Source organism: Schistosoma haematobium, chromosome 1 (genome assembly GCF_000699445.3).
Source record: "Schistosoma haematobium chromosome 1, whole genome shotgun sequence".
Taxonomy (NCBI): Eukaryota; Metazoa; Platyhelminthes; class Trematoda; order Strigeidida; family Schistosomatidae; genus Schistosoma; species Schistosoma haematobium.
Genome location: NC_067196.1, coordinates 6,067,576 through 6,139,664, shown reverse-complemented (window position 1 = coordinate 6,139,664; position 72,089 = coordinate 6,067,576). Strand labels below are relative to the sequence as shown.

Sequence of the window (72,089 nt, the reverse complement as noted above, 5' to 3'; positions counted from 1 at the left end):
CAAATTTTCATTTTTCTTGTAAGGAATAGTGTTATTCACTAGGTTTTTATAGTAATTAAACCCTTCAGTCGCTTTATACATTGTGTATGTTACAAATGGCCGAATAAACGGGAAACTTTGAAAACTGTTGTTCAGTGAATCGGTATATATATATATATATATATATATATATATATATATATATATATATATTAATGAAATCATTAATCTATTGTAATTCAATGCTAACCTAACTGCAAGTTTGGCTACCGCTCATAAATTACAATAACCTAACTGTTATCCTATAGTTCAGCTTCGTACCGTAATTGTCCTAGATTTTTACAGATTGAAACTTGTTATTTATGTTAGTCATGATCCCGTATCTTATGTATAGAATCACATAAGTTTTGAATTTTGAATAGTAAAAACTGGTGAGACAAACACATTGTTTTCCTGACGTTTTGATTAGGAGTTTGGGTAAAACCTTGGAATATCACGTGGACTGTAGTTTCTTTTAGCGTATATATTGAATAAGTTATCAGACTCATTATTACTCCGACATAATCAAAAGATAGTCGCAACCAAATGTTGACGATTTTAACACTTGAATAGTGTCAATAACACTGGATGGATCGAAATCACTTCTTTATTCCAGACAGAATCAATTTACTATAAATTTCTTAAAAAATCGTTGGGTAAATATGATTAAGGATTTAACCCTCAAGCAACTAATGCGAGTGACGATGCCACCGATTCATTTTGTTTAGAAATGAAGACTGAATAGACGGCGAAATAATATATTAGTCAACTTCCTAGCAGTACTGTATAAAGTAAGTTATAGAAACCTGACTTCTCAGCCGACTTAACAAAGGTATATTCGGAAGTAGTTCCTGCTGTAATGTCACACACAATCTTGGCATTGTAAAGAAGCTAAATTCAATAACCGACGACAACTTCAGAATTTCTGGACTGATGTAACTGGCTTACCAAATAGACAAATAACCAGACTTGGGGAACCCTTGAGCTGCTATTCGGTCTACTGTTCTATGTATAGCAATATGAAGCCTTTTGAACCTCGTCTGTCTTTTGTCCACTATCTGCTAAAGATATATAACCATTATGTTCTAAGACACAATACATATTAAATTATTCCATATGGTAGTCATTTGAAACATTTCCATCGGTGACTAAATAAAAACACTAAAAAATCTGTTTGCTCAAATTAGAGCAAATCAGGATGTTAAAAAATTTTCACAATGTCCTCTGTTTTTAATTGTTTTCTCGCAAAGATACCTGTTCATAAAATCGCAGACGTCTCTCACTGTCATTCTGATACCAGCTCTTGTTTGATGATTTCTAAGTTTAATGGCTAAACGCTATTGTTCCTTTAGAATAGAAACGCTCTATCTCACCAAATGATGGAACAGTAATCTAAAGTTCATTGATCTAAGTTTCTGCACATACATTCTTGGACAAACACAACGATAAACACCTAAGTATGCTGCTGGATAAAGTGTTTTCCAGGCGTGAGAATAATATATTCTTTTTGTGCATGCCCTGCAACCGACATATCATTTACTACGACTATATACTCTAAGAAAGTTATGGTAATATAAATTACTTGTTGATTGTTTGGCAAATATAAATTCCCATATAGTTACTGTTATTCACCTAGAATTAAAATGATTTAGAACTGGTCAAATCTCAACTTGGGTTGGTCACTCACAATGTGACAGAAGGCTAAGATATCTAAGTGCTGCCATGTAAATCAAATAAATTTCTGAAGTGTTTTTTTCAAATAGCCGTACGAAATACATTGTAAGTGGATTCCTGTTATTTTTGGCGGAATCCAGAAACATTTATGAAACTACTATACAATAGATAAAAAGTGAATATTCAGACTATAGCTTCAATGAAGATTTCCTCATTGTACAAAAGTGGTTAAAATACAATGGTCACTGGAAAATAGTGATGGACAGTTAACTATGAATCCAAAAATGCAGTTAGTAATCAATTGAGATCAACAAAAAGACGATTTATATTCATTTCAACTCAAAAGATAATTAAAAGAATGCTCTATATTATCACTCCCAAGGACTTATCTTGCTGCTTATTTGGCCTTCATTAGCCAAACAGCAACAACTGCACCACAAGCCGAAACTGAGCTAGCATTTTTCTGGCGTGATGTGGAACAAGTATGTTAGGAGAAAAATTGTATTTTGTATGGATTGGACTAGTCACCAGAGACAGTGGTCAAGTATATGACTATTTTTTGACCAAGGGAGTAAATATATATGCAAACACAATTGTGAAACAAGCTATATTCGCTAGATTACTTAATTGCAACTCAAGTCATGATGCTTTTATAATTTTTAGATTTATAAGTAATGTAATATGTATAATGAGGGAATTGAAACCTTAAGTATATCTGATCACCTTTTAGGAACAAATGCATCTCACTACTCAGGTTGACATAAAAGGAAATAACTTAACAAACAGGAAAACAACTGGGAAATTCTAATGCGACACAGAGCAACTACTCACCAACCAAATAGTGTTATGATTGCTGTCGACTTTATGTTTTTTTCACTGTTTTTATCATAATAAGCTCACTTTTTTCTATTTACCTTATTAACCTTTCATTACAGTTTTAATTTTCGTGAATCTATCTTCCTCTCCTGGAAATCTCATTTTAGCAAGCTTTCAATAAATGACATTGTTAAATGTTTTGTTAATACATTTAACATGAAATAATAACACTTTATCCTTAATATATTCTATTTATAGACACTGACTAATAACAAGAGTAATTCAAAACATTTAGAGTAGCTAAAGTAATTATATTTGAAGCTAAATATAATTCCGGCGTGAATATATATACTACGGGGAATTTTCAAGCTCTTATATATGACTTGTATCACTTGCTATATGAGGGTCTAGCTGGGTGAAATCCAAGACGAAAAATCATTTACATCACTTAACTGAATCAGTCTTCAGTAGTAGGGAACGAAGGTCAAGCAGATTATATTAATCCTTGCATTTTGTAGTAATGTCATTATTCAAACTCAGTTTGAATGTATCGATCGAAAATGCTGGTATTTTGCGTGTTGGCAGAAAAATCCAGTAATTCTCTTATCAGTGCAAGAAACAGAACTCCAAATATGAAAGATTCGATCTCGACTTTTGGACTTTCTTGAAGTCCTGTCTCAGATAACCAGTTCTAGATGAAAGAAAAGGCCAAGACATATTAACACTGCAATTGTCATTCAGAATGCAGCACTCGAGCGAGGTTATGGTTCAGATTCAGATTTGTGTAGTAAGGACAGAAGGTCTACGGCCTATGTTACTCCTTTTTCAGTGTGCTTCTGTGCGTGTCCAGTCTCTTCTTGAAAGAGTCAATCGAAAGTGCGGACACCACTGCTTCAGGCAGCAGGTTCCAAGTATTGATGACTCGGTGTAAAAACCTGTATGCCACGGGTATTTTGTTCGTTCTTGGCTTTTCTACTCGTCTGCTATGTCCTCTGATACTTCCCGATCTAATGGAAAGAAAAAGGGAGAATAAGTTGGGTCCAATATCATTTCTCCGTATTCTGTACATCAAAATTAGATCTCCCCTTAATCTGCGATAGGACAGAGTAAAGAGGTCCAGCTTTTCAAGCCGCTCTTTGTATGGTAGACCCCTGAGTTCTGGAATTGCACAGGTAGCTACCCTCTGTACTTTTCCCAGGATATCCAAGTCACCTTTTAGACAGGGGCTTGCAGCCTGAACGCAGTTCTCAAGCTTAATTCTCACTAAAGATATGTATACTGTGGTGAATATGGTAGTATCTAACTTAGTGAATGTCCTTTTTAAAGCCCAGAGGGTTCGAAACTTCTTATCCGTGACCTCTCGGCAACGGGCCGTCGTCTTAAGATCATGACTCACTGTCACCCTTAGATCCTTATGAGACCGGACCACGGATAATGGCACTTCCCCTATGTTGTACCTATTAACCTTTGAATCCCCAAAGCGCATGTAGACACGCTTTTCCGCGTTGATAGGCATCAGCCACTCATAAGACCAGTTAATTATACTATTATCTGAAGAGCACATGAGTCTGTGTCTCCAGTTATTACTCGCCAGATCTTTACATCGTCAGCGTATAATAACATTGGAGACTGTACTATACTTGGAAGATCATTACCATACGTTATAAAAAGTAAAGGACCTAGGACAGAACCTTGAGGTACCCCACTAAGTACTGGCCTCCAGATGGGGCACTTGAAATTTATTCTTACTTTCTGTCTACAACCTACTAGGAAATCCTCAATCCATTTTAAAAGAGTTCCGGCAATACCAAGGTTTTCCAACTTCAATAGTAGTCTATTAGTTGGCACCTTGTCAAAAGCCTTACTGAATTCTATGTAGACAACATTCACTGAGTTTCCGTTGTCCAGCACCTTCATCCAATACTCCTTTGCTATAAGGAAGTTCGTTGTACAAGATAGACTCTTTCTAAAACCATTTTATTCTATGTTTAGCAAGTTATTGGATTCCATAAATGCCATTATGGTCCGTTTAACTATTCTTTCCAATATTTTAACTACAACACTGGTGAGGCTTACAGGTCTGCAGTTCAATGGAACTTGTCTTGGTCCTGTTTTATGTATGAGAGTGACGATTGCGTCCTTCCAGTCCATAGGTAACACACCTTGGTCAAGTGACGTATTGAATATCACAGTCAGTGGGACTGCGATATATTGGGCAATATGTCTCAAGATTTTAGGGTGTAGTTCATCCGGTCCTGTTGACTTTTCCATGTTTAAGGTGCTGAGGGCCTTAAGCAAATCGTCTTAATCGAAGTCCACGGTGAGAAGGTGGTTTGTTGACTCCTTATTTTGGTCTGGTTCCTTGTCTAGAGGAGGTTACTAAGTGAAAACTGCCCCAAAATAGTCAGCCATAGCCTCTGCTTTTTCCCAATCTTCCTCTATCATTTCAGATCCACTCCCTTCTTTAATTAGTTTGGGAATCCAATGATGCATCCTTGTTCTGTAGTTTATGTACGAGGATATTCTCTTGAGCTGCTTGAGTGCAGATTGTGCCAACTGCATTTCATATTTTATTTGAACTTCCCGAATTTTTGTTATACACTTGTTTCTTACCGATCTGTAGCGTTCCATCGTACCTGCTGTGCTAAGGCGGATGGCGACATCCCAACATTTCTTCTTTTGTGCTAGTAAACGTCGAATATCCCAACCTATCCAGGGATGGCCGTGTTTCTTCTTCTTCTTCTTCTTTGGAACTGTCCAGGGTATGTATATTTGAGTTACCCGATTGTATAACTGCCTGAAAAGAGTCCGTGCCTCTTGTTCTGATGTCCTCGAGTCAATTTCCCAGTTTTCAGCCGATGCTGCGGAGTTAATTTCCGCCATATCTGTCTTCCATAGTTTAGGACGGGCCGGCACAACTGTTTGAAAGGCAACCTCAGCCATGAATTTGAATAAGATGACTGCACGGTCACTTCACCCTAGTGGTGGGAGGAAAGTTGGAGGTAGTCTACAGGAAACCTAGATTTTATGTTGTTCGAGTCTCGTCAGTAGGATTTACCTGTAATCTCTTGGAGTCTGGTGCCCCCTTATAGATGTGATCTCATCTCATCCAGCTTCACAGTCAGAGATGTCACCCCTGAAGTACTCGGGACATGACTGTCCTCCTACATTAAGAAGGATCTGACATATATGGCATTGGTCACTTCTCAGTAATAAATCAGTTATAAATACATCTCAGTTCTACAGGAGGTCCAATAAAGTTTAAACTTGTATTTTTTTGAGAGAATGATAAATTTTTGGTGAACCTTAAGAAGGTAATTGGAAAATTGTGAGAATTCTCAACATTCGTTTTCTTAAAAATACAACTGGAAATAAAGGATTTGGTCCGATCTGGATATTTTAGCGAATCTTTCCTACACTTAATTAACCACCATTGAAGAAACAATGGCAATCTTTTGAGAAACCTAGGTGATTTTTGGTGATAATTTTAATTATCACCCCAACCTTCCAGCTTTGGAGAAAATTTGACCAATTTTTGGGAAACGGCACAAAAACCCCAAAATTTCCCCACAATCTTATTACACTTTGGGAAAGTTGTCTTATATTCGTTATTACACCCCAAAAATCTTCACAATCTTGAGGCAAAACGAAAAATTTCCCCCGATTTTTGGGCTTTTGCCCAAAATTTCACCATAATCTTATTACAGTTTTTGCAAACTCGTTTTAACGCAATACATATCAACACATTTCTACAGACATCACGGAAAAACCAGGCAACAATGCATATGTACAGCGCTTACTGCAATGTCCCATTATTTTTATTCAATTATGCAGTACTAAATAAACCTAACATTAATTGATCTATTGCTGTAATTAAAGGACTAATTCGTGACACATAGAAATGTTTATCACGGTTATAACCGTAGTAATTAATAAAATTACGAATAATTGATTTATGCAAGGCTTTTTCATTGCTTTGTAACAGTAGCACGTTACGTAGACGTTGATCCATCATCCACAATTTTCTACATAAATAAAAAAATATTCTTTAGTTTACAAGCAAATTTCAAGATATGTAAAACATACATGACGTACCAACGGTATAACAATATTGTTAACAATGCGACCAAAAAACTTACAGTCACGTTTGTTAAAACTCGCGAAGCCAGCTGGAAGTAAGATGGAGAACGAATAATTTTTTTACCGCCAATAACGAAGTTGTTCCACTAGAAATATTGATCACAAAGTAATATTAAAACTGCACTATGTATTACATCAAACATCTAAAGTGCTTTTAGCTCACCCTTTCTTTGGGTCGCCATCCACGCTTATGTACTTTATCTCTTGCGTCATTCAAGAAAGCCTGGCTTGCAACAGACATGTACATGTACATTGTTTAAAAGCTTGGGGTTTCATTAATAAAAATAATCCCACTTCCCCAAAGTGTTATAAAATTTTAGGGAAATGACACAAAAATCCTAAAAATTTTCCCAAAGTTTACCATGGCGGCTTCCCCGAAGTTTCTTCACAATCGGTCAAATTTTTCCGAAAATTGGGAGATTGGGCAGGTCTGGGATTTTTCCCTACAACCTCCCAGATCTATCTTTTTCCTTGAATAAATAGTGGGCTGGAGCAAAATTTGCGCTGACTCCTGTGAAACTTGAATCTCAACCAAGATGGCTACCTACAAAATATAACTAAGAAAACCTTACTACCTCGATAGTTCAATGCCGGTTTCGTAACACCTCCCATTCTTCAAGGTCCTATATCCAATAACTTTATCACAAGTTAATTTGGGTGATTCTGATAATCATATACTATCCTTATTTACGACTTCAAGTAATTCACTTCATATTCAGAAACGACTATATTTGTGCAGTGATGCTTTTCACGATCATATTATTGACACGCGGTATCAAATCCATCCTTTCAGTTTGAAAGTTGAAGTCATTAAATCCCGATGCTGTAATTGAGCCTACTGAAGTTTCTATTTCAAGCACTACTGGTCGAAAACTCCATATTTTCGAGTGTTATTATTTGCTTATTAGAAACGATGAATCTTCAATTCCAAACCGTGAATTCTTCATCACTGATTGTAGGCCATCTATCATGGGTCTAGAAAAATTGAGGAATCTCCAGGAATATATTTTTTTATTAACCAATGAAGACGGTTCCAGTGAAATGCTTGATAACTTGTCGAATATGGAGTCGAAATGCGAAAATTACGTACTACTCCAAAGCCCTCTCATTCTCATATGTAAACATGAAATTTCAAGACCTTGAAAACAAACATCTATTCTATCACTGCGGGTGGTAGTGAGTGTCCCTTAGCGACCGAGTTTAGTTCAAATGGTTCAAATGGTTGTGGACGGAATAGAAGAAGCTTTCGCTCAACAGGCTTCCGTGTCTAGTAGCAGGGGATCACCATATCCTCCAGGCAGGAACCTAGGTATGTTAACAATAAAAAAGGAAAAGAAATTGGTAAATCATAGTGTGATGCTGTCCTTGGTCCTTAAGAATAGGTCAAGTTGCCTCTTGAAGGACTCCTGAGAAGTCGCTTGGACTAGCTCGGCCGGCAGCGAATTCCAGATTTTGACAACTCTTAAGGAGTAGAAATTGTGTCTACATTCCGTCTTGCTATGTTGTGTTCCCAGTTTCTGGGTGTTACCCCTTAGGTTGTTATTCGAACTAAGCTTAAGTAGGTGTTTAAGAGGATGTCCAGAAGTGTTAAGAATACTATAAGCCATTAATAAATCACCTCTAAGACGCCTATATTCTAATGGGTAAAGGTCTAGTGAACGGAGTCGTTCTTCGTAAGGCTTAGATTTGAGTCCTCGAACTGATTTCGTGGCTCGCCGTTGGATACGCTCCAAAGTGACCTTGTCCTTTTGGAGTGAGGGAGGGAGTACCATGTTTCCGTGCTCTAAATGACGACGGATGAAACTATTGAAGATTGTGTGGAAAGTTCTTCCGTCAAACTGGCCAAAAACGCGCCTTAACGTTACCAGTGCAAGGTTTGCTCGGAAGGAATTTTAGTCACAGTTAGCGTAAGACTTTAAATCATGGGGCACCAGGACTCCTAAATCTTTTTCGACTTGGGATACTACTAGAGAGGAGTTTCCTAAGTTGTAACTGTAGTTTGCAACATGTCGCAGATGGACTACTTTACACTTTGAAGTGTTAAAGGTAAGTCCGTTATCGTCTGCCCAACTTTGAAGTCGAGTCAGATCCTCCTGAAGTGCCTGTATATCCTCTTGGTTGCGTATCTCTCTCCAAAGTTTCACGTCGTCGGCAAAAAGTAATAAGTCTGACGTTACCTGTTGAGGAAGATCATTTATGTAGATCAAGAAGAGAAGAGGCCCTAGTACTGAGCCCTGGGGGACCCCATTAGGACATTCCTTAGCCTGAGATAAAGTGAAATTAACCCTAACCCTAAAGTGTCGATTTTTTAGGTATGAAGTAAGTCAATCGATTAGAGGTGGTTTGATACCTAGTCGTTTGAGCTTATTGGTAAGACACAAGTGGTTAGCCTTGTCAAAAGCTTTTGAGAACAGTATCGATAGGTTCAGTGAGTTACCTGTCTACTTCAAGTGAAAAATTAGTGTGGAAAAAGTAACTAGTACAACTGCAAAGTAGGAAGGTTGCGCACCAGATTTCAGAAGGCGATTGGAGGCTGTTGCAAGATACATTTGTTGGCGATCTCGTGATATCGAAAGAGTACCGAGATCGTGCCGAAGGAGTACAAGCGGAGTCACTGAGCAAACGTAAGTTCGTGCAAGGTCACAATCAGCGGAAGGAAGAATGTCTTTAGTACAGTTAAACAAAAAGGCACAGTGAAACAATCACTGATACAATTGGTTATAATAATAATTGTTTCCATTAAACCAACCGCGTTCTCTTGATAAAAGTAGGTCACTGCAGATTCATAATGATAAACTTCAATAATATCGAATCGGGATTATTATTAGACAGAAAATGCATCTTACACATTCTTGAATATGGTATTTTAGTTTACAGTAATTTCAGGTATAATGACCTGATTAAAATTGAAGGTGTTCAAAGAAGGTTCACCACGTCTGTTTTGGGGTATTCCGACAACAAGGATTATCGACGAAGATGTCACCAACTGAAATTAGAACATCTTGGATCGAGCGTATCAAATTAAACCTTGTCTTTATCCACCGGCTTATTAACAGTATTTGCTACTCTTCGATATCCAACCCTTCATACTCTATGATAGCATCCCACAATCTACGCAATAAGGAAAATATTCTAGCGATTCCAAGAACCCACACAAACTTACGCCATAATCGTTTCGTTATTCGCTACTCAACCATGTGGAAAAGACTTCCAGTGAACCTCCGTTGCAGTGAATCTACAGCCTAGTTCAGAAGTCTCCTCGATGATTTTCTTTCCGAAAGTGGATTGTGTCACCTACTGAATACCAATGTATTTAATAATGATTTATACAAACAAGGTCCGTCATCCATCTAATTGACTGAAAAGCAAAATATGACCTTTGAAACTTTTAACGTCTATTTTACTTTATCTTCTTTCTGTTCATCTTAATACATGAAGTCTGTTTATGTTCGTATTTATATTATTACTGTTATTAATATCATTATTGGTCCCTCGACACATAAGATATTCTTTTCATCTCTTCTTGTCCTTCTGAACATATTTTATTCCTAAACATCCAAAGTCTATAATAACGAATTATCTTATGTTACACTTGAATAAATTAACTTCTCAGATTCGTTTTATCATCACCACACGCACATATATATGTAACACATAGAAATTTATATTTGATTAATTGTGACATTTATAGCATCATTCTAAATTATTATTGCACGAAAGTTCGTATTGATATCAAGTTTTACTCTGTATACTGTTACATAAATCCAAATGTATTTATCTGAGTGCACTAAAGAAATTTATTTATCTATTATTCAAATTTTTGGTTTGCTTCAGAGGTCGATATTTATTACACGATTATTATTATCATGGTTGAACCCATTTACTAGATGTTTGTTTCTTTTCTCTCTTTTTTCCATCTAGATAAATATCATTCTTAAGTTTACGAAGTTTTTAATTAGGATAATAACTTGTGCTACACTTAAATTAACTTCTCAGACTCGTTTTATCTTCACTATGCATATATGACTCATACATATTGATATTTGGGTATCATTTTCACTTAATTGAGATTTTCATAGCATCACACCTATGTACCCGTAAGGTGTTTGTGAACAATAATAGTAATAATAAATATCTCTCAGTCCATCAGCTGGCACTACAGTTGAGAAGTCTTTCGCACTTTCAGGCTCCTAGTTTAAATGGTCAGCGAAGTTAGCATTGAAGATTTCTGTTATCTTTGACATTTGGCCCTTCAGGAATACGGATCCCCAGCTTCTCAGGGTTTCTCTTTGTCATAAGACTGTACAGATGTACAGGGTTAGCTTGCATTTTGTCTGATAGCTTGGCCCTAAAACATCTATTATTATTATTCACAAACATCTTATGGGTAAATAAGTGTTGTGAAGAAACCATTTCGGGTTTCTTCAAGAATACAAGAATGCACAAGTTTCAATAATGTTAGCATTATTCCACGATGATTAGCTGTTATGTGATGTTGAATCAAAGTAGATGCTGTGTTCAAACTTCGTCCGAGCAATAAATAGACAGGACGATGAGAATAGAGTGCTATGATCACTGGCACATTTGTTGTATAACGAGTCGGCGAAGACGCTAGCTGAATTGTTTTCGTACAGAATACTTTCCAGTGAGCTACCTCGAAAAATATATTGGGTTGGACTTATTGGCGAATCTGTTGCAAAAACTTAAAGGATTGTGTTTAGCCATTATATTTATGTGTAAACAATCCGTAAGATGACTAAACGCGCATGTGGTCAATACTAAACGCCGCCATCGTCAACTTGTGCGCATGACACATTGATTATATTTGCCATATTTTAAAAAAGAGTAATAATAATAGAATAATAAATCAGGTTCTGTATAATTGAGAAGAATATCGAATTGAGTTTAAAGAAGGAAAGGAAGAAAATAGGGGAACAGAAATAGAAGAGACGTGAGATAAAGGAATAGTTCAATAGGCATGTTTGTGAACACAGAACAAGAATAAACAACTATGTATGTATCGTCAAATTAGTAACAAAAATAAAATAGAAAATAATTCAGAAAAAATAGCTTATTATTGTAGTATGATATGACGCTAGAATAAAAGTTTGTGCAGTCATAGTTTGGAGTGATGCTATGAAAGTCTCAATTAAGTGAAAAGGATGACGAAATATCAATATTTATGAGTCATATATGTATAGTGAAAATAAAACGAGTCTACTAACTTGAACTCCGGTGTTGAATCGGTACTGAATGACTAGTAAAAGCAATCATCGGAATCACTAAGAGTGACTTTCCACTTGTGCCGGGCTCTCTGTTTGGACCGTTACGAGCGTTCTGTGCCTCAACTAACCCAGAATCTTCGCCCTCCAGTTTTGTGCTTACCCTGAGGTAAATTGTGTTGCATGGCATTCTGAATGACTTTCCACACACTCTGCCAGTGTTCATCCACTGTTCACCTCCAATACTCTCATAGCCATGCGGCGTATTAGAAATCCCCCATTATCATAATGTAGTCTGTCCTAGTGTAGATAAGGTAGCGGACATTCTTGCTCTCCAAGGCATCTCGCTTGTCGTCACGTTAAATATGACTTTACCACGGTCACCACTTCCTGTTGATTAGTAAACATGGACACCCTCAACCAGATGATCATTTGATGGCAAATAATCCTAGTCTGAGGGCTTCCTGTCTCCATTCCATTCTTATCTAGTGGCTCTACCGACATATTCAGTCAGTCCTGAATCTCCAATTCCCACTTGCTGAGATTTAGGGATGGAGTATTAGAACCTTCGTCCATTAGTATTTGTTAGAACCCCAGGTGTGGTAGCTTTGGCCTTTGTCATCACATCTTTCTAGAGGTCGGAACCCGTGGGAAGCTGATGTATTCCTCCAACCAAGTGCTTTTCCCCGTTCACATTGAAGCAACATCATCTCGATCCTGTCACCTCAGCGAAGTCGCTACTGTATGGCGTCACGGCTTAAAAATGATTGTTAATGTATATAGTCGTTCCACCTCCAGTTTTATGCACCCCATCTCAGCGGAAAAGTTTCTTACCTTTCACTCTCGCTTATTCTTTGGTGATGTTGAGAGGTAGGCAAAAGTCACTTGGAACTATAATTGTCATATCCGACTGTAGGCATATGTCTCTGATTTCTCCTAATTTATCATTTAGTCCTCATACATTTTTATAGAGGCATTTGTCCGTTTGTTCCCCCTCTACAGCAGAATCTGTCTTCCACGTTTCAGGCTTGTTGTTAAAGGTGGGTTAACCAGTTCCTTGTGAATTGTCTGCTGTACATCTTTTGCTTGTATAGTATTTTCATTTATCGGTATCGTGGTATTTGTGTTCTACACTGTGAGTTGTTGATCAAGATCAACTTAATTAATTATAACGTAAAATGGAAATCTACCACACTTGTAGTTTTTTTCTATAGCATTATTATTAATAAAAACAAAGAACTTGTACTATTCCAATATGGCACTTTGACATATCAATCCGTCCTCCTGTTATCTTTCTCTCATATCTGAGCAACATATGGCCAACAAACATCGTATTGAAGGGGGTTTTGGTAAACGAAAACACTAGCCCCACACGCACTCGAACCTCTGCCCTCCTGGATGCTAGACCGTGTGCCTAGCCATTAGACCACATCAAACCACGGGCGAATGACTGCAATCTTTCCTTTTACCGATTAATCATATATAATACTAACGAGTAATAGGACTTACACATTTCTAAGGTGCAGACAAATTCGTTACTTGGATGAATTGACGAAATATTGCTTCAATATATCATACATACTTAGATCAAACCAGAAAAGAGTATTTGACACAATTGTACTTAATCCTCATAATCTACACAATTTTTTCTCCTCCTTAACCGTATATTCTTTTCCGTTTTGTGGAGTACAACTATGCACCCTTGGTTACGTACCTGGTTATAAAAGGCGGTCGTCATAGGCCCAAGGTCATACATTTGATCGGGTTTGACAATGAGTCCAACTTCTAGCAAGTTTACACTTTTACATATATGCATTATAAAAAATTTTTTTTGTGTTCATACCTTTTCGTACATAAGATGGCTACACTATGTCTATTTTCTTCCAGAATACCAATCCTTTCTGGAGACCAATCACTTACGTGGAACCGAACAATTATAAATTATATTTTTGTATTTCCATTTTGTATCTTATTATTTTTATGCAGGCAGTGGAGCAGTTCTTCAGGTGTGATTGGTTTTCACCATTACCTTTGAAGTAGATTCTTCTTTACTTTTTACTTGAGGGCGACTAAAGAGGCAGGTGAGTAAACACCTGATAGCCGGTCTGAGCATGGAAAATCGTACCTCACCAACATGGTGTTGGGTAGCCCGCTCGCGGCACTTCCTCAGATATTCTTATTCCACATTCTCACACTCTTTCTCTTGAAAGCACGCAGTAAACCGTCAGCGATAGTTGTAGAATAGATCACATGCTACAAAATAAGATGACAAGCTAGTAAATGAGGAGACATCCATGGACTATCGTTGACAGCGTTAGTCGTCACTGATTGTAAGTCAAATAGTGAGCGAGTTGATAATTTTCCCTTGGGATGAGAAATAGAACTAAGGTGTTTTCGATAGATAGGTTAATCGAACCGACGTTCCTACGGAAGTCGATTCTAGGGGGAAGCTAATGTAACAGCTCAGGTTGGTTGGTTAAGAGTTGACCCCAAACAACCAAGCTTATGCCGAAACAGTATTGTTCAAGTATTCATTCACTTCCTTATTTTTTATAAGCGTTATATTCCCTATTATCTTGAATGTTGAGAGCCTTTGTTTGTCTGAACAGATAATCCCACGCTCCACTGTGACTGCGCGAAGATCGAAATAAAGACATATTCACTACTTCTCTGGTTTCTTCTATCAATAGCACGAGGGTTACCTTAAGGCACGAAAAACCAACATGTGTTTTACCGAACTTTTCTGCCGTTGCATTACCGATCTAGGCCAGATCTTACGTGTGGTGTGATTGGAGAAGGCATTGTTCGAGCTGTATCAGGCTTGAAGAGCCTCAGTCATGCCCTATCGATTTTTGAATGCCACAGCCATCAGACACGGAGACCTAATGACCGTGATGTGTTACGGACGCTATAGCCCGGAGACGTTAGTTATTGTGGTGATGCGAAGGCCTGTTGCACATGACAGGTAAAGTCAATATTACATATCATGTTCGTGAGCTTCATCCTCATCGACACCGGAACATAAAGCAAAATCAGAGAGTCTCGTTTAACATTTATGTTCTCCATATTTGGTGTCTTTGGAGCTGTGCTATTGCTATTTTCCTTCTCATTGCCCACCCAAAGCCTATTACTGTTAACAGAAACTGGGGTACTTAGAACAGCCAGTAATTTCGTCGGTATATTGGCTCAGGTTGTCTCCCACGGTCATGTGTTTACTTGAGCCCATGTTCAACCAGTATGATATACTGGTGAAGACTGGTTCGGTTACCTTCAATGGTATCATACGTATTCTTTTATCAGTTCACTTGGTTCATTTTTCTACGCTGTGGAAAAACGCACCACAACCACGAAAGTGGGTGACTAGACACTGGTATGAAACGGAGAACTCTGTATGCTGTCGCTTTTTATTCCCCTGTAGCCCACAAAGTACAATCACAGATGAATCCCGTCTTCGTGTGTTTTCCTCTCAATTTCGTAATTTACTTTTTTGCACACACCTAGAGATTTACATCCCTTTAGAGGAAAGAGGGTACAAGAATTTTGAGATCTGATTTGAACGAAGTAGAAATTGTGGTGGGTTGTTGCTGAACCTACCTGACACTTGATTTCAGTGCTCAAGATTTCTGCTAGCATCAAACCACGGCAGCACTTCACTGATATCCTTAAAAAGAGAGAACAACAGAAGGATTAGTCGGTTCGCTTTTCCTCTGGAATTCTAATCAACACCGTTCCACAAGTTGAGGGTTAAATATAGAACAGCAGTCTGATTTTTAGTCACACAATAGCAACAAGTCTTTTTGAAGCTCATGTAAATGACCCTAAAATCAGATCACTACTCATAATTTAGTGCCTACCAAATAAATATAAACTATTGAACTGAGGGTTTCGGAGGCTCTTAATAAAACGAGGATTAACAATCATCCGTAATATAACCTGTTTTCCCTGGAGGCACGTTGGACTTCGTAGAAGAGCTTGTTCCCAATGGTGAACTTCCTTATCTAGACATGCACCTGGTGTTTTGATACTCTTGACAGAATCAGCAGTTGTAAAAAGGTAGCTCCCTAAACTTTAAGGCATTCAGAAAGATTGCTTGGTAAATGATATGGGACATCTGCGTGTTCTCTCAGGTTTAGACGCTGTACATTGCAACCATAGGGTAACTCACTTTTCTCGATGTCAGAGACTTTCCTAAAATTTGCAAAGGAGTCACCTGGATGGAGCTACTCACAATTATTGATGCAGGAATATCGTTTTGAACAAATCAACCCAGTTCTTGATCTAACTGTGAATCGGGGTGCGCCTTGAAGACTTTAACCTCTGATCGGTTAGTGAGCCTCATCTTGGGGCGTAGTGATGACGAATAACGGATGAAGATGGCCAACCCTTTTAAGTGTTCCATTAAATCGTACTATCCATCATTTTCGAGTATCTTCCAGTTCTTTTGGTACGTCAGAGCTACATATAATAATGTAATTTCAATTGATGGCATGTAGAGCTATCTGCATGTCCCCTTGCGTAACTACGCTTCATTAGCGCGTCTAAAATGGTGGCTAGATCTTTTAGCTGACTATTACAGAGGAATGGATTGTTACACTTCTGCAAAAGGGTTTCACCGAGAGCAGTCTCAAACTTGGAGGCAGAGTGACCATTACCACCTAGTGGATATCATACGAGCATTTCAGCCTGAAGCTCAGTTGTTAGACAGCAGATACATAAACCTCAATGGTTTACAGTCTTTATCCCTTCCCAAGACGTCACTTATACATTCAATCATTTCAGTACTTCAGAAAAAAGTTCCAAGTTGCTCAACTAATCATCCCGTGAGTGTCGCATCATCCTCAACGAAGTTTATCGGAGTTTTGAGACCTCGCTCAAGAATATCTGACGAAATTACATGGATGACGACTCTTTGATTATCCGTTCCTTATGTTCGTCGTTGCAGGAGGGTGGACACAATGCCCTTCGCATTGAAGACACTCTTGCTGGACTCCTGTAGCTCGGTTAGGTTACATTCAGCCTGAACTGTGGCACTGTGAGTGCTTCAGACAACTAAACCGCGCATTCAGTATTGGTAGGCGATTGAGGAAACATATGTTGCAATCGCAACAACTCAAATACAAGAGTAGAGCGAGACACCTAAATGATTACCAACTTATCACCATGACTCACTGATAGACAGTCTTTCTAGCTTACTAGGTACTATGATTTTCCAAACGGCAAATTTGTGTTTTTAATAGCACTACAAATTAGTGACAGCCCAGCCAAACAGTAAACCTCCCAAAAGATATGAAAAGTGTCATTTCTAATGATATTAGCTATGATCAAAGCATCACATGAAATCCGTGGAAATGCACTAAGCCATCTAGCTTGGCTTTCCATTATGCGTAAGTTAGGACATCCAGCATTGATGTTGCGTGACCCCATGTATCACCTTCCTGTGTTGCGTTTGGTTTTCGACCCATTACTACCAGTGGATGGGCTTGCATCAACTGGCTAGCGAAATGTTTTGACCCTCATATCAATTGCATTTTAGGACAGAAAGCGTTCTATCGAAAGTTTTTTTATTTAAAATACTTTATATAAAATTTGAAACTGGGACTTTTACAGCCTTCAGAAGCGGAGGAGGCAGTTAGTTATGTGGGAGAATAATTCCGGAAAAAGGTATCCATTACTAGCGTTAAGCATATGAATTATGAATCCATCGAGTGCAAGTTGCTACGTCTTGTTATTCGGGTTAAGTACGACACACGATGTTGCGGATTTAGGAACGAAAACGATTGAGCTTCATAAATACGATCGATTCTCTTCGGAACTAACAGCAGTCAATTATGCTCAGCACATTAAACCTCGACGGCTAAGACAGGAAAATGACGGGATCACAGGTAACTTGACATTTGTAGAAGGACAAGTAATTTAAACGAAATTGGTTGAAAACTTTTTGCTGTGGTAGCAGAGTGTGACCTTATAATCATGTGGCAACTTAGTGAACTTAAAAAACGTGGCAACAAATTAGAGAAAAAAGGTTATGCAAAAAAATCAAATTGATAAAAAATATGAGTAAAATGTGATCGATAGACCAACCCACCAATAATAAGGGGAAACACCCACCACCACATTAACTACCTTTGACCTTGTGCGACTGTATCTCTTTATTAACCAATCACAGTTCGATGTTCATTGTAAGACAATATTTGCTTGTTGACTCATTTTTCCTATTCTCTGGCTACAGTTCGGTATGTTATTTGTCTCTGTTCTTGCCTGTATTAGTAGACCGTACTGTTTGTTTGTACACTAACGATGTTAATTTATGTTTTAGAACCACACAAAGTTTATCTAGCCAAAAAGCTTGCTTGTTCTGACTTTGGCTTAACCAAGACTGTATTCGACGGGTGGTTATAATTCCAGAAAAGATCCTAGCCTTTCTGATAAAATTTGACTCTTCTTGAGAGCGCCTGTTCAGATAAATAGCAAATTATTTCTGAGTTTGTTTGCTCGGTTTGATGCGCTTAAATACCAAAGTAACAGTGAGATAATGACTAACTCTATTAATACAGTCCTTCACGCTAACTGTCGCCTGCTTTAAAAGACTCACCACTGCATGTCGAATGTTTGACGCAAAACGAAGAAAATCAGCCGCGGTCTATGCGGGAAAATTATCGGGGCGGCATGACGTACATATTAGGCTTAATTTTCATATGTGCCACATCCTTTTCTATACTGTATATATTATTCTGTCAGCAAGATATAACTGCCCCTCAGTTGTCCTTAAGTGGAAGAAACTCCTAACATCCACATTCAGGGTGCTCGTTCATATGAGATCTATGTGTAATCTTATGGGTTAAACAATCACACGATGTTTAGTCAAATATAGTGTAGCGAGAATATTTGTCTGGTGACACATAAGTTCATTTTCAGATATTATAATCACTGTTACCGACAGGTTGATGACATTTTTATAGCTAAGAATACATCTGTAACAACTTAGGTAGGTTGGTTAACAGTTCACCTCAAACAACTTAGCATATGTCAAAACAGTATAGTCCAAGCATTCATTCACTTCCTTATTTTGTATAGGCATTATATTTCCTATTATCTTATATTGAATGTTGAGAGTCTCTGTTTGTCTGGACAAACAATCCCACACTCCACTGTGACTGCGCAAAGATCTAAATAAAGACCTGTTCGCCACTTGTCTGGTTTCTTCTATCAATAGCAAGAGGGTTACCTAGAGGCACGAAATATCTACCGAGTGTCAACTACAATCGTGTGCTTGTGTCCGAAGTCAAAACTTCCTGATTCTTAAGATGCCTTCGACATTGAAGTCGATTTCATCAGATTTACTGGCCACATTCTAGTTACAGGCGAGCATCCGTGCCAAGTTGCCATGGGTTATGCTGTCCCACAAATATCTCTCTACAACTAGCCAGATCAAATCATATCTTGACATGTCGACGACCTTCCAAATATATTTCCTAATTCCTTCGTTCCTGATTTCTGGCATGACCGGACATCGGATAATCGATTATAAAAGTGTTGCTAAGTCCTGAATAGCTGAAACACCTTTATGGTCATTGTGAAAATACTATATTTCTAACGTAGTAAAGCATCGATGATTAAAAAATAACGTTATTCATGTACATGAAAAAACGTGTTCATTATCCGGTCAGTTTTCGACAACCACACTACTCTGCTAAAAGCGCATCCACCCATACAGAATACATATCGATCTCAAGATAACTCGAACTCACTAGGACTGATGAATTTAAGTGGATGTATTACCCATATTAAATAATAATGAAAATGTGAAACCATACGAAAACATCCAAAAACAGGCTCAAAGAAACTGCCACGAGTGTTTCAAAAAAGGCAGTGATTAAGTACTTGTTGCGACTAACTTTGCTTCCGTATCCTTGATGTGTCAAAAACATTCTCGGTTCACTCGAAATTAAAGTATTTCGGTTAAGGTTTCAGATTTTGCTTAACTTGGTCTTGTGGAGCTTTATTGTTCGTTCTGACACTTCTGTTCATATAATGACCACATTGTGTTTTACGCTTTCCTTATCTGATTACAATGTTCGGCAGTATTTATAAGTGTGGACAGCCGAATGGTTTATTCCCCGTGGAGGAAGGAATGCAATGAGTGTGAAAAGTGGTTCCATAAAATGTGAAAAGAATAAAGTTATAAGCGGCACCCACATGGTTTACAAGTCATTGGTGAACTCCCGTTCTGAGTCACAAATTACAACGTGATCTTTTGTCAAGTAGCGATCATAGTCACGACAGTGCTGACATCCGAGTAAGACCTGATATATCCTTTGAAAGTAGAATAAAAAGGAAAACAGCTAGAAACCCGTTGACACAATCGTGAGGAAAATCCCCGCTTAGTTGTTATTCGAATAGTCAGGTCCTGGGAGTAAATGCCACCGATTTCTGTGTGTATAAGCTGTTCTCCCCGGGAGTTTTATATGCGAATGCTCGTAGTCTAAGAAATGAATTCTATGAACTAGGAGCGTTAGTGGACAAATTGAGGCCACTCATTGTAGCTGTGGCTGAAACTTGGTTGGTCCACGACTTCGACATTATTCCAGAATTATCCGAGTACCATTATCTAAGAATTGATAGACACAGATTTTGAACGGGAGGTGAGTTCTTCTATACAAAATCAATAATATAAACATCCGCTACCCTGTTTGTGTATCACGTGATAGCGGAACTTATGAAGTTATTAACTGTGAGCTTTTCGTGCCCGACTATCGGATGTTGTTCATTCATACTCGGGGTCATTTATCGTAGTCCAATCTACTTAGTTGATGACTATTATAGAACACATTCAGCTATGGAGTGAATATAACAGATGCTTGGTATAAAGAAACTTCAATGAACCCGCCATTAATGAATTGAAATGGCCTCGGTAGGATCTATAAACTTCTTTGATAGCGGGGTTCCTGATAACGGTAATGGAGCATGGATTAGTACAGCATGTATCGAAAACAACATCTTTGGTTCAAAGCAAGGTTCTTCTTCGTTAGGCTTGGTAATCACTCATGAGACTGACGATATTACCAACCTAAACATTATTCCACTATTAGCGAATAGCGATCACACTGTTTCGTCATCCATCTTTGGAGCCAGTGATGTGATATAGGGTCAGGTTAAGCCTCACTCAAATGTATGGACAGCTAACACATCAGCCATTTAGGAGTGCGCTGCAAAGACATATTGGTCGTTTCGTGACTTAGTGTAAGTCAAAAAACGCTGAAAAATCTAATTTTCCTACTCACTGGGATATTACAAACATAACACTTATTTATAACAATCTGCCCAATGCTCAATTTATTCGAAATTATCAGATCAAACCTTGGTAATGATACCCATCACATCACTACCCGATACGTGGAGTTGTGTTACTCCAAGTAATAGACTATAAGGACTTAGGAGTCCTAATAAACAGAGGCCTCAAAACTACGAGCAACTGTAAGGCTTCTGCCAAAAGCTTTAGAGTATTATGGGCTATTAGTAGGTCTTTTCTGTACTTGGACGAAAAAATATATAGAGTATTATAATCGACTTTTGAGAGACGGCAATCGAAATATAGGATTCAAGAAGCGAGTCCTTATCTCAAGTATGGAACGGATGTTCTGGGACTAGTCCAATGACGAGCTTAAAGGTCTCTCTGGCAGACAGGCTGAGAAATCTCAACTTATCTTACCGTAGATTAGGGAGTGTTTCAATATTTGTTGATCGCATACTGAGCGATGGCCTTGGAATCAATATAATCCATCTTTTCCTTCTGTCTAGGACTGATAATTTGAAAATACGTTACAAAGAAGTTCAAAAACCGATATCAAATAATCAGCATCTAAAGTTCCGCTTCTCTCATCGAGTAGTGAATTGAAGGAATTTTATACCAAAACACGTAACATCAGCACCATCGGTTGATATTTTCAAGACGAGATTGTACTCCTAGTGTTAAAAACTGTGAGGATTAATACAGGTTGATAGACTTCATATATATAACATATAGGTTAACACTAGCTCATCACAAATATATTGAATTTTAGATAGAGCAGACGTTCGAAACGTACGTTACTAATGAGTGTAGTTTCTGTTGTCTCCACAATCCATTAACTGTACCTATAAGAAAAGTCAATAAAAGCATAATATAAGAAGCGCTCATTTAAAACTATAATTTCAATAGTAAAAGTAATGCGGGCAAAATCAACTCTGCAAATACAATGCATAAATATATTTTTATTTTGGGGAAATATTAGGGAATTTCCCCAGGTCTGAGGGAATTTTGGGGTTTTCGTGCCATTTCCCCAAAGTTTACTATAGTAGCTTCCCCCAAATTGGGAGCTCGGGATGGTATCATACTATATATATATAGGTGTTTTTTTTTAATCTGACTAAAACCTCCTACTCGTTTGTAATAATTATCTCACGAACGGACAATATTTACATCCAGTACGTAGTCAGACACTTGAACTTGGTGTTCTTAAAATTATATTGTAAGTAAAGTTTTTGGGTGAAGATTCAAGGTCGTTGTTTCTGAAGTAAAATGTTCCCAAGTGAATGAGACCTCTTGACCCTGAATGTTCATCTTTTCTCATGTTCGTCGAAATAATATTTATCATAAACATCAGTATTACATTTAGGTGCGTGTGGGTGAAGTCGTATGTGGTGCTTTTATTTTATAAACAGTTAATATTCTGCGCTTAAGGTTTTTATTCGTTTCATTAATCGAAGTTACTGAACACCATTTTATTTATCGTTGTGTCCATTATCCATGTTACTTTGTTCAATGAACATTTCGTTCACTTATCTTCATAATGTAACGGAAAAACTAACAATCTGGGTTATGAGTCAATATAATCGGAACTAAGTGGACTGTAGTAGTTTTATTTTTATTCAATTTGTTATCATGTCACTATCGTTGCTACTATGATTATTTCGATTCCTGTTTTCCATCACATTATTCTCAACCCACCATGTCTATATAATATGGCAACTTAGGTTAACATGTATGTGCATGGATCTACGTTTCGACTGACTAACCTCAGTGACCTGGACATATAACCATGATTTTTATTTATTTATTTTAACACAGATATTGGTACAAGGAGGCACCAAATACATATGTGCCACACAGACCTCATATGATATGTGTGAGGGCTGTGATACTGCCCGGGTGCCCAAACCGAAGCAGGTGGTTTTCTCAAAGGGCCACATCAAGAGCCTTCGACCTGAAAGTCTGATTCACGAGGCTGTGGAGCAACGTCAGGAGATGCAATTCCATGGTAGCCGGTGACCAACGATTGGTTCATACGCTATTCGTTCCTTCAGGATGCTGGAGCCCATGTGCACGATTAGTTTGGAATCAGGGTTTTCCAACGACCCTAGGTGGACTCCCCATGTCCACCAACCTGGTTAAAGCGCCGAACATTCGCTTTTGGTCCTCTCAATTTCGTAAACAACACCCCCGCTACGAGAGGGCAGTGAGTAAGACTTCCGTGGCATAGGCTATATACGCGTGGTCATGTGAAAGCATTTCGAGAGGCCAGTGGACTCTCCCCACTCTCGGCTGTACCAGGGCATTTGGGGTCATAACCAGGATTATAATAAATCAAAACACTTTGCATTAAAATTCTTGGTTTGGTGTTATGTCCGGATCTAAACATTATTAATTTCCACCTTTAATGCTTTCAAAGACAATACATTAAAGTTACTGGTAGATTAGTATTTTCGACACATCCCAACTATGTCAATGAATGAGGGTTCATGGTTTCTTGCGTCGACGTACGCCAATGTTTACAAAACTCAAACTGACCTAGTGAATCACTCACACCATTCATATAGTTAGTGATCAACAATTTGAATGCATGAATTAAAATAGATTTTAAGATATCATTTCAATGTTTGATCATTTATAGTTCGTTGAAGAACTCGAGGTGAATAAACAAAATCTAAACCATCCTTCCGTGAAGTCCTGCTTCGGTTTGGGCACCCGGGCAGTATCACAGCCCACACACACAAATATGGTGTGGCGCATATATATTTGGTGCCCTCTTGTACCGATATTTATGTGTTGAAATAATAATAATACTTCCGTTAAGTCATCGATTGTTTATTTAAAGTGTTTTCATTCTTTCTTTAGTTGGAGAATGTAATGCAAAAATTTATGGTTTGTAATGTTGGCACATTTGTATACACTTTCCGGTCTAAATTTCGGATGTCTATTTTGTGTGTTTATTTACCATTCCGTTCTTCCAGTAATTCCTAATATCATGTTCCTCATGGCATTTTCCCCTGCTTATTTGCTCCTAAAAAACTTTCTGGTTCAGTTTTTTGTGTGTGGTTAATGGCACTGAATAAAATACACCATAATTCCGACTTTTTTTCAGTCACATCTAAAAACCTCTATTGATGCAGAGACGTCCACTCACTCGCATAGAACTTGGATTGCAAGACTTGATGGAATTTAAAAACTTCATTGATACTCAGTCTAATGGAGACTGTGAAAAAGGTAGCAAAAGTACGAAGGATTCTTTTGAAAAGGTACAACTTCGAGAAGCTGAAAGACGCAGAAAAAATGCGCGCCATCGGATTGGTGAGTAGTAATCTTGATTATTGCTGATTACCAATTTCAGGTCTACCTCCAGATCATTAAGAGACTTGAAGACTTAGTGTATATATGCTTCTGTGAACCACTATAATCAATGTTCAATTTCAACCTTTTTTTCGCTGGAACTACATGTTTGTCGTTTCAAACTTCACGAATAATCGATAATTTAAATAAAATCGCCTGCTAACAATCTGCGAAGTGTTTTGCAACGTTTAGTCGAATTTTTCGGAAGACAATTTGACAGATACTACCTCAGAAATTTCAACAAAATTATCATATTTTCTACAATAAATCTCAAGTCCAAAAGTGTCGCAAAAATAATCCACAGCACAGCGCACCTCTGGTTCATTTCTAGAATGAGGACTATATCCTAGGTTTAGAATGAATTGAATTATCTAGGATGTCATGTCATACTGAAAGTCTTCTTTCGCCTATTTCGGGAAAGGGTGTAGATAATGTACGCGAAAAGTATTTCGCCACAGGTTGGTTTTAAGGTGCTTGTAAAATATTGACCGGATCAGACTACACAAATTATCTAGACCAAATACAACAAGCAGGTTGGATTTTGTTCAGGCCATCACATCTCACTCTTTCTCAAAACGATTATGTATCGTCACACGTATCGCATTCCTAATATCAGAATCGCAGTCAATTTATTGAACAGAACTGTACTTTACATTTATACATTAGAGAGGAATGTAATTGAGGCGGTCATCTTAGATCTTTTCACAGCTATCCTATTAGAGTGATAACGTACAATTATCTTTAAATTCTAGTCTATAATATGAGTGCGTTTGAATGAGGCTAACCAATCTCGCTAATTTTTCTGTAGCCTTATAAATGATGATATTTCCCAAACAGCTTTGAATAGAGTACGTGATTGAAAAACATATTTACTTCTCGGAATGTAAATTAGTCGATCGATGATCAGCGTTTCTGATTAATGACGAGTACTCTTGACCCTCAAAGCGCAAAATATATCACAAGAGGGATTTAAGGTTTGTGTATTTAGTGATATTTGTGTCGTTGTTGAGCAGCAGTGATATACTTTCTTTTGCTAATTTTGGTTCAATTGAGGTGAATAGTGTTGTTACATCGAAGGATATCATCAGTTCGTCGTTGTTGATTTGAATGTCCTTAATTTGGTCCAGGAATTGTGTGGGGGATTTGATGGAGTGGTTGGCTGAATCTACTAAATATCTCAATCGACTGCCCACTTAGGGTTTGTCCATAAACTCATATTCGCTGGTGAACTGCTAGAAATGTTCAGGATACTCATGTGCTGGAATACTGATGTTTTCGGAGACAAAAATCTCATACAGCTAAAGGGACCCATATTTAGCGCTGTCACGACATTATATTAGTTGTTTAAGCGTTAGTGTAGTAACAGTTATCCTCTACTCTGTCGAGCCTGGCGTCTTTAATCTTAAAACTTTAAACGACTCTGTATTAGGTCATTGTTTTCGGTGACTCAGTGTTGTGACTAATGTCAATATGCATCGATATGTGGCTAATCATATCGGTAATCACTGTCCATTCATTGATAGCATCTTTGATAACCAACTTCAGATAGTTTCCGAAACCAACTGGTTCTTCTCGGATTTCTGTTGAAGTTTGGTGAAACAATACTTATACAGTACATAAGATAATTTGCTAAAGGATTTTAGAATTAAAATGTCCTTTATTTCTAAATGAATGCTTAACCGGGTCTCTATAAATAGCAAAAAAGGCAACTGGTAGACTAATGGGTATTACTAAGTGAATTTACGGCTAAGAAACAACTAAAATATGATGAATTTTCGGTTATGCATGAGGTTCGAGTTTTGGCTTATCCATGATTTTAATTACGAAGAAATTCAACAGACGGTAATATGACAGTTGTTAAGGCAAATACCATAGTTAGAAAGACGATCGAAAAGATCATGTAGCTCAGTGAATTAAGCCACGATCATATATGACTTAAAATAGAAGTCTGTGGCAATCCTGCTGTAATTTGCTGATACTGCCTTCAGAATAGTGCGTTAAACTTTTTAAACTGAGTAAAACCTTTCTTGGCTGTATTTTTAGTTAAGCTATATCTTAAATGCTATTTCTGTTCATTTCGTCATTGGTCCTGCCATTCTTTTCCCTTTAACTTCTTGATATCGTTTTCTTTATCTGGGTCAGTTTTCGGTGCTTAATTGCGCCAGAATTTGTGTAAACTAAACAAAAGATTGATCTCACTTTTAACAATGTTCATACATACATGTTAAGGTAAAACTTAAGCTTATTCAGCTTAAACAATCGACAACCTGATAGCCTATCCAATATTAGCTGTGCTCAATAAATTAGTACATAAACCTATATGAAATTACACTTACAGATGCGACTAAATGAATTGAATAAATTGGAATAACTAATTCACCAGTAAGTGGTAGTGCGATGATGCACTATTCAGTACAAACTACTCGATTGGTAGAACAAAAGGATGGTACTTTTTCGGATATCATTGACCATCTGTAAAATTAGTGGGTTTATGCCCTCAATGTTTATCAGAAATTTACAATTTTATTTATAAGTGCACCACCTATATAATTTTACTCATTTCATATTTCCAACTGACCTAAACTGATCGTAAATTGGGCGAAATTCAGTAGCGTACTTGTTTTCATCATCAAAATTGTAAATAGGTTTAATACCACACAACTTCTCATTAAGACGCAAGATTTATTATTTATTTATTTATTTGGACACATGGATATTGGTACAAGAGAGCGCCAATATATATGCGCCACACAAAACAATGAAAATTCGAGAGGAATACAAAGAAAGAAAAAAAAGCTAAGGAGCGCAAGAAAAAAAAGGAGAGAACAATAACGAAGAGATTGGTGTAAGGTAGTGTGGTAGTAACGAGGGAACGGGAAGGTACAGTCAGAAGAAATCTTTCAGGTAAGGGAGACAAAACCACTTTTTATGAAGAAAGTAAAAGAAGGTTACAGCAGGATCGCCACTGGCTTCTATTCTGAGCCATATCTGATAACGTCTCTAGCCACTGTGTAGCACCATCTCTCAGACCCCAACCAGGGAGTCGTGAAGGACCAACAGAAGCCAGTCCTTTGCAGCTTTCTTTCATGCCACGACACCATGTCATGCACTGACCACCTCTCCGCTTCTTCCAACCAGTCCCAGAGTCGGCAAATAATGCACGATGTGGAATTCTCTGGGACGACATTCGGAGAACATGTCCGAGCCACCGAAGTCGGTGTTTCAAGATGGTGACACCAATTGAATTATCATCTCTGTGCCCGAACACACGATGCCGAACCTCTGCATTACTGACATGGTGTTGCCACTGAATGTCAGCAATCTTTCGGAGACAGCGATGATCGAACACAGAGAGTCGTCTAACGTCCTCAACTCGGAGAGACCAGGTTTCACAAGCATAGAGCAAAACTGCTCTCACCGACGCGTTGTAGATCCGACCTTTTACAGCCAGACTAACATCACGAAGGCGCCAAAGATGGCGCAGATTGGCATAAGCCGCTCTGGCTTTCACTATACGTGCATTGATCTCATCACTCACACCCCCACCAGCACTTATGCAGCTACCCAGATACACGAACTTCTCGACTACGTCTATCTGCTCACCATCCAGGGTGAGTACAGGATTGGAATCCTGCCAGTCTTGTAGAAGTACTTTGCACTTCGAAGGTGCAAAGCACATACCATACCTACGGACACTGATTGCCAACTGATTAAGTGCGGATTGCATGCCTTAGGCATTATCGCACAGTAAGACAATATCGTCCGCATACTCAAGGTCAAGAAGTCTTTCTCCAGGCAACAGATCCACACCACCATTACTTACATTCATCAGAGCTGTTTCTAGAATGTCATCGATGGCAAAGTTGAAGAGGAATGGTGAGATTGGGCAACCCTGCCTAACCCCACTGCTCGAATGGAACAATGGAGAAAGGTGGTTGTATGCCCTCACTCTGCCTGAGGTGTTTTTATATAGGGCTTTTAGGATGTTAATAAACTTCTCAGGCACATCCTTCTTCAATAGACAATCCCAGAGAACAGTCCTGTCCAACGAATCGAAGGCAGCCCTGATGTCAAGAAACACTACGATTGTTGGCCTTTGATAAGTATGACGGTGTTCTAACATTTGGCGGAGGATGAAGATATGATGAATATATCCTCGACTGGAACGAAACCCAGCCTGCTCCTCGCGAGTCAATCTTTCTCGGGTTTTGAACAACCTACGAAGTATGACGGAAGCCAATAGCTTGGACGCAATCGGAAGTAGACTTATCCCCCGATAGTTGTTGCAGGAACGACGTGAACCCTTTTTAAAGATAGGGACAACTATCGACTCATTCCATGACGTTGGTACACTCTCTAGTTCCCAAACCTTTGTAAGCAACGTCGTCAATTCCTTAGTCAAAAAGTCACCACCATCTTTAAAAAGAGCCGGAGGTAAGTCATCTGGGCCAGGTAATTTGTAACGCTTCGAGAGTTGGAGTTCCTTGCGGACTTCCTCCTCGTTTGGTGGATCAGTCGTCACCGGCCATGGAGGGCAGGACAGTCTGACCGATGTTGCCGGAGCAGCAGGCCAGTTGAACTGCCCTTCGAAAAATTCTGCCCACCGTCCAAGACGTCGATGGATGTTAGTGATTGGCATCCCATCATCCTCGCAGATTGTTTCACTCACACCAGACTTCTTGCTGCCAGTGGCTCGGATGAGCTTCCGGTAGTTACCAGATGCAGCTGCTGCTTCCAGCTCATTAGCACGCTTCGACCACCAGGCTTCTCGGTCCTTACTCAAGCTTTGCCCAATTTCCTTACATAACATCCTTCGTTTATGGTCAAACTCACGGTCACCCGGAGTAGACCGACGGGCTTCAATGAGTTGTAAGGAACCAGAAGAAACCCAGTGTTTAAAAGTGGGACGTTTCGCAAACCCACAACTGACTGTTCCCGCCATTTTCATGGCGTCATGCAATTGCAACCAATGCTCATCTATACTTTTCGGTGGAGTGGTAGCTAGCCTAGAGGCTAGCTCGGTTCGATACTTACTTGCAACAGAAGTTGCAACCAGCTTGCTAATATCAATCCGTTGATGGCGGTCACTTCGTTGTCCACTGAAAAGTAAGGCAAGATTGGCGCAGACCAAGGCATGGTCAGAGTCCAGATAGGTACTCCAAAAGGAGCGGCAGTCTTTTACACAACCACGCCAGCGGTAGCTGATCGCGATGTGATCAATCTGAGTCCAGGCTTGGGATGCAGAGGGAGGACGCCAGGTGGCACATCGGCGATGACTGTGCCGAAAGTTAGTGCTAGCCAGAAACAGGTTGTGGTCTGTGCACAGTTGCAGTAGACGGTCCCCGTTATCCGACCTGCGACCAACGAGTCCCCATCGGCCACCTAAACGACTCTCTTCTGTGCCTAGACGCCCGACCTGAGCATTCAAGTCTCCGGCTAGTACTACAATATCTGTCGAACGCACTTTCTGGAGAAGAACAGATAACTGGTGGTAAAACTCATCCTTGATTGCATCCGGGCTGCAATCTGTCGGGGCATAGGCGGAGATGACGAAAAGACATCGTTTCTCACGCTGATTTCTTCTCACTTTGATGGAACTTTCTAATCTAACAGCACATAACCGACTGTTAGTGGGGATCCAATCGACTAGTGCTGCCTCAGCTCGAGCCCTTAGTGCGGCACCAACGCCTGCAAGACCAGACGAAGATGCCACAGGGTCCCCGGATAAGCGCACGTAAAACAAGCTTTTCGAATCGACAGATGGAGATCGAATTTGTAGTACTTCACCAGAGTCTTGATTACGGGTCTCGGATAGACAACAAACATCAATATTAAGACTTTCCAAAGACATAGCCAGCCCTATCTGTTATCCGACCTGCATAAATGTGCGAACGTTGAAGGCAGCCAGTTTGAATGGTGCACGTGGTTTCAGAAAAACTGCTTCAGTTCTCGTATTCGGTGGTAACATACAATTTTCAACCGGACAGTGACTCGAGAACGTTTAGATACAGTCGAATTTCCACCAAAGACGAGCCGCTGTATAAGTATAAAAGAGGGTGAATAATGTGGAAAATAATAATAATAATGACAATAATAGTAATAATAATTATTTGAATCGACTGATTGTTTTTCGGAGCGAGAAAAGTAGTTGCCATAGACATAGACGCAAGAAGGCATTACTTGTTTTTAAAGGAATTTTTAAGTGTTATTGATAAGATATTTGGATCGTGCCAAGTGCGTTTCATCCTATCTAGGGCTCCTTAGCCGAACATTCGGACAAAAATGCGAAACCGGTCGCTTTAGGCACCGAGGCGTTGTCTATTAAGCTACAAAGTGCAGATAGCCATTAAATTGTTTAGTGGGAATAAAGGTAGTTTTAAAAATTCGTATTCATCCGTTGTCAGTATTCAGAATCAGATTAAAGTCAGTATCATGTGCTTCGATAATGCCTACGATAGACCCGTTAATCTTTACGATTAACATAGGATCATGAAAAAGAAACCACATTGTTACTCTCATTTTTATTTTTATTATTACGGTATACACTGTGTTAATACGTGTATATTTGTTTCTTTTCTGCTATTTTCATCAAAATTATGAATATATTCACTTTGTTGACCGAGTAACTACACCGTCACTCCTTGAACTCGATTAGATTCATTTTGCTCTACTGGAATATTACCCAAAGGAGCAACAATATAACCTTCCCATTTATCAGGTACTTGTTCCATAATATCAGTAGCTAGATTACAATTATATGCAATGTGATTATCACCATCGTCATCATCTAAAAAACAATTGGAACCAACATTAATTTCATCACATAAACTAATCATCGGTTCTGTATTATCTAGACTCCAACATTGATTATTAGTTGTTCCATGAAAAGCTTCTTTCGTTAGCAATGAATCAGCATAGCGTATAGCTTCCTCAAGAGTTCTCAAATTTTCCTTAATGAACAAAAGAGGAAACAGATTTCATAAAAGAACAAAACTCTTTCAGGTGTTGTTAAATTGAAATAGCCAAAAAAATTATGATGGGTCCAATCGAAGTTATATGAACGACAAATCCAATATGGTGTCTGTAAAGGTTAAAAACACAAAGTTCAGCGACGAAATCTCTTTGCAATATATATATATACGACTGTACAGCTTGATAATAAATCCATTCTAAAGAGATTCCTTCGCTGAACTTTGTGTTTCTAATGTTTAAATGGGAACCATATGTCAATTAAAGAGGTAAGAGATGTAAGCAAGCGAAATCTACTTTATTTCTATGTTTTTACATGAAACGAATTATATAAATTAGAGATAATCTCGACATTATAACTTGAAAGAAGTCGAATAAATATGACTCAGAATTACCAAGCAATAGATTAAATGATGATATGTTATTTGTCTCAAGACTTTAAGTTCATAGACTTGAGTCTATGTAGGGTTGTGATATGCACACTATCCTTATAAAAAGTTTCAAACAAGTTTGCAACAATTATCCAATATATTGCGATGTATCCCGTTGTGTCTTAAACCCGGCTAATAATCATGTGACTTATTCGCCAATCGGAGTACGACTCATACAATCTTAGTACTGTGCTAAGCCAATGACGTTCGAGCGGTATAGGCAGCCTAGCAATCTTATTGGTTCTTTGTTCTCATATCATGTCCATTTGAGTCCATAACGCCAATAATAGCTTCCACTATACGAATAATTAATTTCAAACATACTTAGTTTATATACCAGCCGCATCACACCAATAAAATAGGAAATAACATTTATACAAGATCAGGCCAAATTGTGGCTGTGGGCGTAAGAGACCGTAATCAATAGACTGAACACAACTTAAGAACAGTAAATCGTATAGTAATAGCCAATAGGTTAAAATGAAACCTATAATAAGAGGAATATAGATATACACAATCTAGTTACTGGATAGTTATACAATAAGAATATATATAGAGAGAGGGTTAGTCCATTAATAGTTCTTAAAAGTGGTTAATTACTGATTGCAGATAGGCACCCCATAAATCACATATATAATAAACATATATTGTAAACGACTCCACTTACTCCCACTCTACATTTGTGTTTATATACGTTATCATTGTTGATTTATGTTCCCCGATCAAGTAGTCAGAGTTCACTTGATTTAGTGAATCCAACGTTATGACACACTTCTCCAGTTGAAGTTAGCATGTGACGAAAAGCAATTTGATTTCAAGTAATTACAGTTGGCATATTAGGAGAATACAGTGCTTCAAGAACTGTCCAAAAGACTGATACTTTCAGATGATATAAACTCAGTTACATGAAACCATACCAAAAAAACTCACTTCTTTGAAATTTATTAGCGATATCTGTTCAAGTAGTTTAACTACTTTCATATCCAATTGGGTTCGTTTTGGAAGAGCACTGTGATCAATATAAAATATATCCTGTTTATCAGGTGATACACAATCCTTTGTTCCAGATATCTAATAGAATAAATTTCAAAAAGTATTTGACTATCCAGTTAACCGATTGCGAATCAACGAATTCCAATTTATTGGTAAAGTATAATTATCATATAACGGTGTTTATCTACTTTTCGGAAAGTGAAATACAACTGAAATCGACATGCGGCATGGCAACTTTATATATATATATATATATGAAATAATCTCAGCTATTGAAATTCAAATAATTCCAAGGTTTCGTCCATCAAACTTATCTAGACTTCTTCAGGGTGACAATCGAAATTGTCAAGGAATGTATAATGTTTATCAATCAAATATATACTTAATGTTTATCTAATCACATTCAGATGTTGAATTCAGATAACATGTGAAAGGTTCACAATGTGAAAATAAATGAATAAGCGAACATGTGTATGCATACGTAAGTTTATAGTATGAATAGTTGATATTCGGTATTAATTTCTTGATTGAAAGTAGAAATAAAAGTACAAATCGAAAATATTTTTGAAACGTCGATGTGTATATAAAATGGTTAGTTGGAAACATTTGTCTCAAGTTGTTTTATACAAACACTAAATGAATCCCTTACTTGGTTATTAGTGTTCTTGTTCCTAGATTGTTGCTCCAAAACGAGTGACCTCAAATGGTTATTGCCACATCGTTTTTTTTGGACTCATTTGCCTAGATACCTTAAACCAATCAAAAGTGATATATCCGACAGTCAAAGGCATCTATTTAAGTTGAATCTTAGTTGGACTAACGGTACATAACTCAACTACAAAATACTTATTGGCTGATGGTTAAGAAATATAAATACCAGGAGACTATAAGCAGATGCATATTTTACGAGTCTGCAAATATGAGAAAACGATCTAAAAGCAATTTGACAGAAACTTTAGTTCAACTGTGGCGTAATATCGCTTCTTCAGAGTAACTTTACGTTACATGTGCATGTCATCCGTTATCCAATAGTATTCTGAAGCATAAATGCATTAGTAAAACAATTACCAGTATTATATTATATAGCAACAACCTGCATCAAGCATTACAACTTACACTATTCACCTCTTCTAATTCATGCTGCACCCCAACGTCGAATCGTTTCCAAATAGGTTTAGATGGGACAAAACGATATACAGAACTTTTCTCTGAACATTTTATTTCTTCATCAGTACAATATTTATTTAGCACTGTATCTGACAAGACATTTTTAGATGATTCCGTTGAGAAATACCGTGTCTGGTTTTTGCCAATATACTGTGTGTATTGGTAATAACGACATTGTGATAATGCTTGATTGATGAGAGTATAATGTTTAAAAATCTATAAATAATACAAAAGATATTATATCCACTTTAAATGTTATTAGCATCAGTCAAATAATAAACTAAAGCGATAAAAAAATTTATGGGAAGAAAAACTAGGTCTAAGAACCACAAGATTATAAATAAAAGTGGCGATCTTTAACAGATGTAATGAAACATGTTTCCTTTACTTACTATGAATTGAATAAACATCAAATAATAATGCTTTGCTATACATCTTTATAAGAATCGTTCAGTATCTCGCATTCGATAATCTCAAGAATTATTGTTCCAATTCGTAGATACATAAAAGCGTTGAAGCTCTCAATATCAGTATAGGGTTGTGGAGATTATTAAGTTTTTGATTGAGATCATGAACCGATTAATGTTGGACCACTATTGAAAACCTGGAAGCACTGAACGGTCGTTTCGCCCTATTGTGGGACTCCTCAGTGGTGCGCACCCGCGATCCCGCTTGCAGGATTCGAACCCAGTGGAGCTAATCCGTGTCGAATAGAGACAGGTATCTACCTCAGTACAATGGGAGATGGTCATGCAATTTCACGGATTGGTTGAGGCTAGACATTAACACCACTGGATGCCGGCTCAGTGGTCTAGAGGTTAGGAGTCCACGCGCGAGACTCAAAGCCCTGGATCCGAATCCTGCGAGCGGGATTGTGGACGCGCACTGCTGAGGAGTCCCACGGTAGGACGAAACCGCCGTCAAGTGCTTCCAGGTTCCCAACGGTGGTCTAGCACCAGTCGGTTTGCGAATTCGAAACTCAATAATCGGAATATATGTAGTATAATTTTGTGCCATAATAGGTTCTTATTTACGAAATTTTTTCTAGATCCCTATTGCAAACTGAAAAAAGTTCACTGAAAATTATGAAGCCAGTCAATTAAACTTATAAATTGGATGGGCTGAATCAAGTGAATGTACACAATGGTCTGATTGTTTACTCAGGGAACCAGGTAACAAAAATATGGTTACACTGGCTACAAATACAGACTAGAATAGAATCATTTACAACATAAAATTCAAGAATTATCATAGGATGGTTGTGGAGATTCCATTGAAGTCATAAATGTATTCCATTAGATCCCAACCTAATGTTTTGGAAGTTAAGCGATTATTTAGAGGTTCAGAAGTCCTGATTTCGATCTATGATAGATTCATGGGTGTGTAATCCTTCTCTCGCTAACAAGTTACAGTTTAGATTGTTTGATTGCATCACATACAGTAACAGGTGTATCTTAAGCAAAATAGCTACTTATTCCGCTTTATAAATGCTTGAATTAACGTTAGAGTATGTGGTTTCACATAAAAATAACACATTAACAATAATCACTAAATTAAACAGAATATTTGGTCAAAATATCAACACAAAACTAGATAATTTACTCAATGCTATTCTGATATGAACTTATTCAATGAAATAGTTAAGGTGAAATAAAACGCATCAATCAGATACAACTCCAAATATATCTTCTTTATTTTCTTTATTGCTTATAAAACAAAATACATGATCTACTTAGATTGGAATGTAAAAATTATTTGAGAAAATCAATAATGTATCACAAAAGTCATACTAACCATTATACATGATAAGAATGCATTCTTCATATAATTACAAGAATTAATAGCATTAGTGAAATTTGAAAAAAATTACCATAATTTGTGACAAAGTTTTAGAAAGAGATAGAGTTTTTTCTGGTTAGCGAGTTAGTTTCCTACGAGATGGGATCGCTAACCCTATGCCCAACCCTTCTCCTTTATTCGAGGTTATAACTGGCAGTAGCCCTAGAGGGGCTCCAGACGGAGTTAAGGAGACAGACAATCATTTTACTATACTGTCCCATGGTATGTTTAATAGAAAATGGTTAGGGTTTCATCATAATGAGAATATATTCCAACTATAAATAGAATAGATTCTAATTATGAGTTTATTTTGAGATTAACTGTTGAATGGATGAGAGAAAATATTATAACACTCCCATTGGATTTTTACTATACGATTAGAATTCAGGCAGAAGAAAAAACTGACTAGTATTTGGAGGTTAGGTTAATCAGAGATTGATATCAAAAAAAAAAAAAACTTGTCACTCATCGATTAAATTAAAACATTGACGATAAACCATATTGTGGACTATTGTTATTATTACAATTACCATCCTCAAAAATGGCAAAGTAGGGTCAGTATTCCCACAACTGGAGAACATATGGAACTCCAAAGAACTGTCAAAAAATATCAAAGTCAGAATCTTCAATGCGAACGTCAAGACAGTCCTACTGTAGGGAGCTGAAACTTGGAGAACTACTACAACCATCATCAAAAAGGTGCAAGTATTTATAAATAGTTGTCTACGCAAGATAATCAACATCCATTGACCGTATACCATCAGCAACAACCTAGTGTGGGAGAGAACAAACCAGCTTCCAGCTGAAGAGGAAATTAGGAAAAGATGTTGGAAGTGGATAGGACATACATTACGGAAATCATTAAACTGCATCACGAGGCAAACCCCAACCTGGAATTCTGAAGGGAAGAGGAAAAGAGGAAGGCCAGAGAACACATTACGTTGGGAGATAGAATCAGATATGGAAAGGATGAATAACAACTGGAAAGGGTTGCCCAGGACAGGATTGGATGGAGAGTGTTGGTGGGCGGCCTATGCTCTTCCACGAGGAGTAACAGGCATAAGTAAGTACAGTAGAATAGATGTTATAGGTACTAGCAATCACCATGAAGATAAAAGATATTATGTAACGGTAATGAAATTAATTAGAGGTTGGGTAATCTTTCAACATGACAAAATATACAAATATATAAACATCAATATGATTATAAGAAAATGAAATAAAAAGTTGGGGACAGTCACAAAAATATCAAAAATTAGAATTAATAAAGACTATTGGATAAACCCCTAATCACCGTGTCAGGGAAAGGCCAACCAAACTTTCTTTCTGCATAAATAGATGACGTCGTGAACGCCTGATAGCGATTGCCTCTGTCAAACGGAGTAAAACTAATGTTTTTTGTCTGTTAATTATTTTAAATGTTTTACTTACATCTACCTCAAGTCTACTATCCAAAACGTGGCTAGCAATCGCACTTATAAAAACTTTACTCCCTTCCAATCGTAGATTTCTAGGAATGTGTTCAGAAAACTTTGTGTGAACTCTCTATATCTATGGAAACTACTTTCTTATTTATGTGTGGAGGCCCTTGCTATCTCAGGTATATGTGAATTCATAGATGCTATTAGTTTTAAGTTTTCTATAGCTGATGAGAAACCGTGAAATAGACTGATGAATTGATTTTATTCTCTGGTTTATTACTCTTGCTCCGTTTAAATTTATATTGATTGAAATTAGCCGATCGATGTTAGACCACCATTGAAAACCTGGAAGCACTGAACGGCCGTTTCATCCTACTGCGGGACTCCTCAGCAATGCGCGTCCACGATCCCACTAGCGGGATTCGGACCCGGAGCCTTCAGTCTCGCGTGGAAACGCTTAACCTACTAGAGCTGGCATCCATCGATGTTGATGTCCAACCTCAACCAATCCATGAGATTGCGCGACCATGGGCCCTAGGTTCGAATCCCGCGAGCGGGATTGTGGCTGGGCACTGCTGAGGAGTCCCATACTAAGACGAAACGGCAGCCCAATGCTTCCAGGTTTCCAATAGTGGTCTAACATCAATCGGTTCATGATCTCAATCAATAACCTAATAATCTCCACAACCCTATACTGATAAATTTATATTATCATTCTCATACACATACATACAATCATATAAATTAAGATAAAATACTAGAAAAATTAATCAACTTATAATATTTTAATTAATAAGTCTGAAGCAATTTATCTAGCAAATACAATAAAATAAATACACATTATTTGTGCATTGTTTACATAACAGCATAAACATAAAATAACACCGTATAAAAAAATTCCCGAAAAAATTGAACTAAATAAACAATGTACGGTTAGATTGTTTTCGTTTTTTTTGGGCAAAAAAAAAATACTCAACCTAGACCCCCTCCCCATTTTTTTATCATTACATTCAGTGTTATAAATCATTGTTTAGTAACACAATTGTATATAATTACAATATAAAAGTAGTAATATTAGTTACTTATAAAAAAAAGAAGAGAAAGAGAGAAAAACAAAATAAAACAACTAATAATAAACAAAAATGCATGCACAATTCATTCATGAGAATAAAAAGCTGTAACGATGATATAAAGCAGAAAAAAAAACATTGTAGTGGTGATTAGTTGACAATAGACATTATTAACACAGCTGTGTAATTAAGTCTTCCTGTCATGAAGTTTATGTTTCAAATAATAATATTAACCATAAGGCACAAAGACAATTGTATATTTGTGTTATATTATTTTGGTATAAAAGGTATATATAACAAGCGCTTAGAGATATACATCATATATTAGGACCGCTTAGATATATGCATATAAAATATGCAAAAGTGAAGAGAGAGGAAAAAACAGAGGAGATTACAACTTTTATTTATCATCAAATGAAAGAATTATTCCACATTTGCTGATATCCTCTCTCTCTCTTTCTTATCAATGTTTGATCAATATCCGTTTTCTTCAAAAGTTGGATTTAAAACATTAGTTGTTGGTGATTCGAAAATAGGATTTTCAGCCATTTCCCAACGCATATTTTCACCTTGTTGTTTAAAATTGGCCAATTCACGACGATCATCAATTGTAATGACTAGTTTATAAATTAATAAAAGTATTAATCCACCAAGTACAATAGCTGCAATGACACCGAGAACAATGTAAAGAATATTGATTGTTTTTGTACATTCACTTTTTCGGATAATATTTAAATCAACCTATTTTTAGACAACAAAAAAATGAAAATGATTTTTTAATACGATATACATTTTACAAGGTATTATGACTTACTTAGATATAGGTGGTTAATGGAGATTTGTTCATTTTGAAGAAGGTTCTCTTATGATAGACGAAGCCACATATGCATATACTAACTGAAGAACCGTTAAAAAAACTAGGACAGAACCGGATCAACTTAAGGTATTTTGCTTTTAAGACGATGAATACACAATATGTCTCGTTACAACATAGGTTGATACACGATACCAGTTAAAATAGTGCATTGAAAAACGTCTTAGGATCTTCAAATTAAGATATGGACATATAATGGAAAATCACATCGTATTGTGTGAGACGTTTTTGGTTGTGTGCTGTGTGTAAATTAAACCAACTTATGTTTATGTAGTACTATAATTTATCTTAATAGAGGTAATCGCTTACAGTTTCCAATGAGATCTTAGTCAACATCCCTAGCCCAAAAATAAGTTGATGGAAGTTAATGATTTTTTCATGAGAGCAAAAAAGCTATTATGGTCTACAACGTGACATCGACTATAAACTGATTATTGTTTGTAGCATAATTCTAGGCCCGTTATCTCTGCATATATATGTCGAAACAGACTGGTAAATTGTAGTTTTTAACATCAATAGGATGATAAAAAAATAATTACAAACAATACACTTAAAACGATTATGTAATAAACAGTTTTGGTCAGATTAAATAAATATATACATGGGTTTGCAGTAAATTTCCATAATGACTAAAATCAGTTAATTGTAAACAATAGGATTGAATATGTTCTTTCTTCAAAAAGCCCAATCAATACACATTTTTATTTATCTTATATGAACACATAAACACTGGTACAAAATATATATGCACCATACTAGTTACTTGATTTGTGTGTGGGCTGTGATACTACCCGGGTGCCCAAACCGAAGCACGTAGTTTTCTTAGGAAGCCACACCCGGAGCCTTTGATCTAAAGGTATAATCAACAAGTCATACGAGCAATGTAAGGAAACGCAGTCCCATGGTAGCTGGTCAACAATAGGTTCATACGACATTTGTTACCTCATGATCCGGGAGCCCATGTACACCATTGGTTTGGAATCAGGGTTTTCCAACTCCGATAGGTGGATCCTCCATACCCAACAATCCGGTTAAAGCGCCGGACATTCGCTTTAGGTCCTCTCAACTTGGTAAACGACAGTAATGCTGCTAGAAGGCAGTGAGTAGGACTTCCCTGGCAGTAGTTGTGTGCACGTGGCTATGTGAGAGAATTTCGAGAGGGAGAGCGAACTCTCTCCACCCTCAGCCGTACTAATACATATTGTACTCGTGATTCGACATGAACAATCTTGTAATCGGGCGAACTAAGTTGGTGAATTTTCAAAACGCTTATCAACCAACTTATTATTCTGGTCGTTTGTTATGAATGAAGAGTTAATACAAACACTTGTATATAATATAAAAAAATTTTAAAAAGAGAACGTTCATCATAAGCTACTTACTTTACGATTAACATAGATTGCATCAGAGTAACGATAGGTGAAGAATACTCGACAATTATCTTCCGTGTAAATAATGCAAAGATTTGAATCATCTTTTTTTTCACTAACTTCAACTAGTTTCACTCGACTCGTATCTACAACAGTTCCATTACATGAAGACTCGCATTGTGTAGCAGCTAATGCATACTCTTTTGATGAATAAATCGTTGACATAGGTTGTCTTTGATTGAATTTCAATGATTCATCCTCTGATTCACTGTCTGTTTTTGTGATCTCATCATTTTTCAACTTTTCATCCATATCAAAACTTTTCACCAATGAATCACGTAAACATAGAACACACTTTTCTACATCACGATCTGTACATAAAGCAGATTCACCACCTTGAATTTCATTGCATAAATGACCAGTATAACCACTGTTACAGAAGCACTGACCACAGTCACATACACCACGACCAGAACATTTAGGGCCCTAAATATTAAAAAATCCAAATAAACAAGTTAAGTCGGAAATTATTCTGATTTTAAAATGAAATAATTTAGAACAAGTAGCAAATAGAGTAAATTAACAAATGGGCACCAATGGGCAAAGGATCCACTTGTTTTTCCCTACAATAAACATCATATTTATAAACAAATGACTAATGTGGAAACTTAGCACAGTATAACTGAACTATTTTGAGTCTACCATAGATACCATTCTGACTGGAATAATATGTGCCTTTAACTACCTGTCTCAGTCGTTAAGTTAGTCGTAAAATTTTAAATAGACTACCAAAGAAAATTAACAAATGAGTGAAGTAAGCATCATTTGCCAAATAAATTCGTAAGTCCGTGAGAAGGACATAAAACTTTCAAGCCATAGATAGATTTTCTAAATCTGACAGTTTTAACAACATTCATCCGGCAATCTAACATAAGGTTCAAATCAGTGAAACGACTCATACATTTGAAATGGATTTAATGCTTATTGTTTCTACGTGATTAGTTGAGATTTATTATTTATTTAAACATATAAACATTGGTACAATTAGGCACCAAATAGATATGCGCCACACTTTTTCGTTCGGTTTGTGTAAGAGCTGGGATACTCCACCCGGGTGCCCAAACTGAAGTAGGAGAAGAAAATGGTGTAAAGTCCTAGTATTAAATCTTAAACTGAATTTCGAAATGGTGTATAGTAACAATTAACTGTGCGACATTGATAATTAATCATATCATATCAAAATATCACTATGAAGAATACAGTCAAGTAACTCAAAGAATAATTTGTTTATTCAAGCAATCCGTAATACCGACACGTGTTTTTTTTTTAAAGAGAAAGTAAAATATGACATACTGATGGATTGTTTGGATCAATACATTGTTTCTCGCTTTCCATACAATCACAGCGATCTCCAGTATAACCTGGCCTGCATTCACAGGTGCCATTACATTGACAAGTCCCACGTTGTGGTCCTCCACAAACTTGATTATCATCTGAAGCACGTTTACATCCATGTCGATCACATTCACAAAAAGTACCTTCATAACGTGCTAGATTACATTTACACTTTCCACATACACAACGACCACGACCTGAGCAAGGCTATAAAAAGATATTTTCAAGAGAATGAACTTTTAAAATGATGATGTTATGGGTTTGAACTAAAAATCACCTAGAAATTTCGTTTACATTCAAATTTAAATCTATGGTCAATCGAGTTTCTATCTATACCAACTATTGACTTGCAAGATTACGTTTATAATCAGATTTCAATTCGAAACTGAAGTATTATATCATACAATTATGTAACTGAGAGACATGCTTTTGTTCATATTTTATCACAGTATCTCACCAGTCAGTCTTTTCAACTCTAATTCGAATGAAGTCCAATTAAGAGGAAAAAACACTTAGTCAGATATTATAGTATTTTTAGAAAATTAATTTAATGAACTTCGAAATTATAAAGAAGTCGAACAAACCAACAGCTCCAATTCTATTGTCGAAGAAATCTCCTATATGACTACTGGTTTGTGTACCAGATTTTGAGCCACTATTACAGTATGGAAGCTAAGGATATTATCCGACTACTTAATTAGAATGTGGAGTTAACGTTTTTGACTGAATTATTGAGCTATCTTCAAGATTAAGTGAATGAAGCTGATACATAAATGTAGTATAAGAAATCATTGGTCAACACGAATTCGGAATTTTATTAGTCTTGTTATATATTCAAGTAGAACGCTGAATCAATAATTTAGATGACACTGTTCTTCAAATATCCGCAGTCGAAATTCCATTATCATTAAGTGTGAAATTCACTAGTCAAGTACAATATACACACAATCTGTTTTACCAAGTGTTACAGAAATTATGTTAGGTTCTGCAGTCGTCCCATTCAAATACAGGCATATATGCTTCCTAAACGCTTGCTCAAAACCCTGTACGAGTGAGAAGGCTAAGAATGAGTAGGAAGCTGCAATCGGCAAGTTAAATAAAAACGTGTACAAATCAGTGGTATACATGTACGTCGCTCCCTCAAATATATATAACCTAAGACCTTCATACCTACCACTATCGGCTTCATCCAATAGTGTACTTTGTTTGCCACTTCTTATCATGGGCTTGGCTTTGAAACAGCACATGAGGACAGGCACAGGATATATATGAATTCACCCGGCCTATTAAATAATCATTCCTACGTTTAGTAAATGAATGGAGTTTAATGAAATAAAATTTAAAGAAAGACCACATCAAGAACGAGGACCCCGGATATAGTGTTATTAATGAAAGACTGTTGGATGTGTATATCATAAAGATAAACACCAATGGTCCACCATACCTCTTTAACTCCATATTCAGTACATTGTGCTAGCATAGCAGCATCCCCTTCAGCACTAGCCTCAGCAGAACATTCACAAAAGTCACCAGAGTACCCAGATTGACATTTACACTCACCACAATGTAAATGTCCACGTAATTGACATCTTGCAGAGAAAGGAGTTAAAGAATTGGGCATTGGCATTTTCTCGCAGCTAGGACAAGAACAAGCTGTCTGAACACCAAGTACAGCCTACAGAAGTAAGGACAATTAGATAGTTTATTATTCAATTCCACGTAAAAACAGTGCTAAAAATTGAATCTGTTAAAAAATTTACGCTGGTAAAAACTAAACTATACTGATGAGCTTTGATGTACCAATCAGGATTCTTGCACAAAATGTAAAGAGCAATGAAATCTGGCAAGTAGCTTATCAAAAAATAAGCAGACTCTATATCTAGTCCCCAAAATGGTTAAAACTGATACAAAACATCGTTTGTGCCACCATTCAGTGAATGTAAAATGATGTGCAAGCTGAACTGTTAGAAATGCATGCATCTGCTGTGGACTGTAATTGAGAGAATTTGATGTGATTCAATCCAATCCTAACATCAAAACTACTGACACTAACCTTCCAAACCGTGACATTTAACCCCAATTCATGACACTAGACCAACTCCTAATACCCAACCGTAGTCTTTTTTCGTCTATTAAAATAAACAATTTAATATACAACGGTTCATTAATCATCTCAAAACTACTTATCCATTGTAAAATTATCACTTTTTATTGTTAACTGTTTTGTAGCTGGCTTATTTATTTATTTATTTATTTGGACACATAAACATTAGTACAAGAGGGTATCAAATATATATGCACCACACAATAACAATGAGGCTAGTAGCAGTTATCAATGATTTGTGTGAGAACTGTGATACTACCCGGGTGCCCAAACCGAAGCACGTAGTTTTCTTAGGAAGCCACACCCGGAGCCTTTGATCTAAAGGTATAATCAACAAGTCATACGAGCAATGTAAGGAAACGCAGTCCCATGGTAGCTGGTCAACAATAGGTTCATACGACATTTGTTACCTCATGATCCGGGAGCCCATGTACACCATTGGTTTGGAATCAGGGTTTTCCAACTCCGATAGGTGGATCCTCCATACCCAACAATCCGGTTAAAGCGCCGGACATTCGCTTTAGGTCCTCTCAACTTGGTAAACGACAGTAATGCTGCTAGAAGGCAGTGAGTAGGACTTCCCTGGCAGTAGTTGTGTGCACGTGGCTATGTGAGAGAATTTCGAGAGGGAGAGCGAACTCTCTCCACCCTCAGCCGTACCAGGGAATTTGGGGGCTGAACAGTTTTTTCTGATTATCTACTCAAGGTCGTCAGTGTGGTTCAGTTTTACTACGTTGTTAAATATGGGTTACCACAGTACCAGGAATCTCTAATCACACCACAACTCTTAATAAGTTAAAATAATGGCTAGCTACAAACAGATTGTTTAAATGAGATAAACCTACAGATAATCAAGTTTAATCAGTCTAATGCTCAGAATTAAAATTGGACAGTGGGTAGTAGAGATATGTAAGATGAGTGTTTCATCTTGTTTCGAAAACGTCAGCCGGATGTAGCTGCATCCTGAGATTCATATATGCCAAAACAGACTGATCAATTGCAGTTCCTAATATCAGCAATGCGAAGATCTAAATCTATTCAAATAAAATAATGTTTATTTCGATTATACAAGTTAGTGGCTATCTGGACCCAGCAGCTAGCTTAATGGATAATTTATTAGGCGTTTAAAACAAAAGGTACTGGGTTCGAGTCCCAAAGTGAACATTAACATGGGGATACAGGTACAATCAGCTGACGATAACCAAATAGAACGAAATGCCAGTCCCGGATTTCGTCGCTAGTCACTATTCATCCTTAATTAAAATCTCGTGACTCAATCACAAACCAGACTCATCAGATACAATACATTAATTATATCAACAACTGGAAGATTTAAATCCTTACAAATAAGATGTTTACTGTGCAGCTGATAAAAAAGAATGTAATACAATACATCAGAGTAAACGTAATTTACTCGTATACTTACTTGATCTTCTAATGCTACCATTTTTAAAGTGACTTTTTTAACACCTTCAAAACATCGTTTAGCTTTGATAGATATTTGATAACCTATTTTACCACCAACTGGATGATCATTGCATACTGTTTTCTTTGAGAATTCATTTTCATCATTACACTTGGAAAATACTTGAACCTGAAGAGAGAATAATCAAAAACAGCCGAGTAGAAATAATTTAAATAGATTATTTTTTTATGTGTATAACAATCCTTCGGATAATAAAAATAATTAAAAATATATTTCAGGAAATGTATGGATCATAATATCACACACGGAGTTTCCGTATGAAACTAAATTTAAAAGTAATGATCTACGTATTGAGTACATCAGTACTATCAAAAGAGATGGTAAGTGGTAAAATTTTGACTTTCAAAAGCACGAAGTTACCTCAGATCTAAAAATATACCACGCTAATAAATTGTAACTAGAACATGACGTAGGTTAATAAATATCAACTATGTGTCATCCAACATCTGTCAATTATACAAGATTATATCTAACAACGGCACAATAAAAACTATATTATTTCAATTTTTTAATATACTCAACCTTATTTACTAATCGTAAAATATTCTTTGCAGTGGTGACTGGATATAGTGAACATATAAGTTGGTTCTAAAGGCTGGTCTTAGTGAACGTCACTATATTTTATAAGCAGAGTTGATGTTCGCTCTGAGATGCAGGTACACCCAACTGACGAGTCCCAAATAGGATGAAACGCGCGTCCTGGATTCCACTTTTAGCCAATATCCATCTTTGCTTATAAAAGCTTGTGAAATAGGGCAATATCGAGGCATACGCACAGTATGCACATATGCCAATAACAGACTAATCAATTGCAGTCTTAAACCTCAATGGGAAGATACAAGCAAAACAATACCAAGTCACTATATTTTGCTGTACAAATCGGATACCTCATTTTTGTTCTACTCGTTATTTTTATTTGCTTTGTTTCCTCTTTTTCTTTCAGTGGTTAAAACTTTCTACAACCCAAAAGCATTAACTAGGGTGTCACGATATACATATTTGTGAGGAAACTTCAAAATCCTGAACTTTGTATTTTTATACTCAAGCAAGCGTGCACTGGTAAGTTGTCAGAGCTATGACCCTTTTTTAGTCTTAATCAATGTGTGTTGTATATCGAAACAAAGCTTTTGATAGGGAGCAATTAGGAACTAGATTATTAATTAAAACAATATGATAATCATTCAATATAAGTCTATTGAATTTGACAAATTCACTTATTAATTATTTCAATATGTTGTATTCTGATAATTTTCGCTCTGTATTTACTCAGCTTTAACATATGTTCAGCGTAAAATTCGTTTTACGTTATCATTATTTAAATGTAATTAATAACCACCGAAAAGAAAAACTGTACATAAAAGTGATATTTAACCATAAAATACATATTTTTAATGGTCGTAGGACAGATTTGTCTTCTTTAATCGTGGAAGCCTGGATGAAGAGTATTGGGAGCATAATTGTGAAAAGTAATTGAATATGTTGACTAATTGTGATCACCCTTGCGCCCACCATTTCATTAATGTTTTCGAATAGCGTAGCAAAGAGCAAGTTATAGCAGCTTTACTTAAATATATGTCCATTCGCGTAACGTCATCAACTTTGAAATAGTAAGTCCAATTCATAGACTACAAAATGGTTTCTTATTTATAGTTATTGATGATCACTAATCAATCATGGATCAACTAGTTAAGGACAAAAGTTATCCTTGAATAATCCACCGACTTAAAGCTATTTATCAAGATTTTAGAGAAGTAACACACTGAATGAAATCAAATATTAACGTCAAAGACACATAAAATAAGAATATTTAATAACGGAAAACAACTTACTTCCAGATAATCTGCATCATAAGTAGCCATTAGCTCAGCTTTGTTAACAATTTTATCATAATTATCACGTAATAAGCGAACAATGTTGGTTGAACTATCAGTTAGGATGCCAACAGCTGCGCTTGGCAAGAATTCAGCCAATTTAGTATACAAACCGTGTAATTTACTATCAACTGCAAAAATCACGCTGATGTCAGCTTCAGTTAGAACTTGAGCAATCTGTGCAAACAAAAAGATAAACTCAGTTGTGGAAAATAACAAAAATTTTGAAAATGAACTAAGCATAAAGTAACCAAGATAAGTGAATCGTTTCAATAAATATGAGAAATAGGATCTACACGCTAGCGGTAATACTAGTGGATGTTTTACTTTTGATATTACATAACTACCGAAAAGATTTATTCTAGGATTCAACGACTTTATGGACTGCTGACGTTTGGGTTCAGTCTCTTCCCCAGCTTTTTTTCAACCCACTCTCTCAGACAATATCCCACTTCGAGGTTGGCGACGGTTTAATACATGTAAGACATGTCCTAAACACCCGTCTATGGGGATTTACAATCTTATCGACTGAACTGCCACAATTGCCTAGTAACATAATTCTAGCCTCAAAACTCTTCATTCGGTAATTCCGATATACAGAAAAATGCTTCTAATGATTCATGTACTAATAACTTATTAGTGCCCTCTACTTTTGGAGGCTACGTTTTAAAGCCATAAAACAAAACAAAGCGAACTACTAAGTAGTATACTAGTCCTTCGTTTGGCAAATGAAAATCTCACCTACAAACCAGGTAGTGGAAGCTGGAAAATGCCGAGCGAATTTTATGGGTCCGTGTTGATATTTCCTCAGATACCAACCCAACAGGGGTGAGACTCCCAAGATAAGTGAAGTGGTTGATGTGTTTCTTATTATTAGTCTATGCGTTGATGTAGAAAAGCTGTGAGACAAAATTTCGCATTTAGAGAAGAAACCTATCCCAAGAGGTCTTCCATTGTTGCTCAAGATGACTAGAGGCTGCGTGACTTCAGCATCCTCAGCAAACATAACTACGTTATCTAGGTCTTCTAAGTCTATAAGTGAATCTTCCAACAGAAGATTAATCTCTGAAAATTTAAACGGATAAATCTCCGTTTCTATTAATTTGAGTAAAAGCACACAGAACAGGTTACCCTGGCAAACACTTGAAAATGCCAGTACGTCATAATCCCTTATTCGAATAGGTATTCAAGTAAAGAGCCTTCGCAAAACTTAAGTACTTCTTTGGTATAATTTTTAATAACAAACTGCTACAAAACCCCTGTCTACTAAGTATAAAACATGCTAGTAGTCACATCATTCAACATACAAAATCGATCTTCTATGAAGCGAGTTCATCATAAAGAACACAGAAATATACGTAGACATTATTAGCGAGTGTAGGAATTGTATCAAGTGCCTTAACACATTAAACTAGAACCTCGGAATGAGAGTGAAAGAAATTTTTTCAGTCCACTTAAAAAAAAACGGTTACTCATAATAAAGTCTTCTCACCTCTCCAACGCTAGGATAATCAGTTTGATCAGAATTATGCCAGCCGAGGTACTTAAGTGAAGAATTGAATCGATCAGCCTGATAAGTTAATTGACAAGTAGTTGGAGGAGGCAATATTAATCCGGCTATTCGACCATCACCAGCCAAATGAAATCCACCATCAGAAGCAAATAGCACAATTTTACGGGCACCAGCACGCCATCCAATAGCTTCACTGCATCGGGCAACCTGAAGTAATGCGTCCATACCACCCTCTGGACTATCCAGATTACCTGAAGGCTAACAAACAAAGGGTCGAAAAGATCACATTATTTGTTTAAGTTCATTCAATAAATAAAATGGTAGTGTAATAATTTTCAACAAAACAACACTTAACTCATCACCATTACTACTCGTGAGGAAGCAAATTTTCTTATGGAGTAATATGGTCTGTTGTCTGTTCAGTTCACCAAAAACGCACCTAAAATTTAACTAAGCGAAATGATGACTCAAAACTAGGGACTGTATGTCTAATTCCTGCTGTATTACGTACTACTTATGATAACTCTGAGTTTAAACGAGTATGAAGTGTTAGATCAGTGAGACTAAGGAAAAATAAATGCAGGAGACAAGGAAGAAAGCTGAAAACAATCAATTAACATCCCTACTTTTTTGAACGAACTTCATATTTCAAAGTGGAGTGCAACAACATACCGATGCACTATTATGTGAATTGGTTAATACTTATTAAAGTACCAGCAAAAACCATACTAAATTTGCTTGTTTTTCCAATTTAGGTGAGCAACCACAGTGCAAAATGTACTTGTTAGGAACCTGTCGAATTCATTTTTCGAAATAATGGGTTTTTCTAACTCTCAGTTACTTTTTAAGTGAATTCACAAGGGACGGAGACTCAAAACTTGATATACGTTCATCTGAATAAATTAATATTATATCCTTCTTACTAAAGTTGGAAGGTGAAATCACCACAAATTTGATTCACCTACGAAAGACCATCATTTTTGCACGGGCGCAGTCAACAGTAAAAACTTGTGCTTAATATCGCTGTTAGAGTTATGGTTTCTATTATTCATACAATAACTTCTGACAACTGCACTGATTTTCAACTAACCGTTGTATCATAGCAAGAATCCAATTAGCAAATGTTTAGACTGGTATAACCCCAATGGGTCTATGAAATACACGAAACCATCATTCTAAAGTAATGGGTGCAGATGGAAACTTGTCGCTCAATCCAAGAAAGGCTATGATTTTTTTCGCAACACACCTTGAGACACTTCCAAAAAACAGGCTATACAAAAATTTTAGTACGGTGCGGATAGACCATAAACAAAGCTACAGATAGACTAAAACTTACACGTGCTACTTTTGTTTTTTCGCGGAACTCCTCAAAATTATCGGTTAGTGACAAAATGTGTTTGTACAAGAATGGAGGATCGCAATGGAGATTTTTAGTACCAACATTCAAACATGGATTTCGAAGGTATTCTGGAGTCGGCACAACAAAGGGAAACACTGGTTTGTCTACAAAGGCACCGAATCCCATCTGCAACTTTTTTGTTACATTACGCATAGTTAACACGATATCGTTAGTCAAACGAGAAACTGTTTCCAAGTCATCAATCATTGTATAACTGAGATCTGTCAAAAAATAAAGGTCAACGGGGTAATCCGAAATAGACTGGAATGTGAAATTGACCATCATAGTCCCTCCAGGTCTGACCTTTATTGATTGTGATCGTGGAGTAAGTTGTATATCTTCGGCTAAACTGACTTGATCAAGAGGAACTCCATGATCTGAAAATATTTATCATGCACAAATTTATAGTCAAAACAACAAATAAGATTAAAAATTAGCCCATTCCTCCCAGAATACTAAAAACTGAGAATGATGAGACGACTCCTTGGATTATTAAAAACATAGATGTATGTAACTTGGATGATTTTCATCCAAAGATTCATTTACATGGCAAACGCCAGGTAACCAGATGTCAGGCACACCTATGATGGAGGCGCCCAACATTTGTTTGCGTGGAACACAGAACTGAATAAAATATTGACACATTTCTAAGTAGCAACTAACTTCGAACCACTAATGACACGAACCACAAATGAAATGAAAACTTCTTTTATGGTGGTAGACGCCATTTTAGTTACAAATCAACACGTAGCACTTAACCCAAACTCACAGTAAAGGTGGGACCTATCATGAATACCCGTCAGTTTGTTACCTTACTTCATCTGCGCAAGAAGAAACCAATATGTTTAAAAGGAGGAAAATTTTATCAAACCTGGTGAAAATCTAAATATGGCAAGCGTAAAGTTAGGAATGACACTTGAGTCAAGGCTTACAGGATAAACGAAACTGAGACACTTAACTAGTTCGCACGATATAATACGTCTCCAAACACATTACAGTATTTACAGGCCCCAACAACGGGACCATCCTAGGCTACTAAAGGAACTAGCATCTGTCATGGAAAATCCTTTGACTTTCTGCAATCCGAGATAGATTACCAGGCGAATGAGAAAACGATGTAGTAAGTCCCATCTTCAAAACCGGTGTGTGGCATAACCCTGAAAATTATCGTTAAGTTTGACTAGTACATTTATCAAAATGTGAGATTAGTAAAGAATTATTCAAATATCGGGATGAAGACTTGATACTTTCCGGAAAGCAACATGATTACAGAACACTTTACTTACGTACCACGAGCCTACTGTTGACACAAAAGCTAGTGTGACTGTTGGAGCAAAAATCTGCCTGTGGATATAACCGCAAATGATTTCGGTAAGGCTTTTGACAAGGACTCATGCCAGATTACTATGTAAGTTAAAAAGTGTCAGAGTTCAAAAAACTAATTTTGTGGACGAACGGATTAGCTTTAAGTTGTCTGGGTGGAAAACTGATCGAATATTTGACGTTTTAAGTGTTTGCTAGATTGAAATTTGAATATTCCACATACACAACCTGCACTTAAGTGAAAAATAGACCGTTATTGGATAAGAATTCAATAAACCCCAACCACGTTGGTTTCTGGAGTCTCAAAGCTCCCATATAACGAGACTATGCAAGCAAAAACTGTTCGCCCTATCATCAAGGACTAGAAGTGAAGTAATTACATACTTTAAACTACTTTTGAACCTGATATGCCGTCATTTTCCATGTCCTTAAAACCGAAAGAAATATATGAGAACACTCGTAAACCCGTGACCAACTAGTTGTGTTTTTATTTTAATCGATAGTATGTTGGACACTTTGACTCGAAATGTTGTTTAAGCACCATTTATCGACACATTCGTGTCTTAAAATGGGACTGACTTAAAAAGCTATTCTACCTCTCGTCACTACGATTCGGATAAGACATGTGTGTGATGTCCTGTTTTCCATTGCTTATGACGTACAATAAGTACCCTACGTTTTAAGGAAATAGGAAAAATGACAGCGAATAACAAAGCTTGCTTATAAACCAAGACATTGTCAGTGAAATATATGACATATGAATCAGTCTTAGTAAATAGAGCGCTCACCTAAGAACACAGATTCCACGTCCTCTATACTACTTTGTGGACATCCACGAGCCAATAAGACTGAAGATGGAGCACATCGGAACCCTGGACCTTCTTTCGTATCATCAAATTCATCAGCACTACACCACGAACAGGCCGGACGTATCCCCATGCATTCACTACAACTTTTTGCGCGGCCGCAGCTTGGTTCTTTCTGTGCATTTTGAGAGTTCAGTAGAAATAAGAAATAAATAACACAAGGAACCACACGAAGATGATGAACTCGTCCCATGTTACGCACAAACTAAATCCGGTGCGAATTTTTAACCAATGTCTAATATCCACATTAGTCCTCGATGTTAACGACTTACAATAATCTTCTCCACTTTTATGCTTGTGATGCGCTCGAAGCGCTTTGGAATCGGTAGTACATGATTTTTGATCGCAATGTTTGAACCTTAACGGGCTAGCCGACAGAGTATCGTAAAAAAAGAGACAATCTTACAGAGCTAAACCCTCGGCTGAAGAGTTAGACGACAGACCTGAAAGTCCTTAGTTGTTTGTTGACAATTTCTTGTGAGTAAATGCTCTTGAGGCAAGTGAACACTCAAAAATCCGAATTCAAAGTGGAATAGGGATATTCTGACGTGATTACACTAGCACAGACATGGTGCACGAATGATCACAATGAAGCCTGCTTAAAACGAATGTCCTATTACACTGTATGGTGGACTAATGAAAATGACAAAATCCTGCTATTACAGACAAATGACTAATCCGATATATTAGCTGATTCTATCTTAACCACGGTGGAACACTTTTCATACCAATTTTATGGGATCCGCTCTATGCACTGATATCAGTACATCATATAACCGTCGCTTCTAGCCACATGAATCAGGTAATTATCTGACATATGGGCTGAGAAGACTACGTACAACCCATCCAACCGTGGTGATCTAACTCACTTGATTGATTCCGATTTTCAATTCAACAGTGAGAGCCACCGGCGACAATAAGTAGTAGCCAGATCAAATAACAAAACTGCCACCATGGGTGTGTACAGAGATGTTTGGGAAGTCGGAAAGTAACTAATAGAAATTTCGCCCCAATCCGTATGACTTCCAAATTGTTCTGTTGTTTCTTAACAGTACAAACACAGGCGTCTATAAAAAACCAACCTCTATGAGCTTACCAGAGACCGGCCAATGTAAACCAGGATTCAGACAACTCAGCCGATCTTTTCTTTGACTAAAAAGGTAAGTAGTTAAAAGACAGAAACACAGTTTTCCAGTATTTAAAATCTTTGTACAGGTCTTGTGTGAATCAATTGATTTTCCTTCTCATGTTTTTTGGAGTACTGTATCCAGTGCGAGTAATCTAGCCAGTCTATCGCATTAGTTTCAGTTAATTTGCTTCCAAGTGCACTTAGACACATATTGGTCATCAAGGTACAAATACATACACAGTGACTAAACTGAGCTACCTGCTATCTAGATAGAATGATCTAGGTGCCGCGATTAGCCAGGATTTGTTTGCTACTGAACACGTCTGTAATATATATGCCAAAGGTTCCAGAACCCTATAATTAATACGCTTAAGCCGTAGCAACGTGGTTGCTACGACTCTTGACACCTTATGAGGTGGTTTTTTGTCCTAAAATCGATGTTACTAGTCGGTATATGTGCCGATGAGACTTCGAAATAAGCTCAAATATATTAGGTAGTCATTTCATAGCGAGTCCACGACACTTGATTAAACCTTTTATTCCAGCAGAAAAGAGAGGTGTGCTAATACCGGCAAATTCTTACACCCCCAAGGATCAACTGACCCAATTATCGCTTGACCTGAAATTACCTGGAAAACTGGGTAGTCTCCACTGAGGTAAACAGAGTATATGAAAGCTGGAGGGCTTCTGGATCATGGGCTTCACATGTAGCGTAGAAAAATGAAACAACCGAATTGATAAAAGAGATTCACATGACCCAATTGGAAGCAGCCGTATCAACCCCCACCAGTATATGATAATGGCCAAAAATGAGCTCAGCCAAACACGCAACCATGGTAGGCACAACTCGAGCCCAGTCAGATTACAAGATATACGAACTCACAAATAACTACCAAAGTGATTTCAATTAGTTCAGCAGGGCGGACTACCACCCACTGAAAATTGCAAAAATGCATGGAACCACACTGAAACAACAAGAAGCGAGTGCAGAGAAATTGGTTGATTTATACAAGCTCGTGATATAGGTATTGGATATTGCCTACTAGGCGCTATTCCAAATAATTCTGTACATTGGCTACTTGAGGTTAGTTAGATCTATTGTATTAAGGGCTGTCCTCCATTGTCAATGTTTGTATTTTATCATTCTTGTTTTTGCTTCAGTAGCTTTTAGTGACCACATTAAAAAGCATTTATAACACCCACTTTGTGAACACATGTGTCTAAAGTCGGTGTTGTAACGTACCGATTAGTACGAACTACATGATATAAATTTCTTACCGAGTTACTATTTTTTAGGTGGAACGGCCTCTTTGCATACTGTTTGGAACCACGAATTCGTACAACCTGATGTTACTGGGTTTACATTGGTTGTGTGAAGATAAGATATTGATTTGTACTTTCTTACTGTTGAAATTTGACGGTATATTTTTACTAGCTTAATACGGATTTAGTTATGTGTAGCAAATGTAGACTTTGACACAGCATGGAAAAGTTTCACCACGTAAACAAATTAGCAGTGAAAAATTGAATGGAATTCATACGATAGGTAAATAAGAATTGTGTTCAATATTAGATGAACCTCAGTTAGTAAGGGAGTTTTGAAAGTTCTCTTCAAGCTGGAATACTTATCTCATGTCTCTGAATAACGTACTTCAAAACTACAGCCTGATATCCACTTGTTTCATTTTAAACCATACCTAATAACGTTCCAAAGCAGAGTTGTACTATCTTTGGGATTCCAACTAAGTTGTGATGAAGCGAAAGTTGTTAATACTGTGCGGTTTTTCATGCCACGACAACGTGCCATAAACTAAAAACCTCTTTCTTCCTGTTTACGGAGCTCGTAAATAATGGGTGGTGTGGAAGCAGCCCAAATAATATGCCTGAAACATGATTTAACCACTAAAATTAGTGTTAGAAAAATAATAGAATAGCTTAAGTTGTTATAACCGATCCTAAACACTACCGAGATTCCGCGTTATTAGCATGATACCACTAAATACTAGTAGTCATTCAGAAACTGGTTAGTTCTCTCAATGCCAGGATTCACGGAAATGGGGGAGAACTTACAATGTGTTGTGTATTCTACCTTATAAGAACGAACTGGTATCATCACGACACTAAAGATGATTAAAGACGGCGTAAGCTGCTGTGGTTTCCACCATTGTTAGATCTCATATGTTGTGCCAACGTTAGTAATTCATAAGCACGATTGTTGGATTCTCAAGGGTATATAACTGTAGCACGTTGTTTTTATCTCAGATTAAGAGCGAAGGGGTTGTCCTGTACTCTGCTTTGAGAAAAATTATTTTTAAACTGATAATGAATACTCTCTTGAACAGTTTAAACTACCACCTGTACTTTATCCTCTTCATTTATATACACAAGTATTCCTTGTTATAATCCCGTATCGGTTGTTCAAACACTCATTGGGTATCTGTTTTATGCGTAACCTAACGTCGTCGTGTATGTGCCTTTTTAGTAATACCAAGCTGACAGAAATAGTGAACCCAATCAACTTGATACAGTTCTTCAACAATTATTGTCACAATGGATCGTGGGACTAAACGTGCTAGATATAGTCCAGAAAATGAGAAGAGTAGCGCTGTGTCGGAGAACCCTAAGAAAGATGATTCGTCAAAAAATCCTGACAAATTCGCTAACATATTTGGCAAAACTGGTGGTGCGTATATTCCCCCTGGTCGACTTCGCCAAATGCAAGCCCAGATAACTGACAAATCATCTGAGGCCTATCAACGAATTGCTTGGGAAGCACTGAAAAAATCCATCCATGGTTTTATTAATAAAGTGAATGTATCTAACTTATCTGAAGTTGTCAAACAACTACTTATGGAAAATATTGTTAGAGGTAGAGGTTTATTCGTTAGATCCCTTTTAACCGCACAATCGGCGTCACCAACTTTCACCCATGTTTTTTCGGCCCTTGTTGCTGTTGTCAATTCGAAATTTCCCAAGGTAAACAAAATGCTATCAGTTTATGAAATTATATATGTGAAATTAAATATTAATATATCACTAGACTTTGGTTAACGCACATCTGTGTGATGCTGTACGTTCACGATAACAGAATATCTTGATCAAATCTCTTTGTTCTAGAAGGGAAAATGCATACCGTAAATTAGTAAAAGACATAGTTTTGAAATCACTGTGTGGCGCAAGTTCAGAAAAGCCAACCAACGTTTCTGAGATTTAATTACATCAACCATCAAGACTGGAGTGACTTTCAAGGTAAATAAAGTAATCAACACGCCCATCCACTTCGCTCCTTATGATCAGCTGGGTGACGGTACGGATGAGGCTTGAAGCAAAATTTTTCATTTAAAGGGAATTACACATCCCAAGAATACTTGGATTGTTGCTTAAAGCAATTAGAAAATCCTGCATTAAGCCAGCATTTTTGCCAGGTAGACCTATATAATCTGGCTATTCAAGGTCAATAAGTCTGTCAAGTGGTAGATCAATCCCTGAAAATTCAGAGGACAAAAGCGTGATCGCTAAAAAAGATGTCTATGACAAACTTAAGTCAAGATGGAGAAAGTGGACAAACTTAAAAGACACTCATGTTATAAATTCTTATGACAGGTCTCCATAAGCTCTAACAATCAGCAGTGTTCAAGTTTAGATACTTTACAGAGTTTATCCACTTCGGTACTACTTTCAATGACAAACTGTCACAAAACCTATGTTAGTGGAGCTGAATACATCCTTAAGATCGAAGAATACAACTATTTTCCGGTACTGGTATGTGTGTCTACGTCTTAAAACCTGACGGGGAGTGAATATTTAGTGTGTACATCCATGTTCAGGTCTGAAACCTGCCTTATTTTCTCAGGTTTGCCCTTTATGATCCCTAGATAAACAAACGTTGGAGGTCTGTTGAGGCTAATATTTTAGACACGATATTTACTTAAACTGACTCCTCTATGGTTATCACAAGAGCACTTTTCTCCTTTCTTATAGTCTATTTATTTATTTATTTGAACACAAATATTGATACAAGGGGGCACCAGATATATATGCGCCACACATCTAGTCTATAAGGACCAGCTATCGAGACTAATCAGATGAGATCACGTCCAGTCCCCATATTCTAGCTAATATCGCCAAAACTAGACTACCGTCCTTAAAGATCTCTCGAGTTAGTTTATCTCTCTTGCTGTGGCTTTTTCTACCTCAATAGGGATCATGAGCTTATATTGACATTCCATTCAGGTTGCTTGTTAAAAGTAGGCAACTGAAAGGTATTTGGAGAACGATTAAACTGTTATCTAATATTATCGCTCGGTACCGCCTTTTCCATCGGTCTTGCTTTATCTGCTCTCTACCGTTCACTGTCATTGCGTAGACTTTTTGCTAGTCTGCGTTCAGGCTGCTTCCACTCATCGTGTTCTGAGCCCAACAGAATGAGTTTCTGAGCATCGATCACTTCATTAGACGCCATTAAAATCCACTGATTCTTTTAACCTTTTGGCTATCGTCTCTCGTAGATCGGGTTAGACATAACTTTGGCGACCGACTAACTGCTTCATCACTCTAATCGATCTTCTTGCCATGTCTTTCATGTATTTCGTAAGGCCAAAACACATACATGTTCGCACTACAACGTGATCAAAGTTCAAACATGTACCCTAAGATGAGCGGTATTCTTCTATCGGGTCTGTTCAAAGATGACCTATGGCAGTGTGGTCTATCTGCGTTTTTCCTTTAGTCTGTTGTGGAAGTCACCATGTTAGACGATATCTTTATGTTTAAAGCTAGTGGTTGCTAAGATTAAACCATTCGTTGAACCTTTCTGTAGTAGACAGTCGCCGTTGACTGTTTGTTGAGTTGGGACTCTAAAATCCACCTAAGTATCTCCCACTTTCGTTTCAACAACATAATTAGGCACTAAAGTTGCCTTCTATGATTATGACGTTTAAGTGTTTGGCTTTTCGTAGGAGAGCAAAAGCTTTCTGTAAAACTTATCCTTTACTACATGCAAACTCCTGTCAATGGGAGCATAGAGCGAGAAGACAGAGGGGCAACCGCGTTTGTCCCTATCTTTCTTAATTTTCAACGTCCCGCCTATTCAGACAGCACATAAACGACTGAAATCCAGCTCATGAGTTGTCTGGGTGGTTTTTACTGCCCGGTTACCCACCCTGTGGGGAGATATTTCTTCTTGAGATACTCAGAGAGGAAACTGCATTATTAACAGTCTTGTCGGCCTTTAGGTGTGACCACAGGTTTCACGTGATATCTTCTTGATTTCGGTCAAATATGATCTAACGAGAGGTTCTTGACGTGTTAGCTGCGTACTGCAAAAGCTCTAACGCTAGCGTTAGAAGTCCATTGGGCAAGATGAGGTGTGCTATTTCTAAGCCTGACCTTTTCTAACCTCGTTGTAAATGCTGTTTTCTGAGAACACCTTACTGCCGTCATATCCAAACGCCGGCATAACTTCTCCCTCATATCTTAAGTTGCCGCCTTGAGTTTTACCGTTCTCCAACCAACCTTATTTATTTATTTATTTGAACACATAAATATTGGTACAAGAGAGCGCCAATATATATGCGCCACACAAAACAATGAGAATGCGAAGAGAAATAGAAAAAAAACTAAGGAGCGCAAAAGAAAAAGAGAACAATAACGAAGAGATTGGTGTAAGGTAGTGTGGTAGTAACGAGGTACAATCAGAAGAAATCTTTCAGGTAAGGGAGACACAACCACTTTTTATGAAGAAAGTAAAAGAAGGTTACAGCAGGATCGCCACTGGCTTCTATTCTGAGCCATATCTGATAACGTCTCTAGCCACTGTGTAGCACCATCTCTCGGACCCCAACCAGGGAGTCGTGAAGGACCGACAGAAGCCAGTCCTTTGCAGCTTTCTTTCATGCCACGACACCATGTCATGCACTGACCACCTCTCCGCTTCTTCCAACCAGTCCCAGAGTCGGCAAATAATGCACGACGTGGAATTCTCTGGGACGATATTCGGAGAACATATCCAAGCCACCGAAGTCGGTGTTTCAAGATGGTGACACCAATCGAATTATCATCTCTGTGCCCGAACACACGATGCCGAACCTCTGCATTACTAACACGGTGTTGCCACTGAATGTCAGCAATCCTTCGGAGACAGCGATGATCGAACACAGAGAGTCGTCTAACGTCCTCAACTCGGAGAGGCCAGATTTCACAAGCATAGAGCAAAACTGCTCTCACCGACGCGTTGTAGATCCGACCTTTTACAGCCAGACTAACATCACGAAGGCGCCAAAGGTGGCCCAGATTGGCATAAGCCGCTCTGGCTTTCACTATTCGTGCATTGATCTCATCACTCACACCCCCACCAGCACTTATGCAGCTACCCAGATACACGAACTTCTCGACTACGTCTATCTGCTCACCATCCAGGGTGAGTACAGGATTGGAATCCTGCCAGTCTTGTAGAAGTACTTTGCACTTCGAAGGTGCAAAGCACATACCATACCTACGGACACTGATTGCCAACTGATTAAGTGCGGATTGCATGCCTTAGGCATTATCGCACAGTAAGACAATATCGTCCGCATACTCAAGGTCAAGAAGTCTTTCTCCAGGCAACGGATCCACACCGCCATTACTTACATTCATCAGAGCTGTTTCCAGAATGTCATCGATGGCAAAGTTGAAGAGGAATGGTGAGATTGGGCAACCCTGCCTAACCCCACCACTCGAATGGAACAATGGAGAGAGGTGGTTGTATGCCCTCACTCTGCCTGAGGTGTTTTTATATAGGGCTTTTAGGATGTTAATAAACTTCTCAGGCACACCCTTCTTCAATAGACAATCCCAGAGAACAGCCCTGTCCAACGAATCGAAGGCAGCCCTGATGTCAAGAAACACTACGATTGTTGGCCTTTGATAAGTATGGCGGTGTTCTGACATTTGGCGGAGGGTGAAGATATGATCAATACATCCTCGACCTGAACGAAACCCAGCCTGCTCCTCGCGAGTCAATCTTTCTCGGGTTTTGAACAACCTACGAAGTATGACGGAAGCCAATAGCTTGGACGCAATCGGAAGTAGACTTATCCCCCGATAGTTGTTGCAGGAACGACGTGAACCCTTTTTAAAGATAGGGACAACTATCGACTCATTGCCTTCTCGTGGCGGGGGTGTTGTTTACGAAAATGAGTGGACGAAAAGCGAATGTCCGGCGCTTTAACCGGATTCCAAACCAATGGTGCACATGGGCTCCAGTATCCTGCGGGAACAAATGGCGTATGAACCAATCGTTGGTCACCGGCTATCATGGGATCGCATCTCCTTACGATGCTCCACTGCCTTGTGGGTTAGACCTTTAGGTCAAAGGCCCGGGGAGTGGCCCCCTAAGATAACCACCTGCTTCGGTTTGGGCACCCGGGCAGTATCACAGCCCACACACAAATGATGAACTCTTTATGTCTATGGAAATTACTTTTCTCGCTTCGAAAAACTCCAACCAACCTGGCTGAAATGGTAAGACCTAGAAGAGAAAATGTTCCAGACAATGTAGTTCATCTGGGTCATCACTACATACAAACCTGACCACAACGTCAATCTAGCAACTACGTCCGGCTGTTTAATTATAGTAGAGATTCGTTTTAGCGACTGGACTTAACATTTTTTCTTTAAATTAATTGGTCGTCTTTTGAGATTCAAATATTTTCGGGAAATTTTCGGTGAATCGATTCTAGATGAACAGCTGCAAAATAACAGAAACCATGGAGTAATTTTTAAAAATTACATCCTTAATTGTAGTATAATTTCGGCGTATTATTCAATTATTATTATTATCATGCAAATATAGTGAAATCCATATCAAATGAGATCTGTGTGGCGCATTTGTATTTGGTGCCTCCTTGTACCAATGTCTATGTGTTAAAATAAAATAAGGTGAAATCCAGCACTTTATCAATTGTCTTTTTATTATCGTCATTACCAGGTCGGAGAACTGGTTCTTAAACGATTAATCAATGAATTCCGTAAAGCATTTCGACGTAATCAGAAAGATCGATGTTTGTCTACTGCACGATTTCTAGCTCATTTGGTCAACCAAAAAGTTGTTCATGAATTAATAATCCTGGAATTATTGACGCTACTACTGGAGCAAACAACCGATGACAGTGTAGAAGTGGCAGTATCTGTCCTTAAAGAATGTGGTGCTATGCTTTCACGTCTTGTACCGAAAGGTGTTCATGGAATTTTCGAACATCTTCGACGTATCCTAAATGAAGGTCAATGCGATAAACGTATTTCTTATATGTTAGAAGTTATGTTTCAGGTGAGGTTTTTGACTTTACTTCTCATTGTTATTAAAACTTTTATTGTTTCAGTAAGGGAAACCATCATAGGTTTCATCTCCAATTAATTAAAACAAGTTGAATTATGCCATTTGTAAAGGTTGTATTAATATTCTTCCCCTTGTTGATGTTAAAAACTACAATTGATCAGTCTATGTTGGCATTCTCAGCGGATTGCCTCGATATTGTCATTTATTCATAAGCATCTTTAAGTCAAATTGGATAGTGGCTACGATTAGATTTTCACAGTAGTTTCATGGTCTGCATTTACTGGGATTCATGCGGTTTCACAAAAATGACCTGAAATTAGAATATGACATAAAATCTATTTATCGTTGAATCAATTCGACTTTTTAACTAAGTAATTAATCTCCCTGATGTGTGTATATCTGTTTATCGTGGTATATTCATGTGAAATTTGTTGTGCCTTTATAGCCCCACAACCGAGTAGTTATTCATGTAATCCCAAGACTAAAAGATGAAATTCGTCTGAAAATATGATACTATTTTAGAGAATAATATAAACAATATGAAGTTACAAAACCCGAGTCATATTGTATTTAAATATCTATTTTATTATCCAAAGTTTAATCAAAAAGAAGTTATTAACCTAAAATAAGAAGAAATCTATATCATATATTATAAACGGTAGGATATCACACGTTTGCTTCAAACAGGTAACAATGATTCATATGTATTTCAAAAATAGAACAAGCCAATCAAGGCACAAAGGTTCAAGGAATTGCAAACAAATATAGATCGTTTTATTATTTTATTATTTGTTTGAACACATAAATATTGGTATAAAAGAGCACCAATTACATATGCGCCACACTAGTAACTTGATTTGTGTGTGGACTATAATACCCAACATCAAAGCAGCACCCACGGACCTCCCAATCGATGTTGGCCCACCAACAATTGAAGAAATCAGCATGGCCATCAAGCAAATCAAGAGTGGAAAAGCACCAGGTCAAGACAACATTCCAGCAGAGGCACTAAAAGCAGACGTAGCGGCAACTGCAACGATACTCCACATTCTCTTCAATAAGATTTGGGATGAGGAGCAAGTACCAACAGACTGGAAAGAAGGACTTCTGATCAAAATACCGAAGAAAGGCGATCTCAGCAACTGTGATAACTACAGGGGCATCACTCTTCTCTCAATATCAGGAAAAGTCTTCAACAGGGTATTGTTAAACAGAATGAAGGACTCCGTAGACGCCCAACTTCGTGACCAACAGGCAGGATTCCGTAAGGATAGATCGTGTACAGACCAAATCGCAACTCTACGGACCATTTTGGAACAATCAATTGAATGGAATTCATCACTCTACATCAACTTCGTTGACTACGAAAAGGCATTTGATAGCGTGGACAGAACAACACTATGGAAGCTTCTTCGACACTACTGCGTGCCTCAGAAGATAGTCAATATCATACAGAACTCATATGATAGATTACACTGCAAAATTGTGCATGGAGGACAGTTGACAAAGTCGTTCGAAGTGAAGACCGGTGTTAGGCAAGGTTGCTTACTCTCACCCTTTCTCTTTCTCCTGGTGATCGACTGGATCATGAAGACGTCAACGTCTGAAGGGAAGCGTGGGATACAATGGACATCTAAGATGCAGTTGGATGATCTAGACTTCGCAGACGATCTGGCCCTTCTATCCCAAACGCAACAAAAGATGCAGGAGAAGACGAACAGTGTGGCAGCAGCCTCAGCAGCAATAGGTCTCAATATACACAAAGGGAAAAACAGGATTCTCCGATACAACACAGAATGCACCAATCCAATCACAATTGACGGAGAAGATTTGGAAGATGTAAAAACCTTTACGTATTTAGGCAGCATCATTGATGAACAGGGTGGATCTGATGCAGATGTGAAGGCGCGGATCGGCAAAGCAAGAGCAGCATATTTACAACTGAGGAACATCTGGAACTCAAAGCAACTGTCAGCCAACACCAAGGTCAGGATTTTCAATACAAATGTCAAGACAGTTCTACTGTATGGGGCAGAAACCTGGAGAACTACAAAAGCCATCATCCAGAAAATACAGGTGTTTATTAACAGTTGTCTACGCAAAATACTTCAGATCCGTTGGCCGGACACTATTAGCAACAATCAACTGTGGGAAAGAACAAACCAGATCCCAGCGGAGGAAGAAGCGCTGGAAATGGATAGGACACACATTGAGGAAAGCACCCAACTGCGTTACAAGACAAGCCCTCACATGGAATCCTCAAGGCCAAAGGAAAAGAGGAAGACCAAAGAACACATTACGCCGAGAAATGGAGATAGACATGAGAAAAATGAACAAGAATTGGATGGAACTAGAAAAGAAGGCCCAGGATAGAGTGGGTTGGAGAATGCTGGTCGGCGGCCTATGCTCCATTGGGAGTAACAGGCGTAAGTAAGTAAGTAAGTATAATACTGCCCGCGTGCCGAAGCAGGTGGTTTTCTTAGAGGGCCACACCCCGAGTCTTCAATTTAAAAGTCTGGTCTACAAGGCAATCGAGCAGCGTGAGGAGATGCAGTACCATGGTAGCTGGTGACCAATAATAGGTTCACACGACATTTGTTCCTTCATGATACTGGAGCCCATGTGCGCCATTGATTTGGAATCAGGGTTTTCCAACTCCATACCCAACAACCCGGTTAGAGCGCCGGAATTCGCTTTTGGTCCTCTCAATTTGGTAAATAACAGTAATGCTGCGAGAAGGCGGTGAGTAGTTCTTCCCTGGCAGTGGTTGTATATACTTGGCCATGCGAGAGCATTTCGAGAGGGAGAGCGGACTTTCTCCACCCTCAGCCATACCAGGGCATTTAGGGGCAATATAGATCGAACAGTAAAAATAGGAAGAAATATTATTGCGAGTGTAAAATGAGCTAAATCATAGAAATATGGTTACAAATGATTTCTATTAGTAATAGTTCGTTGTTACAGAAAGATATTCGTTTCAACACTCATGTCATGGAAATGGTTGAGTATAATATCAACTACTGAATAACGACAAGTAGTATAGTGCAACAAACAAAAACGGTTATGCGTTGGCACACGTTATGAGTTTTAACTTTGAAATTGTTGGCTTCTTGGCCGTGAATTCACTTTCAAATGAATATCAACTGATAATTCAATTGGTTTGGATGGTGTTTTTACAAATATTTTCTATACGTGTTTTAATACTGTTGATTTGTATTAGACCATTCATAATAATTGAATCAATTAACCGTGATCTTAACAGGGAAATATAGCTTCATAATGATATAAATACCAAACCTAACTCAATCACGTGTTGTTCCAGAATCAAATGATAGGTGAGAGACGAAAGTGTGGATGGTTTATTTTGAGTAAGTGGACTACTTACCTGACCATGGTCAAGGCTAACATGTCTGTCTTGTTCAGCCTGGTAACTTATATTATACACTTAAGTTGTGTTAAATGTTTTTCGACTTTGACAGTAATTCTACTTATATTCTTCGTTTTCTCCCACCCCATAGTTGATTGGTCAAGTTTTTAAGAGTCTGTATTTAGGGACTCGATTGAACCCTCAAACACAACACATCAATCTTTCCAAAACAATTTGCTTAGTCCGTAGCCTTAGGGAACTTTCTTGTAGATATGGTTTTGAGTTATATGGACTTATAACACTAAATTGTTTAGCTATATGTTCTCTCTGTTTGACTGCTCAAAACTGAGGACGAATGATATTTTAAAAATATAAGTAAATGTTTGCAATTAAGTTAGATGAGTATCCTGATAAACAAATAGATTTCTCAGTGATAAAAAAATTTGATATTATATTTTTTTACATATTTTCGTGCAGATTCGTCGTGATGGATGGAAAGATCATCCGATTGTCTTGCCAGAACTTGATTTAATTCAAGAAAGTGATCAAATCACTCATACAACTTCACTTCTTGATCAAGTAGATCCAGAGGAACATTTGAATGTGTTTAAATTCGATCCAGAATTCTTGGCAAATGAAGCAAAGTATGCTGAAATCAGAGCAGCATTATTTGAATCGAATGAAGATTCAGAAGCTGAGTCAGATGGTGAAAATGAAGGTGAAGATTCAGACGAATCAGGTGATGAAGATGATGACGGTGATGAAGAGGATGAAGAACATAAACGTAGTGCCGCTGCAACTGCAGAGAATCAACAAACAATTATTGATCAAACAGAAACAAATCTAGTCCACCTACGTCGTACCATCTACTTGATGCTGCAAAGTAGTTTAAGTGCAGATGAAGCTGGACATCGTCTTCTGCAGTTGAAAATTAAACCTGGAGAAGAGTATGAAGTAGCTTCTATGGTTTTAGATTGTTGTGCTCAAACACGTAGTTATGAAAGTCGTTATGGTCGATTAGCTCAAAGGCTTTGCCGAGTTGTCTTTCCATCTAGTACCCCATCCAGCACGGGATCTACTACTGTTTCTGTAAGCTCCGACTTAGGTCCCGGTAGCCGATATCGAAGTAATAAAGAGGTCAGTAAGCCTACAGCGAAAGAAGAGACTCCTGCACCGGTTGTAGAAGAATCAGGTCCACCCCGTAGTTATGTTGCTCAGTTTGAAAAGATTTTCTCTGAACAATACTCAATTATTCATAGATTGGAAACTGCAAAATTACGTAATGTTGCTTTCTTGTTTGCCCATCTTTTATACTCTGATTCTATATCATGGGGTGTATTTGAATGTGTACGTTTGAATGAACGTGATACAACTTCTTCTGGACGCATATTTCTCAAGCACCTTTTTTTGGAACTTTGCTCATTTATGGGCTTGTCGAAGTTACAAGCAAGACTTCGTGATGAGACACTTCAGCCATTTTTTGCTGGTCTCCTACCACGTGATAATCCTAAAGATACACGATTTGCTATTAATTTTTTAACCACAATTGGTTTAGGTGGTTTAACCTTAGACCTTCGTGAACATTTACAGGCATCACGTGATTCAGCTCTGGCAAAAAAAGAATCTGAATCCAAGAATAAACTATCATCATCCGTCTTAGGTGATATATCAATTTCATCTTCATCGTCTTCTTCAAGTTCATCTAGTGGTGATAGTAGTAGTAGTGAATCAGAGTCGAGTTGTTCAAATGATGAAAAGCATCGTAAAAAGAGGAAACATTCTAAAGACAAGCATAAATTACAAAAGAAATCACATAGCAATCGTCATCATGACGAACATCACCAGCAACATAAATCTTATAAACATACTTCATCGAAACACTCTGAAATGCCATCGGATAGAATTTCCAAACATTCTGATTCAACACATAAAAATGATAAAAGGTCTCGTTTAAAAACTCGTCCTGTAGACACTCCATTTTTCAATGATACACCCAATTCGCCTGCCCATTCACGTCAAATAAAAATGAAAGTGAAATAACTATGCCTTTTATTAATGTTTTTACAGTTCCTACATTTGTACAAAAAAATTGTATAATTATTTATAAAGATATCTTTTTCAATTGGTTCTAATCATTTTGTTGCATCCAGCAAAATCAATCGTCACTTTTTTAATAGAATTTATCTCCGAGATAATTTAAAAACTTGTTTCTTTCTAAAAATACAATTACGTCCTAAATATGCTTGACTACCGTCTATTTGAATTCGCACTATTGTCTGAAATACAAATAGATTGGTAAAAAAACCGGAGATATTAGTCCATGAAATTGTTGAGTATTGAACTTAGCTGTGTTGGTAGGCATGGAATACACGTGGTTAGGGTCCGTGTTATAATCACTACCAGTGGCTAAGAACGTTGAGTAACTTGGCTCGGATTTAGGGACAACGGTTCAGCCTTACTCACCTTTTATCCTACTCTAGGTCTTTTCATTCCTTTCCGAACCATATCCTCAGCTTCTAGTCTCACTATTATCAGGACTACTATCGTTGTGACTCGTTTGGTATTTATCTCGTTAATTTCTTTTTGCTACGCTAACGCATATTTCAGGCTCTATACTAATTTTGGCTATCAAGTCAGCTACAACATAGGACCAGGCTGACTTCAAAAACATTTAGAATGTTTCCCGTAAAAAGAAAGTCGAAAGATAACACTCTTTTCGTAAGACCATTGAAGGTTTGTAGAAGCCTAGGGATTTCAAACAAGAAAAAAACAGCTATCCAACCCATCGTGGTTTTCATCGGTTCTAAAATATTGAAATTTATTGATTAGCTCTAAGAAATCGTTCCTCTTATTTCGTCATTGTTAATTGAGTTAAACTTATTGTATATATAGAAAACACGAAGTTCAACGAATTTATTAACAAGCTGTACAATCATGTATGTGTATGAAATTTTTTTAAAGTACTAGTTCCATGAGGACATATGAACAAGGAATAAATATGATAATGTAGTCGTGCACAGACCAAATTGCAACACTACGGATCATCGTCGAACAATCAGTTGAGTGGAACTCATCACTATACATAAACTTCATTGATTATGAAAAGGCATTCGACAGTGTAGATAGGAGGACATTATGGAAACTTCTTCGACACTACGGAGTTCCTGAGAAGATTGTCAATATTATCCGGAACTCATACGACGGACTACAGTGCAAAGTAGTGCATGGAGAACAGCTGACAGATGCATTCCAAGTAAGGACCGGAGTCAGACAAGGCTGTTTACTCTCTCCCTTCCTCTTTCTTCTGGTGGTCGACTGGATTATGAAGACCTCGACATCTGAAGGAAAACACGGAATACAATGGACAGCTCAGAACCAATTAGACGATTTGGACTTCGCAGATGACCTAGCCCTCCTATCACGTACACACGAACAGATGCAGATGAAGACAGCCAATGTAGCAGCAGTCTCTGCATCAGTAGGCCTCAGCATACACAAGGGGAAAACCAAGGTCCTCAAATTCAAAGCGAAAAACAGCAATCCAATCACTCTTGATGGCGAAACTCTGGAAGATGTAGAGTCCTTCACATACCTGGGAAGCATCATCGATGAACAAGGAGGATCCGATGCAGACGTAAAGGCGAGGATCGGCAAAGCAAGGGCTGCATTCCTACAATTGAAGAACATATGGAACTCAAAACAACTTTCAACCAATATCAAAGTGAGAATCTTCAATACGAACGTCAAGATGGTTCTACTGTATGGAGCTGAAACTTGGAGAACTACAACAACCACAATCAAGAAAGTACAAGTATTTATAAATAGCTGTCTACGCAAGATACTCAACATCCATTGGCCGGATACCATCAGCAATAGCCTTCTGTGGGAGAGAACAAACCAACTTCCAGCTGAGGAAGAAATTAGGAAAAGACGATGGAAATGGATAGGACATACATTACGCAAATCGTCAAACTGCATCACGAGGCAAGCCCTAACGTGGAATCCTGAAGGGAAGCGAAAAAGAGGAAGGCCAAAGAACGTATTCCGTCGGATAATAGAAGCAGATATGAAAACGATGAATTACAACTGGACGGAGCTAGAAAGGATTGCCCAGAACAGGGTTGGATGGAGAATGCTGGTGAGCGGCCTATGCTCCTTCACGAGGAGTAACAGGCGTAAGTAAGTAAGCAAAATTACATTATTAGATTGCGTAATATGGATTATTACAATAGAAGATTGTGTGTGTACAAATAGAAACTAAGAAGTTAACAACGGATTATAATGTGAATTAAGTAAGATGATTAAAATGTTTTTGTTACAATAACTAAAGGTAATCAAGGCGCAAAGTTAAACGAAGTGATATCCGAAAGAATTATAAATGATATCATGAAGATATGAGACATAAGTAAATGGAAAGGAGGATATTTTCAACTTCGGAATGAAATAATAGATTAAGGCCAAGATAACGATACGACATACTTCGTTTTTATGCGCAGTTCTGGCTTGAGCTCATGGATGGTGAGAGCTTCTGCTGTTTTGAGGAGTTGGATAAGAACAAATCTAGGTAGATTTAGAGGAATTGTGTAAACAACCTTAAAATCAACCTGTGGATCAGTAGGACGATTAAATGTTCAAGAATATAACTTTTAAGTGCTTTCCTCTCATCCTTGTAGAATCTTATTGGGACATATTTTCGTATCCGATTTGGAAGCAAGCACTGGCTACGGCCTATAATACGTTGTACCCAGAAAAGCACAAATCTAAACACATGATTTAAAAGTAATGTATTCCAGTGACCATTTTGTGGAAAACTTCCTTGAATAGCTTCTCTTAGTGAAATATATAAAGTCAAATAAGGGATTTTGTGGATATTATAGTAATTTAATAGTTAAATTCATGAGTAAACTGAAGCTAGACCACCATGGAAAACCTGGAATCATTGGACGGCCGTTTTGTCCCAGTATGGGAATCAGCAGTGCGCATGCACGGTCCCGCCCTGCGAGGTTCGGACCCAGGACCTGGCGGTCTCGCACGCAAGTGCTTAACCACTGAGCCAGTATCCAACGCTGTTAATGTCTAACTTCAACTAATCCACGAAATTGAGCTACCGTTTACCATTGTCTTCAATGAGTTACTATCTCACAACAGGCCTGGTTGAACTCCATTGGTCACAGCTCAATAGAACTCCAGGAAATACCTCTTGGAGACCACCGGTTCAGTGGTCTAGTGGTTAGACACTCGCAAGACTGATAGGTCGTTGGTTCGAGTCTCACGAGGCAGGGTCGTGGTTGCTCAGTGTCCCACACTAGAACAAGACGGTCATCCAATGCTCCCAGGTCTTCCATGGTGGTTTAGCTTCAATTGACTCATATATTTAAAGCATTAAGTTATCCTTTGAATAATTTTTTTCTTTTTTCAACCATATTTCTAGTTGAAATTCCGTCCGAAGTTTGATGAATCCGTTGTATTGTGATAAAAGCTAGTTAAATGCAAAGTTAGTAGACGGGTTCTGTGGTGTTTGTATGAACTAATAATTCCTTTGTACTTGATGACTGTCTTATTTCGAATCCCAAATACAATACGTTCTTTCGTGCTCATATTAGTTCTTCTTTGTTAAATTGCGTTATTTATGGGATTCCTAATTTGTACAATAATTCAAATACTCCTAATCATTACAGGTTCACACCATAAATGATCTGCCTGGTTCTATAAATAACATATAGCTAATGTGAATGGTATGGTTGTATGTTCTTCAGATTGCAGTCTGTTACAACGGACAAATAAAACATTTAATCATATGACCATGACGAAAAGATGAAATCTGACAGCAAGAAATCGAAAGTAAGGTAAGGACCATGAACGACAATGTCACAAAAGTGAGTCAAAGATCAAGGTTATGTTGCGTAATTTTTAGTGTTCGTATTATTTTCATAGTTTATATCCAGGACCGAACTTCTTTAGAACATCGAAAAGCACTGAATGGAATTTTGATTTAGCCTAGTAGTCTACTTGTTAAGCGAGACCGAAGGTTTTCAGTCTTATCCCTTATGGTGGGAGTCGTGGATATCCAATCCTTATGAGTCCCATACTTGAACGAAACAGCTGTCCCATACTTTTCGGTTTTCATCAGAGGTTTAAGTAAGATCGGTCCATGATTTAATCTATGAAAATTTAACAGTTCGTTGTGTTGTTCACCATGGTCAAAATAAATGCTGTGGGAATTCTCAACAACTTGAGGGGTAGTCTACAAGCAAATTTGTGTGATGCTGTTCGGTTTATGCTATAATATTCTCCCTGCTCACCAGATATAGCTCCTTAGGATTTATTTTCCTTCCAAAAAATGCAAAATAGTTATACAAAGGTTCTATTGTGAAACGATTGGTGGGCGAAAAATTTCTGCAGCAATTTGGACGACTCTTTCGGTCTCCACATTGTACGAGCGTCCCATGTATCTAAATTAATGGTTGTTCTGATTATCAGAAGGGGAATCAGCCTCATTACTTCCGATGCAAATCGGCTTTCATCATGAGGTGTCACAACTCTTCTAACTCCGAGGGAAGAGTTTAAATGGTTTGAATTATTTTTCTCTGGTTAGCGCTTTTTAGCGAGTTAGTTTTCTACAGGATGGGGTCTCTAACCCCATGTCCAACCCTCCTCGTTTAACCGGGC

The 72,089-nt window shown here is 37.7% G+C and overlaps 3 protein-coding genes across 3 annotated transcripts; 1 reads left to right on the top strand and 2 right to left on the bottom strand.

The window, feature by feature from the left end:
* Positions 1-31,028: 31,028 nt before the first annotated feature.
* Positions 31,029-35,900, bottom strand: MS3_00010031 (uncharacterized protein; the record flags this gene model as incomplete). Its single annotated transcript, XM_051218370.1, has 4 exons — positions 31,029-31,466; positions 32,847-32,987; positions 34,026-34,292; positions 35,871-35,900. 4 exons carry the CDS (start codon positions 35,898-35,900, stop codon positions 31,143-31,145), a joined length of 762 nt encoding a protein of 253 aa, XP_051073015.1. The 3' UTR covers positions 31,029-31,142.
* ITGB2 (Integrin beta-2) lies at positions 35,826-52,833 on the bottom strand. Its single transcript, XM_051218265.1, has 9 exons — positions 52,530-52,833; positions 50,356-50,795; positions 48,999-49,277; positions 47,465-47,683; positions 45,576-45,743; positions 43,490-43,720; positions 42,004-42,252; positions 40,663-41,136; positions 35,826-39,147 (listed from the first exon to the last, which is right to left on the bottom strand). The coding sequence occupies exons 1-9, from the start codon at positions 52,798-52,800 to the stop codon at positions 38,881-38,883; spliced, it is 2,598 nt and encodes an 865-aa protein (XP_051073014.1). The 5' UTR covers positions 52,801-52,833; the 3' UTR covers positions 35,826-38,880.
* Positions 52,834-54,783: 1,950 nt separating this feature from the next.
* CWC22_1 (pre-mRNA-splicing factor cwc22) lies at positions 54,784-71,013 on the top strand. Its single transcript, XM_051218255.1, has 4 exons — positions 54,784-54,820; positions 56,219-56,712; positions 61,706-62,044; positions 65,898-71,013. The coding sequence occupies exons 2-4, from the start codon at positions 56,287-56,289 to the stop codon at positions 67,458-67,460; spliced, it is 2,328 nt and encodes a 775-aa protein (XP_051073013.1). The 5' UTR covers positions 54,784-54,820; positions 56,219-56,286; the 3' UTR covers positions 67,461-71,013.
* The last annotated feature ends 1,076 nt before the right edge of the window (positions 71,014-72,089 follow it).

Coding starts and splice junctions, on each gene's coding strand:
- ITGB2 (XM_051218265.1), bottom strand. CDS start 52,800: ATGGGACGAGTTCATCATCTTCGTGTGGTTCCTTGTGTTATTTATTTC. Junction 45,744..47,464: donor ATGATGCAGATTATCTGGAA/GTAAGTTGTTTT, acceptor TTCTCTCTTCAG/GTTCAAGTATTTTCCAAGTG. Junction 43,721..45,575: donor TGGTAGCATTAGAAGATCAA/GTAAGTATACGA, acceptor TTACTTCTGTAG/GCTGTACTTGGTGTTCAGAC.
- CWC22_1 (XM_051218255.1), top strand. CDS start 56,287: ATGGATCGTGGGACTAAACGTGCTAGATATAGTCCAGAAAATGAGAAG. Junction 56,713..61,705: donor TCAATTCGAAATTTCCCAAG/GTAAACAAAATG, acceptor CGTCATTACCAG/GTCGGAGAACTGGTTCTTAA. Junction 62,045..65,897: donor TGTTAGAAGTTATGTTTCAG/GTGAGGTTTTTG, acceptor ATTTTCGTGCAG/ATTCGTCGTGATGGATGGAA.